This window comes from Dendrobium catenatum, unplaced genomic scaffold (assembly GCF_001605985.2).
Source record: "Dendrobium catenatum unplaced genomic scaffold, ASM160598v2 fragScaff_scaffold_1378, whole genome shotgun sequence".
NCBI classification, from domain to species: Eukaryota; Viridiplantae; Streptophyta; class Magnoliopsida; order Asparagales; family Orchidaceae; genus Dendrobium; species Dendrobium catenatum.
The window spans coordinates 261,229-324,049 of NW_021319840.1; the positions used below are offsets into that span (position 1 = coordinate 261,229).

The 62,821-nt window shown below is 35.1% G+C and overlaps 3 protein-coding genes across 3 annotated transcripts; 1 reads left to right on the plus strand and 2 right to left on the minus strand.

The window, feature by feature from the left end:
* Nucleotides 1-2,972: 2,972 nt before the first annotated feature.
* Nucleotides 2,973-5,219, minus strand: LOC110116626 (protein TIFY 10a). The gene is made up of 5 exons (XM_020850285.2): nucleotides 4,980-5,219; nucleotides 4,442-4,583; nucleotides 4,007-4,260; nucleotides 3,412-3,469; nucleotides 2,973-3,210 (listed from the first exon to the last, which is right to left on the minus strand). The coding sequence occupies exons 1-5, from the start codon at nucleotides 5,200-5,202 to the stop codon at nucleotides 3,081-3,083; spliced, it is 807 nt and encodes a 268-aa protein (XP_020705944.1). The 5' UTR covers nucleotides 5,203-5,219; the 3' UTR covers nucleotides 2,973-3,080.
* A 13,279-nt stretch (nucleotides 5,220-18,498) lies between these two features.
* On the plus strand, nucleotides 18,499-20,729 carry LOC110116638 (exocyst complex component EXO70A1). Its single transcript, XM_020850303.2, has one exon. It carries the CDS (start codon nucleotides 18,542-18,544, stop codon nucleotides 20,375-20,377), a length of 1,836 nt encoding a protein of 611 aa, XP_020705962.1. The 5' UTR covers nucleotides 18,499-18,541; the 3' UTR covers nucleotides 20,378-20,729.
* A 7,126-nt stretch (nucleotides 20,730-27,855) lies between these two features.
* Nucleotides 27,856-57,748, minus strand: LOC110116634. The gene is made up of 13 exons (XM_020850300.2): nucleotides 57,183-57,748; nucleotides 56,035-56,187; nucleotides 55,730-55,942; nucleotides 55,527-55,616; nucleotides 54,320-54,436; nucleotides 53,337-53,606; nucleotides 52,943-53,102; nucleotides 42,884-42,961; nucleotides 38,422-38,522; nucleotides 35,668-35,838; nucleotides 32,101-32,175; nucleotides 29,555-29,650; nucleotides 27,856-28,305 (listed from the first exon to the last, which is right to left on the minus strand). Exons 1-13 carry the CDS (start codon nucleotides 57,573-57,575, stop codon nucleotides 27,967-27,969), a joined length of 2,256 nt encoding a protein of 751 aa, XP_020705959.1. The 5' UTR covers nucleotides 57,576-57,748; the 3' UTR covers nucleotides 27,856-27,966.
* Nucleotides 57,749-62,821: the final 5,073 nt, after the last annotated feature.

The window sequence follows — 62,821 nt, forward strand, 5'->3', positions numbered from 1 at the left end:
AAGACCGTCGGTAAGCCGCCGGACAAAATTGCCGCCGGAAAAAACCGCCGGAATTCATTTTCCTACGCCGTTTTTACCGGCGGTAATTTAACCGCCGGAAAACTACAAAACCGCCTGAAAATGTTCAATTACCGTCGGAAAAGGCCGCCGGAAATGGGTGATTTTCCTGTAGTGTCCTATCTTGTTGGAGAATGCTGTGCAGGTCTCGGGGTATGAAGTTGGTGATTTAGGGGATATTGCTCTTATCAATTCTAGTCTTAATGTAGTTGTTATGTCTCCTGTTGTTTTGCCGTCTGTGAACCATGTTGGTTACCTGGAGAATCATGTGGTTGTGTCTCCCGTCAATCTCTTTGTCTGTTAATTCCTTGGGTAATGTGGTTATTGTTGATGTTGAAGTTGCTATTGTTTCTACTATGTCTGGCCCATTTCATTCTCATGTTGTACCTATTTCTGTTGCTGCGACTTGTTCGGGTAGCTCACCAGTTGGTGTTTGTGGTGCGGTATGGGTGGGGGGTCCTTTGATTGTGGCTCCTAGTAGTGTGGTTTTGTTAGATACTAATTGTTATGGTAATTCTAGAGCTAGTCCCTTACATTTTGATAGTGTGGAGCTACATATACTAACTCTAATTCTTTAGCTGATGGTGGTGATGTGTCCTTGGTTAACTCAGGGGAGGTTGGTGTCGTCCCTATGGTGGACGTGTCTATTACTGTCATTTAGAACACTAATTTACAAGCCCATCTTGTTAGGGACAATGTTCGGTGGCAATGTAATTGGCTTCATGATAATTTGTCGTCTGCTAAAGGGGAGGATACTTTTGATAATTGTTTGGAAAATGGCTCGCCGGATACTATTTTTAGAAATCGTAAAAGGAAATCTAAGAAGAAATGATTCTAGTGCCTATTTTCGTGGTTTGTGGTTTTTGGCTTCTATCTGTTATGGTTGTCGTCGTTGTTTTGGATCTAGACTATGAAGAAACAGTCATTCTGCATGCACCTTTGTGGTCGGGGTTGGGCAACCGTGGTGGTATGGTGTTTGTTGCTTGTTGGTTTGGTTTCTTGGCAAATTTTTTATCCTCACTGGATGGCCCCTCCCTGTCAACTGGGTGTCGGTCTGAGACCGTGTCGATCCATTTTTTACTTTAGTTTTTCGTTGATTGCACCTCCCATGATGTGGCCCTGTGGTGATCTTGCAATGTATCCTTCGTTTTTAATAATAATATTTTCTTTCTGTTACAAAAACAAAAAAATGAATGAACAAACTGCACAAAAATAATAAGAAATCTTAGAGTCAACTTTGTAGCAAAAGCTCTAAATAGCAACAATTAAAAAGTCGAGCCATAAGAGCCTTATCTGATAGGACAGTATAATTGTCTAAGTTGATCCTAAGCTACAACATAACTAAAATTATCACATCAACCATACTTAAAAAAGTAATAAAGCAATCAAGAGGCAAGTACAACCAACCCTAAAAATCATTATAGTCAAGCACCAAAAGTAGGAAAAAAGAAATGTTGAAAAGCATCAAGAAATTCATACCAAATTGGGCAACTTGAAAGAAACTTAGTATCCAATTGTTAAAAGCAATTCCCATCTATACTATAATGTATGAATGATATAAACTTCTTGATATGAGAGAATATCATCCCACCTGTATTGTAACATTTTGGTTTTTATAGAATAATTCACTTTGAATAAGATGATTGCTCTGTTGTTTTTTTTTTTAATCTTCAATATATCATATTATAATTTTCTTTTCAAATATAATATTAGTAGTTTGCTACTTATCTCTATGAGCTCATGTGTTTCTCTTGATAATAACAAATACCATCATGTTTTCTTTTTTTAATGATTTCTAAAGCAATTTTTCAGTATAAATATCTTTTACTAAAAGTAATTTTAAAAAAACAATAAAAAAGTTATTCCGAACAAAACCTTACTCTAACAACTATAAAAATTGACATGAGAAAAACATTCTCAACATATAAGAAAACAAAATTGGCACTTGTATTTAAAATTTTTTATCTCACCAAAATTTTATTGCCTTGACACGACCTGATAACCCAACTTAAACCCGACCTGAAAAATCCGAGTTAGGGTCAACTCAGACCCAAAACTAGTTCGGTTCAGCTTCAGCAAATCGACATGTTTCAAAAATTAGGTCGGGTTCGGGTTGAGACAATAACTCGAAATTGACCCAAAAATTTGTTTTTGACCCGAAAACTCGAGAATGCCCCATTTTTTAACCTGAAAATAGAAGATTTACTCGTTTTTTATCTGAAAACTAGCAATTTTTTGGTCGGTCCTAGATCCTTCGGGTCGTGTCGGGTTAATCTCGACTCGAAGAGGGTCGAATTCGGGTCCAAAAAACCGATCAGTTTGCAAAAATGGGTCGGGTTCATATTGACCAGAATATTATCGGGTCAATTTCGGATTTGACCCCCAAACCCAACCCGTGATCCTAAATTGACACCCCTAACTGCCTTGATTATAAATTTGCTAGAGATTTAATTGTTTTTTTTTATTTTTTTTATTTTGTTGTGGTATATCACTTAAATAATTTCTAGGTCCAGCTGATTATCTCCTTGTCTTTGTAGCCATCTCGTTTTTCAGGCTTTACTTTCCTAAGTCTTTATCTTTTTTACCTGCAGTAAATTGTAATTGAAATAATGCATATTTATAAATTTAGTATATTAAAAAATTATTTATATTGTTACCACAATTTCTAAGGCTAAAACGTGTGAGAAACTTTCAACTCAAGTTACCATAGCTATTTTTATACGACACTGATTTAATTATTACATAAATGCCACCAATGTTCAATATTCCCGCCAAACAGCTTCCCCACAGCACGTTACCATTATCACTTTACTCTGCTGGCACATAATTAATATCAAACATAAGAAAACAACATTAAAATAACGATCTAAAGTATACTTAATAATAAATGACACAATTATTAAATATAAATATAAAATTCAAATCCTATTTTATATAAAAGTACAAATCCTGCTAAGTAAATTTGATTAAAATAACGATCTAAAAAATAAGATTAGCTAAGAATAAAATACAGTAATTACTAATTATAAGCTTGTAATCGAAGAACCCAAGCCCAACCATGGCTGACTGACAACCTTCTCCTTCTCCTTCAAAATTGCAACAGATTTTATGCTTTCGTCACTGCCCATTTGATATGGCACCCTCGCATTAATCCTGATAATTTTTCAAAATAAATCTAATTAGCCTTAAAACACAAATTAAATACTTAATTTCCTAAAAAAAATTTATTAAATTGGTCTTCCAGCTGCTGAAAAAAGAAATTCAATAATTTTAAGGCTAATATTAGCCATAACTTAATTAGAAATTTTCTAACAAAGTAATTTGACATTTTATAAATAAGATAAAGCTTCTCACCGATCTCTTCTCTTCTCCAGAAAGCGGTGGAGTGATGCTTTCCTTGCAATAGGAAGATCTGTTTTTCAACAAAAATAACAACAAAATAATTAAAAATTGCTTATCTAATTTTACAAAAAAAAAAATAACTTTTTTAATTTGATCTCTCAAAGATGTCTTATCTGCTGAGCTATGTTTTACTCAAAATGTCTTCGCCCAAATTTTCTTGAGTTCTTAAGTCAGTTCTATGAAGATCAGTTATAATTTACAGATTATTAAAAAATATCATAAATTACTATATTTTATGGATAAATATTTTAAGTTTGTTGAGAACCTGAGATCACATTTCAAGAAGAAACGAACTAAAATAACTATTTTTTGTTACGCTTTTGATCTTAAATTATCATTTTATTTTTAATCTGACGATAACTGATAAATAATTATCTTTAATTACAATTAAACAAAAATAAAAATTGAATTCTAGGAAAAAAATGTGGTTGAAATAAAAATAATGGAATTAAAAAAATTAAGAAAAAGGATAATTTGTAACCAAACTATTAAATATAGTAATAACGCACATGAACGAAAAATAAAATGAGAAAGGAAGAGTCCGCACCAGGAAACATGTGCGGCTTCGGCTTCGGCTTCGCCGGAAAACTCGCGGGAGAATTAGCCGGAGCAAGGCAAGCTGGGCGATCTACGACGGCCAGATTGTTTGAAGGCATTAAAGAGAAGCTCTGATTATTAGAAACCATACCCGAGCTTCTGCTCGCTAACTGCATCAGATCCTCGGCCTTCTCAGCCGGAAAATTGTCGAAAACCAGCACCATCCCGCCGTAGAATATAGTCAGCTGCGCCTTCTCCGACGCCCTGTAAAATGCAGAGCACTCCCTGAAATCCCACAATAATAGGAGAAAAGAACACCAAATCGGCGGAAGATGAGCTGCGGCCGTGGCGGAAAGCTCGCCGAGGTATAAGTGCAAAACTGATGAAACAAATTCGCATATATTTTAAAAAAAATGTAGGATGCAGCTGTAAATTAAGGGCATACTTTGTATCGGTCGCCGGAGCCACGGATCTCGCAGGGTTTCGGACCGGAATGCCGTCCGCTATGTCGGTTTGATCGTCGCCGGAAATTTCGACGCCCGGAAGCAAGCTCATAGTCTTCCGAACTCTAAATGGCTCGCGCTTCCCTGAGAAATATATAGCATTCAAACAAAAATTAAAGAAAAAAAATCAGCAGCAATTAGAAAACAAGAAACGTAAATCACTTCGCCTAATCTAAGCAGGGAAACCAAAATTTATTTGAGAGCTATAATCAAGAAAGAATCCGACTCCCACAGAAGAGATTTCAAAGCGAAATTGGAAAAACCTCGATCTAGTAACCAAAGCAAAAAAAAAAGCCCTCTCCGATTCACACAAAAAAATAAAAAAAACAGAAGAAACCAAAACCTCTGCTACGACGCCGGGCATTCGAGCAAACGGAAAGGCCAAAAACTGGAATGAGATGTTCAAACCGATGGCCAAAAATCCATACCCAACCTACAAACTGTAATGATTTCATTTATCTTCCTTCGTAAAAAACCTACCCAGATAGCGAGAAGCCATTCCCAGGCTGAGATCAGCTGGAATACCCTTCTCCTTGATATACTGACTGAAGAGATTGCAAGTTAGGGAAAATCTCGGCTTCTCCGGCCGGTTTTCGATCTCCGCACCACTCGACATATCGTCGCTGCCGAAGTTACTCTCTCTCTCTCTCTTAAAACAAGACCAAGAGCTCAGCTTTTCGTAATTTTCCTCGTTTCTTATCATGCGCTGAAGCCTGAAGCGTCCTTATAATCACCTTGCTTGTAGAAGAGCGAGAAAGGCGCGGATTTGGAACACGTGATTCTCGATACCAAAAATAAGAATGAAAAATCATTAAAAATAGAGAAAAATTTAATGGAAATACGAGGGTGGGTTTTTCCATGGTAGTTTGGGCCAACAAACCGGCAAGCTCAAAAAGTACGATAAAAATAAAATTTAAATAAAAAAAAAAAGAGGGGCCAAACGTGTTAAGCGTTCAACAAACTATTTAAAAATTAAAAAATATATATATAAATTGGATTTAAAGCGTTCAACAAACTATTTAAAAATAAAAATATATATATATAAATTGGATTTAAAAAAAAAAAAAGAGTGGTCCCGCCACCGTCGACGTCGGCTTCGACTGAAACGAGTATATTGAAACGTTCAGAATGCGGAGGAGGCGATAGCTCCGTCGTTTCCGCAAAACAATTTCACCGCGAGCGTCGCGCTACCTTAAAAAATTAAATGAAATGGGTTTAGAACTGCATTGGGCTTAAGAACCGGAAATTTTAGAAAATTTCGGAGTGTAAAAAAAAAATCTGACCAATTAATCCGAAAATTTTGGGTTTAGTTTGATCATTTTAATAAATTGATGATCTGAAATTCTGAAATGTTTATGATATGATTCGGTTTTGGGTTGACCCGCCAACCCGATTGTGATATGAAATGACCCATTTAAATTAATTTTTCTTATTTTTTTTAATTTGTAGATATTATTATCTTATTTTTCAATAATTAAGCTAAAAATTATTGTTAAAAAGATTTTTGTTGAGTCCTAGAGTACTCGTGTCGGTAGGGAAGTATAGAGTTTAACATCTTAATGGTGTACGAAGATCCATCACACAAACAAATGAAAGAAAGAATGCAGTATTTAAAAAGACGACAAAATTTTTACATGAAAAACCTTGAAAAAGTAAAAAAATAATGGGACTTAGCCTAGTTTAAATAAATCCACTAGTATTTGTAGTTGTTTACAAATGAAGCCCTTCATTGGAGGGAAGGCCTTGACTTAATGTAACAAATATACATTATATAGAATGCGATATAAGGTAGAAATGGGAAGAATTAATATTGATAAATTCGTTTGGTCGGTAGGACCATAGTCAACGGGAGACGGAGATTAGAAAGACCGTACTAGAGTGTCGGTGGTCGGAAGAACCGTAGTCGACGGGTGACGGAGGCCTGAGGACCATTCTTGGTAGGTGACAGAGGTCGGAAGGCCCGTAATCGATGAAGGATATTAGAAGGACGGTAGTCGGTGGATGATGGAGGTTGAAAGAATCGTTGTTGGTGGGTGACGGAGGTTAGAAAGACCGTTATCTAGTGATGGAGGTCAGAAGGACCGTAGTCGATTGACAACGGAGATCAGAAGTTTGACAATGGGCAAAAGTCTGTCATCACGCAAAAGTTCAATGATGGATGGAAGTCCAACGTCAGATAGAAGTCCGACGGAAGTTTGGCGATGGGCAGAAGTCCGGTACTGGGAAGAAGTACGATGAAAGTCCGACGATGGGTGGAAGTCTGGCGTTGGGTAGAATTCTGGTGACGGGCGAAAGTTCGGCATATGTTAGAAATCTGGCGACGGACGAGAGTTTGGCGTCGGGTGGAAATCTGACGATGGGCTGAAGTCTAGCGTCAGTTGGTGGCCGGGCAAAAATTCGGTGTTAGTTGGTGGCCGGGCAAATATCTGGCATATGTAGGAAGTCGGGCGAAAGTCCGGCGACAGTTAGTGGTGGTGCTGATGTTCGGCGATGGTCAAGGAGGAGTCTGATGGCAAGAGAACTTGTCATTCTCTTCTTTCTATTATTTCTCTTCTTGTTTTGGTCCCTTCTTCCTTCCCATCTCAATGAAGAATGAGGGATCTATTTATAGTTTTCTGAGAGTGGCATGACTAGTAAATATGAGGAAAATCAATGATAAATTGATAGTGATTTGAATGTAAGGCTGATGTTGAATCCCTTGATCATGGCTCATTTATTGGACATTTGGATGTCTTAATGATATCAAAATTTCATGGTCTCGGGCTCGTTGGATTTGTCTCGTCAAACCGCTTGATACGATTATAAGAATATTATGTTTGAAAACTATTTGGTAATCCAAATTATGGATTGAAGCTTTCAAATTGGCTTCAAGCCTTTTATTTGGACTCATTTGGGCTAGGAATGATCGAATTCGGTGTTGTTGGGTTTGTATTTTCAAGATGTTCAGTTGTACTGTAAGTTTGCTGAAATCAGAGTTTAGATGGTCTCCAATTTAATTTTTGAAGTTTCCAACTTGATTTTCCTTGAGATTCGTGCCCGACAAACTTACTTTTTTGATGATATCAATTTTATTAAAAATTTTTTACAAGTAAAATGGTTTATCAAGTCTGATTAGGATCTTTGGGTTTCCTTAGATCCACATTTTTTATCCTTTTATTAATGAAGTCTTATTCGATTTGACCGATTTCAAGTCAGGTTAGATCTGTTCAATTTTCATTTCCCTAAAGATTGTTTGTTAATGTATTTGGTCATTCTCCTTTGAAAAGAGGGCATTAGAGATGAAGGTACAGCATACATCATAGTATTGATGTCGGGACGAAAGACTTTATTGATTCCCTGATCATAGGGCATTCTTTCAACATTTAAGTAACTTAATATTATCAAAATTATGAGATATTAGGCACTTTGGATTTATTTTGTTGAGATGCTTGATTTGACTATATGCATGCAAGATTTTAAAACTATTTCATCATCCAATTAATTCCTTAAATATTTTTATTACTCTTCACTAAACTCACATTGGATTACTTTTATGATCATTAAGTTTATCTCATCATGAAGTTTAATTCACTTATAAGTAATCTTTGATCGAATGGCCCTATATTTTATTTTTGAAGTTTTAAATTAAGATATGTTTTGAGATTAGTATATGTTCGAGGTGATTTTCATCGATGTATAAAATATTATTGTATATTGGTTCATTTTTAGATTAGGTTAATCAACAAAGACACCACACTAGTGTCCAATTTCATATATATAGTATGTTTAGGCTGATGTAAAGGTGCCCCTTATACTAAGCCATTAAGGCCAATGAATAAGGTTTTTCATGTCCTTCCTTTCCCCTCTCTCTTTCAAAAAAGTTCAAGAATTCCTTACAGATTTCTTAAAAGGTGGTACCAAAGAAAGGTGGAGGCTATGATCACGAGGTAGAGTAAGGTTCTTATCTGAGAAAAAAAAAGAGAGAGGTTTGCAAAAGAGGCGATTATGAGGACTCAAGCAGAGACCATCCGGATCGTATGCTGAGCACAAAGGCGCGTAGACAGGAAGTTTAATGAGCATGTGCGTGGACAAGTTGAACTTGTCTTTCTCTTCTTACTTGAGACCCTTCCTCCCCCCCCCTCAATGAAGAATGAGATGTCTACTTATAATTTTATGAGAGTGATATGACTAGTAAATAAGAGGACGATCAATGATAAATTGGGAGTGGTTTGAATGGACTGTCGATGTTGAATCCCTTGATCATGGTTTGTTTATTGGATATTTGAATATCTTAATGATATCAGAATTTGACGATATTAGGCTCGTTGGATTCATCTCGTCATTTCGCTCGATTCAACTATAAGCATGTACGTTTGGAAACTATTTAATAATCCAACTTATGGATTGAACCTTCCTAATGTGATTTGAGTATTTGATTTGGACTCATTTGGGCTCTGATTGAGTTGAATTTGGTGTTTGTTGGGTTCGTATTTTTGAGACGTTCAATTCGACTTTAAGTTTGCTGAAATCAAAGTTCATATAGTCTCCCATTTAGTTTTTAAAATTTCCAACTTGATTTTCCCTTGAGATTCGTCTCTGATCAAAATAATTTTTTGATTATATACCAATTTTATTTAATTTTTTAAAATTAAAATGTGTTATTTAGTCTGGTTATGATATTCATGTTGCCAGCGGGTTGGCTTGGGTCCATATTTTTTATCTGTTTATTAAACATGCCCTGTTCGATTTGATCAATTTCAAGTCAGCTCAGTCTTGTTCAATTTCCAATTGCCTGAGCGATTATTTGTTAGTGTGTTTCGTCATACTCCTTCGAAAAGAGGGTATTAGAGATGAAGGCCCAACATATATCCTAGTATTGATGTTGGGGCAGAAAACTTTATTGATTCCAAATATCATAAGGCATTGATTTGACATTTAAGTAACCTAATATTATCAAAATTATGAGATATTGGGCACATTGGATTCATTTTGTTAAGACGTTTGATTTGACTATATACATACAAGATTTTAAAACCATTTCATCATCCAATTAATTTCTTAAATATTTTTATTACTCATCACCAGACTCACATTGGACTACTTTAAGGATTATTGAGTTTATCACATCATGAAGTTTAATTCACTTACAATTTATATTAGATTGAATGGCTCTATATTTTATTTTGGAAATTTTAAATTCAAATATGTTTTGAGATTCATATATGTTAAAGGTGATTTTCATCGATGTATAAAATATTATTTTTTTAATAAAATATTATTATATTGGTCCAGTCTTAGATTAAGTTGATCCGTAAAGACACTATAATAGTGTCCAATTTCCTATATATATGATGTTTAGGCTTATGTAAAGGTTCCCCTCTACTAAGCCATTAAGGCCAAAGAATAAAGGATTTTTATCCTCCTTTTCCCCTCTCTCTCTCTCTCTCTCTTGCAAGAAAGTTCAAAAATTCCTTCTAGATTTCTTAAAAGATAGTATCAAAGAAAGACGGAGACAATTAAGAGGTGTAAAAAGATTCTTGTTTGAGAAAAGAGGAGAGCATTTTGCAAAAGAGGCGGTTAGGAGGTCTTAGGTGGAGACAAGTCAGATCGTGTGCTTGACACGAAGGTGCGTAGGCGGGAAGCTTGCTAAGCTGGTGCGTAGATTGGTTGAACGCACACCAGTGAAAGTGTGCACGGGCGGATGCGTGTAGGCTTGGGCAATGCAAGAGCACAGGCATACACCTCGGGCGAGTCGGTCACGGGCATATTGAGCACGAACGCTGGAGACGGATGAAGGTACCATAGGCGGTCCGACTCTAGAATGTTGGATTTGTGAGGAACACTGGCAGGCGCTGGATGTAAGTTAGGCACGAGTGTACAAGTAGGCAGTAGCGTGCAGGATAAGGGACACACTTAGGTGTGTCTAGGAGCAAAAATTTTGGGTGTATCGCTAGCAGCTAGTCAGGTCGTAGACCGGAGAGCGATTCCTCATGGAGTGGAGCGTGTGAGGTGCTATGCTAGAGGCTAAGTCGGGTGCAAGATTTGGTGCACATGTCCAAGCCAAAATCTCTGGAGAATGCACATAATGCATGAGGTGGACGTGTAGGAAGTAGGTCTGAGGAACTGATTAAAGATTTGTTGAGGTCTTTGAGGTGGAGCCTCATGGCCATCGGATTTGATGTGTCAGAGCAGCATAAACAAAATCAAGATCAATAACCTCATAGAGACAAGCTGGTCGCAGGCTTGGGATCGGATGTGTGGCTTATGCAAAGTCACAGGTTGGAGTGTGCACGTGTGTCTGAGGAAGGCAGGCGAACAAGATGTGTGGCTTATGTGAAGTCGCAGGTTGGAGCGTGCACTGGTGCATGTCTAGGGAAGAGCCAGAGGTAGTTTGGTGTTGGAGCATGGGCTTGTCGAGCATGACCAAATGTGTGGGCTAGAAACACGTGGGAGTAGGCAATGCATAAGGCATATGCATGCATATCACTGGAGGAATAGCGAGGGGTCAAAAGCAGACAGGACCTTGACTAATGGATGACCGGCCAAAAAATTAATTGTTGGCAGAAGATTCATTAAAAACTAAGTGACTATTTCTATTTGGCTTTATTTTTATTTTTATTTTTACATAATTTAATTGATAAAGTAAGTTGCTTTTTCCTCGTTCATGCGGTCGTACCTTAAGAAATAAATTTTCAATATATTTTGAAATATCTTATATTAAAATAAATTTATTTTTATTATACTTACCATTAATTTTATGTATTATATTTCTTATTTTTAATATTATTTAATTATTTAATAATATAATAAAATTTAGATAAATATAATTATATTCTTATAGAAAAAAAATTAAGTTATTAGATAGGCACAATATATATATTTCAATTATGATATTGCTTAAAAAAATTTAATTGTATATACTAATTTAAATCATCATAATAGCTTGGATTATAGTTAATTAACTATGAGCATATTCAAAATATCACTCAACATCATGTAATTAAAAATCTAAATATGGAAGTAATAGGAAAAGTAAAGTTTGTTTGAGATACCTTTTTAATGTTTTTTAAAGTAATTTTTTTAGTACAAAATTTATAATTCAAAAAAAAAATACTAAAATACTGTTTTAGAAAGCAGTGAAACATCTGTTCCAAACGGAACGAAACTTAAAAAAAAAAAAAGTAGTCAAACAACTTTCCAACACAAATTTTTTTAAAAGTAACAAATAAATAATAATAAATATAAGAGTAGCAGTAAAAAATTTATTCCAAGTAGACCCTTCATTACTTTTGAGTTTGAGTAAAAAATATGCATATTTTTTCAAAATACATCTTTATTCGACCAAAAATTATGTATAGATATAGAATAAGTTATTCTTCACATCTTTCTTAAAGAATGTTTTTATTAACTCCATATGAAAATAAAAAATAAAAATCTACAATGTTTTAGAATGGTAGAAGCTCATTCCTACATAAAATCACCAATCAGTCTAAATGGACAGTAAGAATTTAACAATTCATAATTTTGTCAAAATGCGTCTTTATTGCAACTGAAAATCTGATCAATGGGTAACAAATTGCCTACGTTGTGCTCCAACTCATTTTTTTTTAGATTTTTCATTTTAAAATTATTTATATAATTTCAGGTTATTACAATATTGAGGTGACAACCCATCAAAAATGTATAGGAGATAAGAAAATGATAGCTCATTGTTCCTTATGATTACTCGATAAGGAGGAAATTAAAGGGGCAAAAAATAAAAAGAGAGAACCATGCATGAGTTCATAGAGAATTTTGGAGTGGTTTGAACAAGCGACCTTCGAGCACCATCGGGTATTTTGAGAAGATGTTCTAGGCTATTGTATTCAAGCCCATCTTTAGGCAAATGAGTGAGGAATTACAATTTGGAAGAGTACATTGGAGAGAATAATGCTCTTATGCTTGAGTTATAGTTGGTTCTCAAAAGAAGAGAAAGGAATAGAGAGAAGAAGAGTCAAATTATGTTCACTAGTAGTGGCTTAGCATAGCCAAATCTTTAGATGTGTCGAGATCTCCATGCAGAGAGAGAGAGAGAGAGAGAGAGAGAGAGAGAGAGAGAGAGAGAGAGCCGAAATGTGGCGGCACTCCGAGATAAAAGATGGATCTAGGGACTAACTTGATCCAGCGGCATCGATGACAACGTCACTATTAGAACAACAATAATATAAATACTCCAACTGTATTTCCTACTGTCCAATAACATTATTACGTGTAACCTCACCTAAGGGTGATCTATAAATACTCCTGTACATTTGTTTTACATATAGTGAAGTTTATCTCTTTGTCACATCTTCTTTGTCTCGTTCTATTCTTTAATCTATTTGTCCCATTCTTGTTCTTGCAACATCAACAGTCACAATGGCGACGACGAAGCCATGACAGAGAGAGAGAGAGAGATACATGTCCCAAAGAAGCCTAAAGTTGAGCTTTTGTAGAAATGGTGATGGTCATTAATAATGGTTGGTCTTATGATCGACACAACCTTGGAGAGTTAATCTTCGCATGATAATTGTTAGTGCATTCTAGTCATATAAGATGTTGCAGTGACATAAAATGTAATCATCAATGTGCTTGCTTAATAATAATTTAGGTATTAGAACTCTAATCATCATAGGGCAGTATTGAGGGACATATGAAAAATTGGCACAAACATTGGTTAGAGAGATATGGCAGTAACATTAAATATTATAAGCAATATCATTATATTTATTGTTTCTTAAAACAGCTTTCTAATTCAAAAATTATAATTTTTGAACTAAAAAATTATTTTAAAAAGCAAAAAAGAAAGATATCACAAATGAAGCCTAAATGTGCAACGGAATGTTGAATTTCATAGTTGATGGTTAGATATCTAAGGTGCCCTATTGTCTTTGACATGTTCCTCATGAGCACAAGAAATGGTTTCCTAAGCAAAGTGAGTGTATGGTCTTGCGCAGGTAGTGCTCCTATGCAAGTTTCAGAGGACTCAAGATTTTTTTTTTTTTCTTATTTTTTTATTTTTTTTTATTATTATTAGAGAGATTCAGGATCTTGAATTGTATGCATGCGATGGCTAGGGTTGAGATTGACATTTGGAAGACAACAAAATTTTAATGTTAAATAGTTCTTCCCATTAAAAAAAATATTATTTCACATTTTGTGCTTTCTAGTAATAAGAAATCATTGAGGCTCTCTTTAGATTCTTTTTATTTATTTATTTATTTTTTAACTTCCATTTCTTAGTGTTTCTTATCAATAAATTCAAAGTGTTGTCCAAAAATAAATTTGAATTCAACAATAATCATAAAAAACTAACATAAATCTATATAAAATTATATTTGGTGAATATTAAAATACTAATAAAATGTAATATCATAAAATGATATAGATGATAAAAATGTGCAAAAAAAATTTACAGCAACATTAGTTCGATCACAAAGCTATTGAAAATATGTATTAATCTGGACCTTAACATAACCCTCCTATTTTTTCTAAGATTTATAAATTCAATGATCACCCTCAACATCTCTTATTGTTACCTTTGCAAGGTACTCTCTCTCTCTCTCTTTCTCTCTCTCTCAAATTGTTGTTAGGCTATGAAATTGAAACCGTTCATGGAGTTTAATATCATGAAAATTTATCTAAACATTTGTGAGAAATATTGAAACATTGAAAAACTTAAACATACACATTGATTCATTCACTTACTTGGTTGATGATTTACATTCCTTCCAAATTTATAATGAATTTATAATAGAATTTCGACGACAATATATCAACATATGATCATAAATTTATTGTTAAATCACCACTTAGGCTCCGTTTTTTTTACTGCTTCTTAAAGAAGCTTTTTGTTAATTTTTGTATTGAAAAGTTGCTTTAAAAAGCAGTAAGAATGCCGTCCCAAATAAAACCTTAATCATCACAAAATGACTATTCGGTTGTCCTTTTTGACGAATGATATTATTCATTACTACGTACTCTATCACATTTTTATGATGAATTCAATCACTAAAGTAAGTATCAAATTTTATGCAAATTTTGTTGCTATTTTTTAGAGGTTAATATGATGAGAAAAAAAAAATTATAATCAGATTTGTCAGTCTTACATGTAAGATTTTTGGCAATCTAAATTCATAGAGATATATGTTGCTTAAAATTCTGTTAATATTAAATTCAAATTTAAACTGTGGATAACAATTTAATATCACTTCTTATTTATAGGTTCAGGACAGAGATTTGATGCTACAGAAGAAGCTATATTTAGGTTACATAAAATAAGAAGATACATAGCACAATGTAAAAGATAAGGCGTGTAGCCAAATTACATAGACCATACAAGTTGTTAACTGATTGAGGACAGCAGAGGATGAAAGCATCGACATTAATGTATAGGTAGGGGTTTCTTTGAACATTTAGGGTCGTTTGTTGTCTTCATATGAAGTGTAAAGTATTTTAAATATAGGGATTTTGAAATGTTGATGTTTGATTTGAAGTAAAATAAATATACTGTAAACTTTTTATGCATTTGAAATTTATCATCTAGTTCATTTTTGACGCATGTGAAATTCTTCTTATTTCATCGAGTTCCAAATACACCTAAAAATCATTGCAATTTTAGCTCTCCCGTCTTCGACAGCTCGCTAACACCGACCACGTCTGATAAATGCAGATCACTGCCACTATTGGCCACCCACCACCACCTCCAAACACTGCTACTATTGGCCACCATTGCTGGCCGTCACCGCCAGCCACTAGCTGTCGGCCACCATTACTATCAGTTACACTGTCACCAATGTCGGCAACCGATCACTACTATTTTATCCTTTACATAGTATTAATTTTACTTAAAAAAATAATATCATGCATTCCTTTTACACTCATCGAAACAAATAATTAAAAATTGCACTACATTGTATTTTTTTAGACGACCAAATAGCCCCCAAATTAAACAGTTTGCACATAAATGTCCCTCTTTTAAATGATATCAACATATTATTCGTTTTAGACAAAGCCACAATTATTATTTTCATCAACAAAGGCTTTCTTTGGGACGGCTTTCTTACTGCTTCTTAAAGCATCTTTTTAGTACAAAATTTAAATTTTCTACTAAAAAATTAATTTAAGAAGTATAAAGTCATCCCAAATGAAGCATAAGTAATAAAATATTAAAAAATTGAGTAACTTTTCCTAAAGTGTTTTTGTTAATACTTTTTCTTTTTAAACTTTGTGAAATAAGAGTTTGTAAGAGAAAATGAATTCTAATAATTAAAAATAATATTAATATTAAATTTAAATTAAATATATTTTAGTGGTTATTTATGCAATTTCTGCAAATAAAATATGTTGCAGTGTTTTAAAACTGGCTTCCTAGTAATTACAGCAATGCCACGCCCCAAACCCCACTGTCCTTATACAAGTAATGCTGTCTGCTCTTAATTGGTAGAAACAAGAGAGGAGAGAGATGAATATTTCCTGTTTTTAGAATAAGTAGAAATAATTGATTGAGATCAGTTCTAAATAAAAACCATTCATATCTTAAGTATTGGATTGGCGTTTGGCCAAATTTAGATTTGGAAGATTGCATAAAATAATTGGTGTGAATTGGGTTATGATTGAAGTATTTATAAATTAAGGAATAAAATTAAATATAACTTTAATATTGTATCATAGATTTGGAGTTATTTAATTAAGTTAAAAAAAATTATTATTTTTTATTTGTGAATAATGAAATTTCTAAGAAAATTTCAACCGAATCTCACAAGAAAATAAATTAATGCAAACTATTTTTCTAATAAATTAATTATTTTATGGCTGATTTCTGTTGGAAAATTTTCTGCCCCACCAGTAAAACTCGCGTAGGAAAAATTTTCCTGCATAAAAATAGCTGCCGGAAAAGTTCATCTGGCCAAAGAAAGCTGTCGGAAAAATCCGCCGGTAATGCACGATTTCCTTGTAGTGTTTAGTCATGAAAGTTGTTTTTATAACAACTTTTCCTAAATCAACTTTATGAAATGTTGCAGCTGTCCTAAACAAGTGCTTAATAAAGTCAATAAAATCGATTTATCTTATGTTCTTACATGCCCTGATTTGATTGGATGACATTTTCTTACAAATAAAAAAAATTTATTTTTGATAGAATTTTGTGTTAGAAGGCAGGGTAAAAATGTGACAATTAGCAGGTTTAGAACGCAAAAAAACTTCGAAGAAGATTAATTCTAAGAGTTAGTGAACGGAGTTTATTGATTTGTTTAGATATTAGCTTGAACGACTATTGATCAAACATTTTGCACAATGATATATATTTTTAATATTTGTTAGCATTTATATGACCAAATAATATTTAAGATTATTTTGATGAAAAACTTCTTTTAACTAAAAAAATATCATAAAATTCGTTTTACTCTCTTAAAAACCCTTTTAGTTATTTATCAAAACAAACTTTATAAGATCATTTTATTCATATTTAAATGATTCAAGATTCGTTTGGGACGGCTTTCTTACTGCTTCTTAAAGCAGCTTTTCACTTCATTTTTTTTAATTTTTATACTAAAAACTGCTTCAAAAAACAATAAAAAGACCGTCCCAAACGAAGGAACAATTATTAGGTCCGGACACCGGATGTAGCTCTACATCCAGAGGCCAATAACATGTCGCCAAGTGCTCTTACTCTTTACCGCGCGGCCCGACGACCCGACTCTGACCGAAACCCGGTATTGCTATGTTCGGGTATTACTAGGTATTTCTCGGTTTTGCTAGGTATTGCTTGACAATAACAAGAAATACCGCTCTATTAAGACCAATACCTAGCAATACCGAGCAATATCTAGCAAAACTGAGGTATTGCTCGATATTGCTTGGTATTGGTCTTCACATAATGTTATTTCTCGTTATTGTCGAGGAATATCGAGATTTACCTAGCAATACCCCCGTCTGCACAAATCAGCCAATACATAGCAATCCCGAGTCGTCGAGTCGCGCGGTAAAGAGTAAGGGCACGTGGTGCCATTTTACTGGCGTCCGAACGTAGAGCTACGTCATGACACTGAACCAAATAAAAATTCCAAACGAAGCCTAATCTCCTTATCTTTTTTATTGAAAGTATATTAATTATCACAGTCATAAATTTATTAGAACCATAATCTGACTAGTTTCTAATATAATTTTTGTAGTTTATTTGAGTTAATTTTTATAAAAAAAATCACTTGATTAAATTATTTCATTTACAAAACGCCACAATGCCATAAAAATCATTATCCCTCGTCATGTTGGTCACATTAAATAATTATTAAATCTATCCTAATATTTTGAATCACCCGTCAGAAATAAGTTAATTAGCAATTAGCACAAATAAAGCTTCGATATTACTGATAATGCCATCATTAGCTGAAAACAAATAATTGCTACGTCTTCTCATTATCCAATCTTCTATTCAAAGCCGACCTCACCGTCACTTTTTATGCGAATGACCTCACCGTCCAGAAATGCATACGCAGCTGCTTGCATAATTTCCTCCGACAAAATTTTAAAATAAAAAGACCCAAATTAAGACCTAAAATTGGGACCTGCGACGTGTAATTCAACTTTCGAATTATTAGCCATGTGACGTCCGTTTCCTAAAGAAGAATTTCACGTCGCCGTATGTAGTCCTATCGTCGCGTGGATTTTATTCAGCTGCTGGCATGGGACCACCACCGTACACTTAGCGTACTGGGTCTCGACGTGCGGGTCCCGGACAAAAATGTGCGAAACTTACTAGGTACGTCCCTATCATTTACTGTATTTGCAGTATATAATTTAGTATTTACAACAAAAATATCTATACCAAATTGACGGTCAAGATTGCATCAAAAAGTATTTCTGCGGTTCAAGAAAATTTCGATATTATCGACGTCTCGGACAGAAAGTTCTAACAGCCAAATCATAATTACGAAACAAACCCTCAGGTCAAAAAGTCAAAAACTTCGTCGCGCACCTAGAGAGTAATAAAGATCTCACCGTCCCCGATCCTCAAGGAGCTCTTATCATCATTCCTCACATCCGCTATGGACGGCTCCGACGGCGCCGCCGTCCCTCCGCCGCTGGCGGCCGAGCTTGAGGGGGCTGAGGATCTCATTCTTCACTGGGACTCGACGTTTTCGCCGTCATGCAATCGAATGGTATTCGACGGCGGCGACCGTACAGACGCCGTTAGTAACTCCCCAGCCGGCGCTCGAAGCAGCCCTAAGATGTCGCCGGCGCCGGTGAGCAATATTCAGATTGAAATCTTGCGTCTCGAGGACGAGTTCCGCCACATACTAGTCTCCAGGGCAAGCAACTTCGAGATAAACTCGCTCGTTGAACTGGGTTCACTCTCTCTCGACCGGTCCAGGTCTGGTGACCGGATGCAAGAACTATCTGACGCCGACGCCGACGCCGAAGACGAGAGTTTCCAACGTCAAAGGAGTGAAGGGAGCAGTAGTAACCACGCGACGAGCTACCGCTCCACGAGTAGCATCCGTGAGATTGATCTCCTACCTCCCGATGCGGTCAACAAACTCCGAAACATTGCCGATCGGTTGATCGCCGCCGGATACGACCGCGAATGCTTTCAAGTGTACGGTGGCGTCCGTAAGTCCGTTGTGGAGCTCTGTTTCAAACATTTAGGGATCGAGAAGCTTAGCATCTGTGATGTCCAGCGGCTGGAGTGGGGCAATTTAGAGTCCAAGATCCGTCGATGGATTCGCGCAGCTAGGGCTTGCTTTCGGATCATATTCGCCAGCGAGCGCCGCCTCTGCGATCAGATTTTTGATGGCCTGTCTGGAGACGATACCCCCTTCGTTGAATCGGTGAAGAGCGCGGCTATTCAACTTCTGAGTTTTGCTGAGGCCATCAGCATTGGCCGCCGCTCTCCAGAGAAGCTCTTTAAGGTCCTTGATCTCCATGACGCTCTTACGGATTTGCTTCCTGACATCGCCATCATATTTCAATCCAGAGCTTTGGAATCAATAAACACGCAGGTTGTGGAGATCATCGCCAGGCTTGCCGAATCTGTTCGAGGAATCTTATCAGAGTTTGAGAGTGCAATTCTCAGAGAACCCTCGAAAATTCCTGTTCGTGGGGGTACCATTCACCCGCTTACGAGGTATGTCATGAACTACATCAGTCTTATTTCGGATTACAAGCAGACTTTGACTCAGCTGATCAACTCGAGGCCACCAGCAGCTAATCTGTTGCTCGGCAATAACTCCGGCGGCGTTTTGCCTGATATGGAGTTGCCGGAGCCAGTAAACCAATCACCTCTTGCTTCCCATTTAATCTGGATAATATATATACTCCAATTCAACATTGAGAATAAAGCACAGGAATACAAGGATGCTTCCCTTTCCCATCTCTTCTTAACCAACAATTTACATTACATTGTTCAAAAGATTAAGGGATCAACGGAGTTGAATGAAGTGATTGGAGATGAATATCCGAGGAAATTGACAGCGAAGTTTCGGCAACTGGCAACTAGCTATGAGAGAACAACATGGATGAAAGTTCTGTACTGCTTGAGAGATGAGGGCTTACATGTAGGAGGAAGCCTTTCATCTTCTGTTTCAAAATCTTCCCTCAGAGAGAGATTCAAAGCTTTCAATGCTGCATTTGAGGAAGTTCACAGAAGACAATCGATATGGTCCGTGCCGGATTCTCAGCTAAGGGAGGAACTAAGAATTTCAATATTAGAAAAGTTGTTACCAGCTTACAGATCCTTCTTGGGAAGATTCAGACATCATATAGAGAGCGGGAGACACCCAGAGATGTATATTAAGTACTCAACTGATGATCTTGAGATAGCTTTGGCTGATCTTTTTGAAGGGTGCCCACCTCCTTTGCTTGGTAGGAGAAAGTCCCATTGATGGTTCTTTTCAGTCTAATGAGATTTGCAGAAACTATTCTTTTAATCTTTTTGGGATGTTTTCAAGTGCTGTGGTTTTAGGGAGGTGAAGAATGCATTCTGTTTATTGAAAAATCTTAATCAAAAACATTTTTTGGGCAATGAAAATTGCAGGCGACTGAGTCATTTTTTTGAAGTTGCAAGTCACTAGAGCCCCTGTAAAGTTTCTTCTGTAAGTTTTTTGTTAAATATTCATTTTTTTTTCTGTTGAGCAAGTTCGTTCTTTTATATATATATTGGATGCATTTTCCTATATTTCTCAAGAAGTTTTAATTTTGTATAATTTATAGTGAAGAAATTAATTTATTGATGAACATCTATGTCTTCATTAAAAATTTATCCAAACTATTTCGATTTGAGAGTAGTTATATTTTGCCCAGTTGGAACAAAGCTTAAGCTCCTTCAAGCCCCTTTGTCTGCCGCAAGTGAAGCATTTCCTATTGCAGTGTTATAACTGTTGTAAGTATTATATTATTAGCTATAACGCTTCTTTTTTATCATTGTTATGACCATCGCAATGAGAATAATTTGCAGTGCTTGAACTGCATTAAGGCTTGGTTTGGGATGGCTTTCTTACCGCTTCTTAAATCACCTTTTTAGTTTAAAAATTTATTTTTTTATTAAAAAACTGCTTTAACAAGCAGGAAGAACGCCGTTCCAAAGGAAGCTGAGTCTTATTTTTAGCTTCTTGTTATCTTGAATCTTATACTTGATTGATGAAGCAATGGATGCACATTTTTTTTCTATTTGTAGTTCCTTGAGTGAACATTTTCATGTACATTATAGGTTAGTTTTTAGCTAGAGAATGTTATATGACAAATGGATGATAGTACATATGATATGATGTGTTTAGTCCAAAGTCATTCAGACCAACTATATTTATATTTCATCATCTTATCTTCTACTACTCCTACGATCCCTTTTATATCATAAGTAATCAATCCTTCTTTCTTTTTGCCACACATTGATCTTAAAATTCTCATTCATATGCTTAATTTAGCTATTAATGAATTCTTTATTGGACAACACTTAGGCTATATTGCATATGCAAATCATAAAATTTTCAAAGTTTATTTTTATGGCTTTGTTCGGGACAATTTTTTTATTGCCTTCTAAAGTAGTTTTTTAGTTGCTTTAGAAAGCTTAAGAATGTTGTCCAAAAAAAAGACCATGGCTTCATTTGAGACAACTTTCTTACTACTTCTTATATCAGCTTTTTAATATAAAAATTTAAGAAGCAGTAAGAAAGTCGTCCCAACGAAACCAGCTAAAATCTCTAGGATATTCTCTTAACCCGTAAGGATTTGTTTAGCTTCCCTTATGGTGTAAGCTGAAGTAAATTGTATATTCAAATTAATCTTGTATTATGAATATACGAACTGTTCAGAGATGAAAAGATATAAATTATCAAGTCTTGCTAAACAAGTGGCATACAGCGGTTGTTTAGCACTCAGCACCTCTCAGCAGACTCCTTAGCAGTAGGGCTGTCAAAAGTGAATTTTGGGTCGAACTCGAATCTTAGCAGTAGGGTTGTCAAAAGTGGGTTTTGGGTCGAACTCGAATATGACCCGCCACTTTTTAATCCGATCTGGACCCGACCCGATTCTTTTATGTTTTATTAAAATATTTTAATTTAAATCTAAATTGAATTAAGGTAAGATTTACTACGATCAATTTAAAACAAATTAAGCTTAGTTCAGTCTGGGCAATATGGTTTATTATTATTTTAAAATGATATTTATTTCTTTTAGAATAATTTTCTATTTTTTTTCTAAATCAATTAAAAATGGGGTCAAACCAGGTTCATTTTGGATTTTCGGGTCAACTCAAATTTTATTCGGTTTTACAAATAGGTTGAAATCGCTATGTCAAATATTGACACCCCTACTTAGCTGTTAGCAGCTTCTTCACCATGATGGTATGATATGATTTATTGGTACGTGATATTTATTTATTTTATGAATGAAATTTTAATTTTATGTATTATTTTAATTGCCTAAGGAAGAAATTATAGAGGTGGTTCCTAATAGGGTTGATTCAACATAACTGTGCTAGTATTTCTCATAATTTATTTTATAATTATTCTTATATAAAAAAAGAACGAGTCACTTAAAAATATTAATATTAAATAAATTTAAATTATATTAAGATTCAATAATTTAGTATAGAGTTAACAATATTTAAAAGTTACAATTCTCTCTTTTATTTTAACTAATTTTTATTGAACATCTTATTTTTTAATATTATTATTATTATACCGATTTGAATGAGAATGATTTTCTCTATGTAATTATAAATGAGTTGAATCAAAATTAAGCTTGATATTTTCTCAAAAAATTATCTTGATCAAGCACGAATATCGAGGCGAAACTGAACCGGAAACTTCAAAAAATAAATCTGGGAGCCCGAACTCCGATTTCAACGAGCTTATAGTCAAACTGAGCGTCTCGGAAATACAAACCCAACGACACCAAATTCAACTCGATCCGAGCCCAAATGAGCCCAAATCAAGCACCTGGAGTGCTGTTGGAAAGCTCATACTGCAATTTGAGTTACCAAACAGTCTCTGATTTTAACGAGCTTATAGTTGAATCGAACGGCTCGACGAGACGAATCCAACGAGGCCAATATCACTGAATTCCGACATCATTAAAACCTTCAAATGTCTAATGAACGGTGCACGATCAAGGGATTCAATATTGACCGTCCATTCGACCACTCCCTATTTGCCCTTGATCTCACACCTATTTACGAGCTATGTCACTCCAAAAAATTTATAAATAGACCCCTCATTTCTTATGAGAGAGGACCCAAGCAAGAATAAGAGAAGAAGATGGGAAGAAGAAGAGAAAGGGAAGGAGAATCAACTCCTCCTTGACCACCGCCGGAGTTTTTTCTGCCGCCTAAATAACGCCAGAATTATGCTAGATATTCAGGTGACGCCGGAACTTTGCATAACTTTGTAACTGAATTTTCAATTCATAAGAAACTCATTGTAATCTGATCGTCCTAACTTGTGAGACGAATCAGCCTCTTGTACCTCAAACTACGCTAGTAGAACTTTTCAACTAGGCGTGGCCCTGTGGTTTTTCCCCTTTTTACTGGTTTTCCACGTAAAAATCCTGGTGTTCGTTTATCTCATGTTTGTGTGTGCTAGATATTCGTACAACGCTCAGACGAAAATTTTCTAACTCTACCGCCGCCTATATTCTAGCCCGCAACAAAGCTAAAATTCAAGCTCCCATCGCAGGCTCCTCTTTCGATGGTCTTCGGGCAACTAAGGGGAATAATGATTCAATGACTATTCTATATTATCTGAGTCCAGATGTTTATGCTATGAGGAGCTCTTTTTGTGTTTACTGCTTTGAGTTTTTATCATTTTTTGCTTGACCTGATTCGAGCTAATTTTTGTGCTCGAGTGAGCAGTCCCTAGCTGTTCTTGGGACCTTTTGTGTTTCACTGTTGCACTCTTGTAACCTTTTTGAGATTAATATACGGGCTAAGCCCAAATTTTCCCAAAACTTTACACCTTCACCAGCTGTTGCTTTAGAAAAAGCGTTTGATGGGAGAAATTATTACATCCGGTCAAAAACTGAACGGTCCGAATGTATACCGAGCAATACCGAGTCTAAAATACCAAGTTTTAGGCGACGTGACGCGCGATTATTGATCTCTGAACACATTTGGACACCGGATATAATAATTACTCGTTTGACTGGGTGATTAACCTTAACTGATTTAGAAGAATAATCCAATCAGAAATCTATTGGCCCGCACAAATGATTGAGACAACTTTCTTCATGCATGCACAGTATCTTAGAGAAGATTGATGTAAAGTAGTCTTTGGTGCAGTACTGATGACAACTGCACTATCAGAATCATTATTTTTTTAAGTTCAAACAGGTTTGGATTTTTCTTCAATTCTTAATGGAAACTGTTGGCCTCCCGTGATCCCGCGTTCGAGTCGGCCCAAAAATAAATAAATAAATAACCTGTAGCTTGCAAGTTATGTCTACTTATTTTATTTGTATCTCTTTGTTTTTTTTTTGGAAAAATTTGGGGTCATAGCTCATTTTATAAAATATAATAAATTGAAAAATTACAGGAAGGAAAAAGAACCAAGCGACTACCAGAACAAAACAGTAGTAGCAAGGCAAAAGAAAACCTCTAAATCAAAATAAAATTACAACAGCAGGAAAAAAAAAAAGGCAAAAAGAACTCAGAATGCTAGTAAAAAATGGGACCTCCAGCTCTTGGTTGCCGACGAAGACCGTCCAAGGAGAAGCTGGGTAGCTACAGCACTCATCATTGTCCATCCAAAATAGTTCGGCCAAATGTTTATTTGTAACTCTTGCCAGAGAAACTGCGCATCAGAAAATAGAAAAGTGCTTCCTTTGCTTGCTAGTGGAATGTATATAGCTGAAGTCTAAAGCAGCTGCCTTTAAAATTGCTCGCATTTAGGGGTGTCAAAATGGGTGTTTGGATCAAGTTCGAGTAAATTTTGAAATTGATCCTAATTCAATTCAATTGACTCGAATCCAACTCAACACAACCCACGAATCTGGAATACGGATAGGTGCGAGCGAGTTCGGGCGCTAACAGATACGAGCCAACGGAGAGCACGGCCTGCGTGGGTGCTAGCATGAGATCACTACAGGCCGGGGGCTATGTTGCATCGATACACCTATTTATGAAGGCGTGTTGTATCCGATACACCGATACACGGATACGCCTCCGATACTCCACCGATACGTGTCGGATACGCTAAAGCCGTATCCAATTAAAATACTATTTAATTTCAAAAGGACATGCGTATTCTATACGCGTGTCCGTTGAAAAACAAAAAGAAATCCAAAAAAAAAAAAGACGTGTCGTATTTACTTTCGTGGTTGCGAGCAAGATTCTCTCATTTCCTAGATGGATTTGAGTCTCTTGATGATATAAAAATATTAAAAATTATTAATCTTTCCCTTGATGAACCTGAATTAGAAGCTATGATATTTATTGAAGATGATATGGAAGTTCAAAGACAAACCAATGAAGAAGATAATTATATCATTCCTTCTATTGAATAGTTGAAACTTCATGTGATAGATAATTTATGTTTATGCTTTTGTTGTTGTACTAGACATTTAATACTTATTTATATTTTGATATTATAAGCTACAATGCTACAAATGATGTTGTTGCCATTTTTTTTTTTTTGTATTTTCAAATATTATGTTTTGATTGCTTTCTTAATTTTTATGTATGTTTTATAAATTATAATGTCGTGTCCGCGCCGTACTCGTATCCTGTATTTTTAAGAATTGACGTGTCCCGTATCCGTATCGTATCGTATAAGTGTCGCCGTATCTGTATCGGTGCAACATAGGCCGGGGGTGAATAAGGTTTATTTAGGATTCTAGGTAAATTCGAACCCAACTCAATTTTAAAAACGGGTCATAAAACGAATCCTGGGCTTAACTCGTATGACACATGAGTTGACCTACCTAAAGTTTTTAGAGTCAATTCTAAGTCGAGCTTCAAATATAATCAAGTATTGACACCCCCCTACTCTCTTATCCACTTGTTCCACCACATTTTTTAATTATTTATTGTCAATCTTTTTTATCTATTATGGATTTTAGTTTATCTTAGCAAACGCAGAGGTTAATCCCGTACTGAAAAAGCTATGTATATTTTGATTTAATTAATAGCAACATAACAGCAATAGCAACTAGGGCTGTCAATATTGGACCCGATCCGAAAATTTTGGGTTTGGGTTGACCCGAACCCGAAGCGGGTCGGGTTCGGGTCCGAAAAACCGACCTGAATAGTGCCGAGTCAGTTTCGGGCTTGACCCGAATTCGACCAGAAACCCGAAATTGACACCCCTAATAGCAACCCCTGCAAAATGATTTTCCAAAATTTGTGGCTCTAATTAAAATACTATAAAGTATTTACTTAACAAATAAAAATGAAAAGCACTATGCATAGTTAATAGATGAACAGGGCCACATATTGCATCATTGACAGGGAAAAATTTTAACCTCAATTTTATCAAATAATTTTTTGAACCGTATAAATCCTACCACCTTAAATCCTAATTTTCTCCCATTTTAGGCTAAATTTCAAATTTAATAAGTTCAAAAGAACTAAAGAGATTTACACAAACTTCCTTCTACTTTACCTTTATTTAAATTCTAAGGCTTATTTGATACGACCTTCTTATTATTTCTTAAAACAAATTTTTAATAAAAAATTAAATTTTTTGTATTAAAATATTTTTAAATATTAAAAAAATCTTCCCAAATGAAGCCTAAATCACAAAATTATTTATCAAATAATTTACTACAATTTAATAATATTTAACATTCATCATGCCAAACAATTTTTTAAATTAATTTTTAGAATTTACTAAATCCTATTTGTAGCCAAACAACACAAGTCTCAAATTCTTTATGGTAGCAACAGGGAAAAAAGGGCCAACAAGAAATATTTTTCTGAAAAGGAGTCATGCACATCTAGGGCTCAATCTATAAATAAAATCAATATCCACATTACATTCCTTCCAAGAAGCTGATCACAATCAATACAACAAAAAAGCAGCTTCCATGAACAAACTAATAGAATATACATCACATTCTCACCTTCAGCAAATCTGTAAAGAGAAAAGTCAACATTCGCAATTTCGCATTATATCAAATATAACTCGCTTAATCTTTAGACTTCACTTGGAATAATTTTTTTTTACTATTTTTTATAGCAGCTTTCTAGTATAGTACTGCATCGGGTACTCATACCCACATCCACCCATGTACCCACCCATACCCAATGGATATGGGTACACCCATGACCTTGTGGGTGGCTACTCAACATCGGGGGATAAATCGATTTAAATTGCTAATCACCGTATATCTTATATTATTGCAATCCTTACAATGTAGTGTGCAGCACTTAACCACACTGCGACTACAGTAAATTCTAATATGCGGCTTGAAATTTTGTAACCATAGCAAAGGATAACAAGCATCAAGACTATCAATATGTGACAGACTGCGTTCAAAAAGCATTGAAAGTGAGTGGGTATAGGTGGGCACGGCATCCCAAAAGTCACCCTGGGTGGGCGAAGCCAAATGAGTAAAGCATTGGTGCTCAATGGGTACCCAACCAGTATCCTATGTAGAGCTTTGCTTTCTAGAACATTTTTTATTTATTTTTATATAAAAACTATTTTACAAAGCAGCACAAAAAATATCTCAAATAAAACCTCTGTACCAGGAGAAATTATTCTGTGCGGTCACCGGACGCCGTCCGAAGGCAAATCAAGACGCGCCATGTCACTTTTTTGTTATGTATCGGATGAATGAAGTGGCGCATTTTTTATTCATCTCCAGATGATCAAGTGACTACACAGAATAATTTCTCCAATAAAAGTTAAGCAACTCCATGGACAAATTATAGAATACACAACACGCACTCACCTTCAACAAACCTGGAAAGAGAACAGGATGAATATGTACCGCTATACATTACATAAACCACGCCGCGAAAAAAAAAAAAAAAAGTTTAATCAGATCCGCCACAGCATACCGAACAGCACTCGCTGCATGCGAGGCATGAAAGCGCCGCGCATAACTGCGTGAGAACCACCACGCACTGATCGTTCATCTTAGAGCAAGTTTTGATGCAGCACATACAGCAGCGGCAATCAAATATTCCGCTGCAACAGCCGACAGCTTTCTCAATAGCTTCTTCGAAGGGCTGTGCATGCTTTGGTTTGCTATAACCTGGAGGAAGATTCTCTGCGGTCGCCAATGGGTTTCCAAATCCAGGAGTTAAGTTATGGAGCAGAATTGGCGTGGGGATGTGGTCTCCAGCACTATCAGTCCATGATTTTTCATGTTTCTTCGCACGTAATGATAAAATGAAATAATTAGAGAGAGCTGCTATGAGCTTAGAAACGCAAGGTTTAGATATTTTCATGTGTGAACTATTTATTATAGGAATTTGTAACAATTATTACTATAACATATTCAAATAATTGATGATGTTATTTTTTTCATTTCCTGACATGTTCTCTTGTTTATATATATGTTATGCGTTAGAATCAGAAAAATCAAATAAATATGTAGCATTTTCATGTTTTCTATGGAGAGAGAGAGATTTACTAAGGTTTTGTCATAAAAAGAGTGAGCAGCTAACTATTTTCAATTTAGGGGTGTCAAAAACAGGTTGCTGGTTGGGTTCGGGTCGAACACGAACCCGATAGTGACCCATTGTTGTTTGACACGACCCAAACATGACCCATTTTTTACAAAAGGGTCAGATTTTACAACTCGAACCCGACCTGCTCAAAAACCAGGTCAACCCAACTCAACACGAATGAACCAAGGTCGGCAAAAATTGTTGTCAAACGTGTGGGTTGGTCCTATAAGAAGGGGTCAATCGCGGATTTTCGGGTAAAAAATAGGTCATTCTGGGGTTTCCGGGTCAAAACGAATCATTCTCGGGTTTTCAGATCAACCCAAACCCAACCCGGTTTTTGAAAAGATCGATTTGTTGAACACGAATCCGACCCATTTCACTTCCGGGTTGACCATAATCCGGAATTTTCAGGTCGGGTTCGGATCGGGCTTTTGGATCGTGTCAAATAATGTAGAGATTATTCTGTGCGGACATCGGACTGGAAAACCGTCCGGTTATGCTATGTATCGAGCGGTACCGAGCGCAGTACATTTTGGGGTGAAGTGTCGTATTTTTATTGGTCTCTATAAGACATTTGGACTCCGCACAGAATAATAAATCCAAATATTGACATTGTAGACGGTGGGCTCTCTGTCTTGAAATTGTGTTGATTTTAAGTGTATGAAGTATTTCTTGTATAATATAGATGAATGTTACCTATAAAGAGTAGATGCTGCCTTTCCAATCGAAAATTAACAAGGAAAAAGTGGGCTTTTAAACCAGAACAGCTCACGATTAACACGTCTATTAAAGAATGCAATCGAAAACCAATATTGGATTCATATTAATTAAGAAGTAAGCGTTTGAAATGTGACAGAATATGGAAGCCATGACAAGTTTCGGACTTGCAATTGATATAATGCAAACAAATAAGAAGAGTAAAAACATAAAGACAAATGCATATAATTACCTGTTTCGGGCCTTCTGGCATTTTTCCCCCCTTTTCAAGGAAGACCATATGGGTATATTCTGACGGAATGCCAGAATGTAAACTTAATTTAGCAACCTACATATCAGCAAAGATAAATAGTTGAAGTTACAATCTTCCATTCAAACATTAAAAAATATTGTAGGTTTAAGCTTATAAAAATCATATAGGGTTCAATGATACATCACACATTCACATGTTATCCATAAGTAGGATTACAAAAGGTTGGATGAATCCAAAAGAGAAAATTTTCAGCCCCACAAACATGGAAGAGAACGGTTAAAAAAAAAAAGAAATAAGCCTCGAAAAGATTATTAGAATAACCATACGTCTTAATTTGGTGATGGATCAATCTATATATATAAAGAAAAATGTAAATTTGTGAGAAAATCTCATAAAATAACTAAGGTTCTTCTTGTTTCAAAGCCCATAGAGAATTTTACAGATCAAATCATGAATAAAGTAATCATTATCATCATATTTCAATTGTTAATATTAACTTGCTTAACTCATTTATCAACGGCTTCCTTTGATGTACCGACACTTCTCCTCAAAGAGACAAAAACATGTTCAATTAAAAAAATATTAAATACAAATTGGACATGCATGTTCGACACACATCTTAAATATTTATTAATTTTTTTAAATATAATTTCTTGTATTTAAAATATAAAAACTACATTTCTTATTTATTATCCATAACACCAAATCAATTGCTCGCACTGAATATCCCATTCATCGAATATTCTCATTTTCATTTCTCTTTGGCGGGTCATGACTTTGACTTCACAACAATGTCCGATGTCCTCTCAACATCAACATTTGATGTCGTTACAACATCAATACTTCAAAATCATCTCAGCATTAAAGTCTGACACTATCTTGACATTAATGCTTGAAACTAGCAATTTCTACACCTACAACTTAACATATCATCTTTGTCCAACGTCATCTTAACATCTACAACAGCCGCCCTCTTAACATCGACACTCGATACTTACTGCATAACATCAATGCCCGTCTCTCGACATCACTGTTGTCACCTTTTGAATTTGTCCTATCAAATTATCCTTTAATTGAATTATGCAATCAGAAATTGTGCCCCCGCTATAAAAGAATTTCTAGCTCCGCCACTGGCCATGTTTGTGTTTATGCATTATAGATGACTTCTTTATTTACACTCAAATCCATATAACCAAAATTAAAAAAACCAATATTAAGAACTTAGGCATGCCTTAAGCCAGAACAAGGCATATGCCTGATCTAAAAAAAAAAAAGAAAGTTAAAAAAATTAAAGACAATTCATGAACGTGACATTAACCATCTATAAATTGTTAAAAAGAAATTAAATATCTAAACCCTTAAACAAAATATAAACAGACAAATTGAAACAAAAAAAATTAAAAAACAAGAAATCTCGATGAAAAAGATAATAAAAAATGGTTGAAAATAAAATAAAAAGTATTAAAAAAGAAAACTATATATATATGTAAGAAAAAATGAAAAAATGAACTAAACAATTAAAATAAAATTAGTTTAAAAAAAAAAAAAGGAAAAGTGATGTAGTGGATCGGCGGAAGACGATACCTGCAAGAAGGATTTGAGGATTCCCAATCCAGGGAAGAAGAAGAGGAAAGCTTCTCAAGCTTCAAAGGGTTGTATATATCATTCAATGACCTCCATCCTTTACAATAGCCAACTATTTAAAGAGGAAAATAGAACTATCTAGACTAAGGAATGTAAACTAATCCCTAAGCATAATATAAGCAAAGATGTTCCTACATCAAAAAGTAACTAAAATTTTAACGCATTCAATTTAAAAGTATATCTTTTTAAGTAAAAATATCAATTTGAGGCGTTCACTTCATCTGCATTGATTTTTACAGCATAAAGGTGTAAGCCTCGGATGAAAATGCCGTAAGCCTAACTCGGGCCAAAAAATATAAATCTGAAGATGCTTATTGAGTGCCTTTTAGTGAAACGGTCACCTCAAACACCTTTTTAAATAAGAGTTTGTAGTTAATTCAAATGAGGAAACAAGAACGAATAGTCTGTTATGGTAGAATAATATTTTTGTTAATACAACAAATATTTCATGAATTGTCCCTAAAAATTTGTGAAATTAAGATCGTCAATAAAAAGTTATAGAAATATCCTTGACTATATAACTCAACGGAAACATAAAAAATGACAATGAAAAATAACCTTAGATGATTTGACAAGTACAAAGGAGGCTAGAAGATGCACAACTAAGAGAAATAAAATACAGCATAACCAGAAAGAAAAAGGGGTAAACTAGAAAATATCACTCACATGGCTAGAAATTGTAAGAAGATTAGTGTAAAAAAAGCCAAACACCTCATGCAGCATTCAACTAAAACTGGGATGACTTTCTTTCTGCTTATTAAAGAAAATTGCTTTAAGAAGTAGAAAGAATGCCGTCCCAAATGAAGACTCAGTCATCAGCTAAACCAAATCATGATAATAGTACAGACAAGTTGCTCTAGAAACATTGTGAAGCCACTAACCTTATCCGCAAGTTGCTTGCTTTCAGAAAACCACGCCTGGGCCGTAAGAAGATCAATTTGTTGCTTGGAAAATACCTAGATTAAAGAAGAATCAATCAAAGAAATATCAAATATAGGCTGCTCAACAATCTTATTATATGATATCAAGATATATAACTGCCAATCGTTACAATCATTTAAATGTCACTAATAACTTCAATCTTAAGTTCTTTCTGAAAATGCAAGATGATTATAATAGGAAGAAAAAGGTACGCAGATCAAACTGATTAAATTTGCTGGAAAATCAACACATTACAACCTAGATATGATAATGCTGGGAAGTCAACACTAACCTTCGTTTAATTTTAATAAATGTGAAGCGTACTTAAATGAAGTCGTCATCATCCTTAACATTAAAGTCAGTCATATCCCAAATATTTGAACATGAAGCATTACACAGAAGCTAATCAATTTAGTGTGATAAATTATCATATCCCAAGTCCCGAAGGCAATACACCCCAACATCTTGAGATGCAATGAAGGAATTAAGCTCAACTCTTAAAATAAGTTTCAAGAATGAATATTGATTTAAACTTATTTTATACTCACAAGAGAACGATTTATATACAAGTAATTATAAACAATAAGAATAAGCATGAAAAAGTAAATAGTATTCCATTTCATAAATAGAGAATATTATACTGGTATAAAAAGGAAGCAAAAATAGCAAGTATTGGAAAAGAAACTAGAAGCAGCAATTACATAATTAGCAAAATACTAGAGAAACCATGCAATAATGAGCTAGACCTAATAGACTACTCCAAAATACTAGAGAACACATTAAATCTGTACAAGAACCAAAGTCATAGGCATGATCCACACATTAACAAGAAAATAAAATACATTGATACAACTTATAATAATCTTGACCTCCTATGTCATCGATTCAATTTACTTTCTAATTTCCATCACTCTCTCTAATTCATTTTTTCAAAAATCAATTTTATAATACAGATGCTTTTGACATTCCCCTTTATGCCATGCGGTTATAATCTTTCTAGCATTATGACCTTTATCCCAATGAAGTTGTGAAAATCACTTGATTGTCCATAAGAGTCCAGTTGTGTATAGCGCAGCACAAAATAGATTCCCCACGTGTTTTTTGAAGAGTTTAAAGAAAAAGAATTGTTTCTTCTGAAACTGATCTCTTTACTGGACAAAACCTCCAACACTAATCCCTTGAGACATCATACTAAGTGAACATATGCAAATATTATAAGGTCAGTTGAAGGCATTAAAAGAATAAGGCATGCAGAGAGATCTAGTAAGAAAATCAACAATGAGAAGTTTTTTCAATATAATATCATACCAATTAATTATAATCCCACACAAAAATAAATTCCATGCGTACTTTTGAACTGTAAAAAGAATAAGGAATTTTTTATGTGCAAAGATAGGCGATGACGGTAGGAAGGACCGTAGTCAGGCGACACTAGTTGAAAGGGCCTTAGTCGAGCAATGGTGTTCGAAATGATCGAAACCAAGCGATAATGTTGGAAGAATCGTAGAAGGGTGATGATAGTTAGAAGAACCATAGTTGGGTGATGAAGGTCAGAAGGACCGTAGTCAGGCGAAGATTGTCGGAAGGATCATGGTCGAGCAACAATCGTCAGAAGGATCATAGCCAAGCGATGATGAAGGTAGGGCGGTGTTTCGATGGCCGCTGTCAAGCAATGGTCTGACGGTGGTGCTCGAGTGATGCTCTGGAGTCCTTAGAGTCTTTGAGCTCTCTTAAATCTCAAGTCAAAGTCCAAACTCTAGGCCGCTCTTCATGTAGAGAGGGGGGGATCATTTGTAAATTTTTAAAAGTGGTATGTCCTGTAAATATAGAGAAAATCCTAAACACTCAATCGGCCAGTCTATATTAATTTCCTTGATAGAAAAAAATGTTCATTCAACATTTAAGTGTTGTGATGTTATCGGAATTAAGTAATCTTAGGCTTGTTGGATTCATCTTGTCGAGATGCTCGATGATCATAAGCATGCCGAATTTGAAAATCATTTGGTCCTCTACTTAAAGTCCTGAAGTTTTCAATTTGTTTCAAGTGCTTAATTTGCACTCGTTCAAACTCTAATTGGGCTACTTTTAGTGTCATTGGATTCATTTCATCGAGATGTTCAGTTTGTCTAAAACTTTGTTGAAATCAAAGTTCGTGTGGTTCTGAATTTAATTTTGAAAGTTTCAAATTCAAATATATATAGAGATTCATGCCCGATATGATGAAGGCAACTTTCGATGACATATCAAGAATCACGTCTGCTGAAATTAATCCATTAACTGGTCGCCCTACAACACTAATATGCACCTGCCAATTAAAGTACTAATCTGACAAGCAACAGCAGCGGTAGGATAGGTTTACAATTATCCCATGGATGTTTGGGTGACTTACAATGAGTGTAAGAACTTCATAATATGTCTCTTGGGCCTTCATGACAAGCCAGAAGCTGATGCAGGAAAGCATTGAGCAGTAGGCATGTTACTAGCCAATAAACTAATTTGAATTTTAGATTTTGAAAGGGGATGTTTCGGAAGATGAATTTAGGGTGGAAATGTTGACTCTTCCTTAAAAAGAACAACAAAAAAAGTGCTTGCATTTTCAATTAGCTCAAAGTTTGGTAGAATTGCACTTCAAGTGTATCATCAGAGAAGTGTATTTCAGGTTTTTGCACGCTAATCTAGCGCTTAATACCTACTTACCTACCTTGTAGATATCAATCCATCGTGGACCCATACAAAAACGTAGCACATGCTTCTGCGGGCATGCATCTTTTATATGTTCAATCATACAAGGCCAGAACCATCTTAAGGTGATCATTTGAATCTTGCACATTTCTTCTTCTGACAATAGGATACCATTAATCAATTTGCTCTGCCCAAGTTTAGTTTGAAAATTCAGCCATTTCTTGCAGGAATACCTAGAAATATTGTATTTAATCTTCTTAGAATAATAGAGATTAAAAAATAAATTAACTAACATATATCGACAGGTAATACCATTATCACTAGTTGTCTCGTGCTTATGAAGCCAATAAGGGGCGGTTTGTTTCAATGTAAGCATCCAGAAGTGATTGAATCTCATTTCTAGAAGTGAGTTCAACTGTTAGTTTAGTTGAATCTGAATAGAAACGAATTATCATTCTTATTCTCGAAACTCAACTTAGAAGACTGAAGTTTCAATTTTAAGAGCTAGAAAGTCGATTTCATTTTTGATATTACTTCAACCTAAGTTATGAAAATTTCTTATAAGGGACTGTAAAAATAAAATTCATTATAGCTCAAACACAAATACAGTTCACAAGAAGTCAATCCCTAGAAAACAAACACATACCAATGCAATTTGCTTAAACGCGCTCAAAGATTCAAACACTTACAATGAATTAAATTTTCCCTACAAAGTTCAAACACTGGATAAAAAACATGCAATATGTTGCATGATCATAATGACACAAAACTACAGTTTCATATTTAATGCTTAAACATAATTTGTTTAAAAATATTAATAGAATTTAATAACATAAGCAACTTACTCTTTCTAAAGGTATGTTTCCCATATTTTGCACCTTCAGATTGATAGCGATGTCACTCATGTCAGCCAACCTACCTTCAACTTTTACGGTGTCTGGAAACTTCCCCTGGTACTTGCCTGATATGATCAATGGGCATCCAGCTAAAAGATCTGGAATGTTGCTAGGCAAAACCTAGAAGAAACTCTAAGACAATTAGGAAAACATGGTCCATAAATGTTAAGCAAATTTTCACATAATAACAAAAATCTTATGGTCATTGAAAACAAAGCAGCAATACAACAGCTGCCCAAAAGAAAACGTCAAATATCATCAGAACACACATTAGTCTGCTTACGATATAAGATCCTCTTTATTCTCTCTTAAAAACTGAATTTTTTAAGGCCCTGTCAAATACCAAGCTATCTGATTCCCAACTACGAGCTGCAAGTGGCTCTGCTCCCAATGATGTGAATGATAAGTTACTTTTATGTACTTGTGAAAGAATCATCAGCCTATCTAATCAAAAAGCTGGTTAGAAGAGTTTTTTGCTGTTCAAATGGGTTTCTCGGGCAGGTTCAAAACAGTCATAATGAAGAGACGGGTTCTCACTTATGTGGAAACAAACCCCAAGGTGGATGGGTTCGCAACTCCCTCAGAATCATTATTTCCCATGCAGCAGAAACCAAATATCCTCAATGTGATATCCATCTCTCTTCAAGAACAATCTTAATTTGGGCAGCCAGGTAAGTGGCCTGCACCTTGTTGTTTCAAATGTTTGGAAAGGACGCTGCCAAGGATTGCAGGAATGTCATTACCTGTTATGATTGCAAAATAATGGGTCACGTTTTCAATTTTTAATCATTATTCTTTGAAGAAGGAATTTGTTCCTCTACATATGCCTTTCTTGTAAGAGGTTGAAGAAGATAAATTGCTCTTGTAACTTCGATTTTCTCTGTTTCTGACATAAGAAAAAAAAAATGATCCTTCAAACGCACCCAACTAGCTTTGGGATAAAAATTGGTTTCATTTCTATCACATTTATTCAGCCAAGTTCATTCTTCGATAAATTCAGCTCTAAATAGAGGTTGAATAAAAACAGTAGTTTTACCATCATGGTGAAAAAATACGATAAGAGCAAGGTTGCTCTAATGTCTATACTTTGAAGAAGGCTTGATTAGGCTTGCATAATTTGTCTTTGTAACTGGATCTGATCTGCTCTCGACTTCATTATCGCCCGTTTTGTGAAATTGATTTGTATGGACAAGCAATAGTATCTCAAAAGCCCTTCTTTGTGAAACATGAGTGCTGCTTGAGGTTAAAGACCACAAAGTATTCCAAAAAGTCTTTTGATTCATGCTCGAGTGCTTATATTAGTATTCATATTAACCCTCGCATTCTCCCATGATGATTTCAATCATCATTACTACCTACCTAAATTAGCCTAAGTAATTTGGGAAATAAATTAACTCAATTTGAAATTTAAATTTGAACTTCAAATACTTTCCTAGATTAACTAAAGCTAAGTTAGGAAAGTTCCTAAATTGAAGTCCAATTTAAATTTCAATTAGATTTGATTTAATTATCCTTTTTCTAAAGTAGATTCATGATTTAGGAAGTTTTAATTCCCCTCAATCCCCTTCCTTTCCCACACATGCCGCCGGCCCCCTCCTAACCCTCTCTCCTCTCTCCACTTCAATTATCCTCCACTTGAATTTGAAATTCAATTTCAAAATTTCAAACTCCTTTCCTATTTTACTAAATCTGAAATTAATTTCAGATTTTTGTACCTTACCCTATTGGAAACCCTAATATTAATTTCACAAAACAAGTCCCTTCCCCTCCTAGGCCGCCCCTCCCTCTCTCTTCTTTCCTCTTGGATTTTATCCCCTCATGAATAGTATTCCAAGAGAAGGAGAAGACACACATCCTCTCCCACTCCTCTTGCAAGTGGATGACCGATCCTGAAGTAGACCACGGCTTCACATACGATTCTCATGGGCAGATATATATTCTTCAATCGCCGTTCTTCGACCCCGACTGGGAGATAGAAGACACCGTCAACGATTACGTCGACCAAATCCTATTCCACTTAGTTGAGACTATCGACGAACAACTACCCTCCGGACAATGGCAAATCGTCGAACATCTACCCGCGTCTCCTCCTTCGTCTACCTTCCTGTGGATCAAGACCCTTGGTGTCCTATCACTTTTGGTGGCATTGCTAAGATTGATGGCATCTTCTTTCCGCTAAATCCCTTCAATGAGTGTGAGTGAGGGAAACTTAAGATGGCTTATCTAACTGTTACATGGTGGATTTCACGTTTACAACATTTAAGCTTATGTTTATGATTGAGATTATTGTAAGTTCTTGCTATTCTATTGTGTAACTCAAGGCCATATCAATATCAATATTTTAAATTCCTAAAATCTCATCTAGTGAAACATTAGTTTATTGTTAATTTGCTTAAGTAAAGTTTTCTTTATAAATTTCTAACGCAATTCCTAGTTTGTTTCACATCATTAGTTACTTTTCTCTGTCTCTTTTTTTTTTTTATATATATATATATATATATATGATGAACCGGCTATCTCAAGGCCTCTATAGTTACCAAGTGGATCCTGCAGTATTATGGTGCAATAATTGATTCAATAGTACTTTTAAATATTTTTCACCAACTCAAAACCCCTGTGCCAAGCATTCTCGTGAATTTCAGCATGCAAAGGCCACAATAAACTGATTTTAATAAAAAAATAGAATAAAGGAAATAAACATACCTCAAAAGCATCAAGGTCATCAAACGTGTGAACACTTATATTGGCAACTAAGGGAAACAAAGCTCTTCTGAACCATCTTTGCATTGTAGATTCGACAGAACCTATATTGAAGAAATATATGGGTTTATCTTAGACAATGTAGAAGTCTTATAACTGAAAACAGAGTGAAAAATGTGCTAATGCATTTGTGCCAAAGCACATTTCAAAGCCATTAAATGAGTGGTACCCTCAGCACAATAAATATAATTCAAAAAATAAAACTATCATTATCAAGGCAAAATTTTTGCTGTTGAATGAACCTTTCTGGACATCTGCATTATTATTCTAACAAATATTAACCTTAGCTCTTAAGATTTGAAACTTTTCTTACTCAATTTGTGACATGTCAAAAAATAACCTATTGAAACTATGAAAGATTTTTAGAAGAAACAGTTTACGTGTATTGCCATCTTAAGATCACAACAGAGACCTCTTACAATGTATAAAAGATAATGCTTGATGATTAGCTAGAAGAAAAACCATGAAATCTTGAACGCAGCATCAGATATTAATATTGGAAAGATGAACTCTAGTCAAATTTTAAATTTAGATGGAACAATGGTTACAAGTAGAAGAAGGTGAATCTCAGTAAGAAAGTCGTGAAAGTTAGCATATTGTGTTTGGATAATTGAAATAATGAAGAGAAGATTAAAAGTAGGAAAATTGCTAACCCTAAACCCTATTTATCGCTTAAGCAAAGGTCTCAAGCTGTGTTTGATAAGCCTTGCAAAGTTCTTATTGAAGTTGCTCTTCTGGTGCAACCAAAAAAATATCATTAGGATTGCAAATTAAAAGTCTTCCTTACCATAAACATAGACAAATACATATATAATATCATAATACTAGAATACAACAACTTATCACTTATATAGAAGAAAGATACATATGGGGTGGGAACCATGGATAGAGAAGAAGATGTAGAAGACCAAGACAAAATAGTAGAGGGAAAAGGGAACTTCGGCGGGGGGGGCGGGGCGCCGAAGCAACAACACAGCTACCAAGGATGGAGAAACCGAAGCACCAAGGGGGGGAAACCGAAGCATCCAGATAGCAACCAAGGAACAGCTTGATTGCATCAATTATCCACATGTGGAGAATCCTCATCTCCTGATGAGTTTGTCTACATAGAAGGCTGACTTTCACCATCTACAGACTCCTTTGCATCTTGAGGTGGAACTTCGGCCTGTTGAGTGTTTAGCTTTCCTTTTTTTTTTTTTTTTTTTGAAAGAAAGGAAGACATGACCTATAACCTAAAGTTCTGATACCAAATTGGTGCAACCAAAAAATTTCATTAGGATTGCAAACTAAAAGTCTTCTTTATCATAAACATAGACAAACACATATATAATATCATAATACTAGAACAAAACAATTTACAACTTATATATTAAGAGAAGAAAGATACAGATGAGGCTGGAACAAAGGATAGGGAAGAAGAGGTAGAAGAACGAGACAAAATAGTAGAGGGGAAAGGGAAAGGAGGCTAGCTCACAAGCTAGAACAAACCCATAGGTTTATATTCTAAAAATCATCACACATCCTACCTAAATATGCCATAAAACAACCCCATTTATAGCGGAAAAAAAATTTAATACATATAGTTAATGCACCTCCTAAACAGCCAATAGGAACACCTAGAAAACTGCAGCAAACATGGACCAAAGGGACAGCCGCTAAGGGGAAAAAATGAAGTATCCACATAGCATAAGGGGGGGGGGGGACCGAAGCAACAACAAAGCTACCAAGGAGGGGAAACTGAAGCACCAGGGGGGGAAAACCGAAGCATCCAGATAACAACCAAAGGACAACTTGATTGCATTAATTCTCCCCAAGTGGAGAATACTCATCTCCTGATGAGATCGACTGCATAGAAGGCTGACTTTCACCATATGCAGACTCCTTTGCATCTAGAGGTGGAACTTCTGCCTGTTGAGTGTTTAGCTTCCCTTTTTTTTTGAAAGAAAGGAAGACATGACATATAACCTAAAGCTCTGATACCAAATTGGTGTAACAAAAAAATTTCATTAGGATTGCAAACTAAAAGTCTTCCTTACCATAAACATTGACAAACACATATATAATATCATAATACTAGAACACAACAACTTACAACTTATATATTAAGAGAAGAAAAATACATATGAGGCGGAAATCGCAGATAGAGAAGAAGAGGTAGAAGACCGAGACGAAATAGTAGAGGGGAAAGGGAAAGGAGGCTAGCTCGCAAGCTAGAACAAACCTCATGCTTATATTCCAAAAATCATCACATATCCTACCTAAAATTGTCACAAAACAACCCCATTTATAGGGGAAAGAAAGAAATAATAATAATTAATAAATGTAGTTAATGCACCTCCCAAACAGCCAATAGGAACACCTAGAAAACTGAAGCAAACAGGGACCAAAGGGACAGCTGCTAAGGGGGAAAACGAAGCATTCACATAGCATAAAAGGGGGGGGGGGAGGGATCGAAGCAACAACACAGCTGCCAAGGAGGGAGAAATCGAAGCACCAAGGGGGGGAAGCCGAAGCATCCAGATAGCAGCCAAGGGACAGCTTGATTGCATCATCTTCACATTAGCACAACAGATAACTCCATCTATCAAACACATCATTTAACTATGTTATAATGGCCATCTATATAGATAATGTTCTCCCAACAAGAAGTGATCAAAAAGAGATTATTAAAGTAAAATAATATCTAAAAAGTATTTTCTAACTGAAAAATCTAAGTTGTCTTAATTACTTTCTAGAAATTGAACTGTTTCATATCCAAGGACTTTCTATCTAAAAAAAAAATGCTTTTGACCTTAAAGAAGTTGATCCTTAAGAATGCAAACCCATTAATACTCACATTGACACAAAAAATGTTGTCAATAATGAGAAAAAAATTTCAGATGCCTCTTAGTATTGGAGTTTAGGTGATAAATTGATATAACTTACTATCATCAAATCAAATGTCTCCTACTAGTAATGTTTTGTGTCAACACACGCAAGAACTCAAACATTAATATGGGGAAGCTATTTTGTGTATCCCCAAGTATATAAAAAACTCACCTGTAAAAGGACTATTATTCACTAAAATTAAAAATCTTAATTTAGAAGCTTTTTTTTTATAGCTACATTGGATCAGTTGGTGATTGAAAATTTACATTTGGATATTGCATATTTACAGGAGGTAATATGGTCACTAAAAAGGTAAGAAACTGCTAGTGATGGCCAAATCAAGCATTAAGATAGAATACAGAGCCAAGACACAACTCTACATGTCAAATGATGGGTTAAGGCACTCCTAGGACAATTTGATTTATATATAACACAACCTATGACATAAATTGTGACAATCGTATTGTTATCTATATTGGCAGTAATATTGTTTATTTGTTATCTATATTGGCAGTAATTTTGAATTCCATGAAAGAAAAAACACATTGAGGTTAATTGAGATTGTGTTCAGGACGCAGTGCTATAAAAAAGATTGTTAATTTTCATGTTTTTAGATCATAATAGCTCGAAAATGGTGGTTAATTATCACTTTTTTTGCATGTGGTTAAATCAAAGAAGACTGTTAATTTTCATGTTTTCTACTCAGAACAATAAGCAAATATATTTATCAAGGTTTTGGGTCCACTTCAATTTTTAAGCTATGCAACAACTTAGTGCTAAATGATATATATGCTCTAGCTTTAGGGGGAGTGTTAATATAGGATGTATTGTTTTAGAAAACTACCCATATATATAGTTAATAGAGTATGTTTATTCCATTGTACTTTGGCAAATTGTACTGATTCCTCTATTATAAAAGAGGGGTTCCCAGTTGACCAAGACATCAAAATCTCTTTCCCCTCAAGAATTTTCAAAAACCTTGGAAACAGAAAGAAGATCTTTGCAAGCATAAAGGCATTATAAATACAAGGACTTGATCTCTGCCTTCATTTGATGTTCCATCATACACAATAAATCGCCCACGTTCAAAAAATGTTTGCATTTAGGTTTCAAACATTATGCAAAAAAAAAAACACTCAAACAACATAAAGGATAGGGACTCAATCAACAGCCAAATCAGTCAAAGCTTAATCAATCAAAATATGTGAACGAAATTAGAGTACTTGTCAATGAATATATTCCAATTATTAGTATACGTCAAGTGAAGTTGGGTTTATTTGTTCAATTACTATGCCAGCAAATCCCATAAGCTCACATATGTAAACTATTGATTAATCCATATTTTAAAATTCATTTGTATGACCTATCTACACTGAGAAAACACTGCTTTTTCCAGTTTAGTCTACTTGACCTTGCATAACCAGAGTTAGATATAGGGTCACCAGGACGACCAATTGTATGCCCATCTATTTTGTTTTAATAATTGTAAAGAAAAGTAAAAGAATACTTTAGGATCAATATTCAAATTCTAGCATACCTTGATCATATGTAGCTCCATAATGTCCCCTACCAATGGATGACAACATTTGCAAGAAATAGTGGTTGCAATATGTACCTGGAAGCTTTCCCACATACAACATATTAGAAGTAGCCGCATGGAAAACAAACAAGTAGGACAGAATGGAAAAATAGAGGGTAGGAGTGTAGGACATGCAATAACAAACTTTAATGTAAAAAAACCGAAGGGATCACTCAAGCACAGTAAAATCAGGCTAAAAAAAAGGATGAAGCAGATGGGGAAAAAAACAAAGAAACAAACAAAAAAGAACAAAGAAAATCTGTATTTAGTAAAAAAAATGGTCTAGAGAACTAGAATACAATATCCCAAGGCTACATGATAATTTTCATCAATATTAAAAAATGCAAATCATGAAATTATTAAAAAAAAAGAAAGAAAAACTCTAGAGAAATATGCATTAAGCATAGAGCTCATTAAGTGCACAGGAAGATTTCAAGCATTAGCCTCAATTGACAATGTAACTTAAGGTACCAAAGGGGTTGGGTTTGTAATCATGAAATTATAGCAATCAACTAGATGTGATTTCAGTGCCATCAGACCTACTACAGTAGTTCCATGACTTGGGCGCAAACCCAACACAAGGCCGGTTCAGCTTGACAAATTGATTGAGCAACCTATTAAAAGCATTCCAAGAATCACCAAAAGAGAGATTTAACATAGAAAGAAGTATAAACTTGGATAGGTATGTCTATTATAAAGTGTGATAGCAATCTAGCTTAGCCCAAAGATACTAGTATACTGATTGGGAGAAGTTGGTAGTGTTGCATCCTACCAAAAGATAGATTTAAACTAGTTTATATTCTGGGCAACATAGGAGATGAAAACATTAGAGTTTATATTCATAAAAAATGCAGGATGTTTGAGAGATATAATTTAGTTAATAGTTTTAAAGTTACTTAAAACGTTTTTTATTTCGTAGATATAATTTAGTTAGTGTATACATGATTATGATGATGATCCCTATAGAGAAAAGGTTGTGTTATCGAATGCCTGTGTAGATCTAGTCACTTCACTGTTAGTTTTCTGGTATAGCAGTTCCTTCATTGGTTACTTCTTGCTAGGTCAGGTAATTATATTCGAATTTCAATTCACAAAACAACAACATCAAGCCTTCGTCCTACTACGTGGGGTCGGCTACATGAATTCTTTTTCTCTATTGTGTCGTGTTAAAAGTAAAATTCTCATTTAAATCTAATAAAGAAACATCATTTCTAATATTTTTTAACCAAGTCTTTTTAGTTCTACCTCTACCTTTCTTAACATAAATCAACTCTAATACCTTTACTTTCCTAAGTGGGTCATTGGAAAGCCACCATTTTATTTGACCAAACCATCTAAGGCGACTCTCTCTAATCTTATCTTCCATTGGATCTCGCGAGCCCATTAACGAGCTGGCTCGGCTCACTTACACCCCTAGCTCCACTATCCACCTTCTAATGCCTGATCTTCCCCTTAACCTTTATGGTGTAGTTCGGTGTGAATCCGACCACTTAGTTAAGAGATACCTCTATAACATCTAAGTACAGGTGGTCATCTCCCTCCTCTACTTTCTCCTTTGTAGCATCTTTCACCTCATCACGGAATATTAGGGTCTGTAATGAACGGTCCTTCCAATGGTGGCCAGGAGCTAACTTCTCATCACACCTAAAGCATAAACCCTTGGCCCTCTTCTCCTGAATTTCTGACTCAGTCAACCTTTTGAAGTTCACCCCTAGTCATACTCCCTAACATGTATCCCTCGTGGCTTCCATCTGAATAGGCACTGTTTGCACCTTTGGTGCCAAAAATATAGTGGTTGTGCGGTAGGAGACTCTTGAACTACTTCTATAGCTATTCATATCCAAGGAGTTCTTATCCTCCACCAATCAGGCTAACTTCATAGCCTCTCCTAAGCCACGTGGTCTCAATACTCGAACAGTTGCTCGAATATCAGGCTTGATCCCCTTCATAAAGTTTATCTCCAGCACAATCTCTAGCAACCTTCCCAATCGGCTTGAGAAGTACTAAAACTTCGCTCGGTACTCTATCATCATCCTCTCCTGCACCAAAGCTAAGAATTGTTTATAGAAGTCTCCTTCCTAACTAGTTCGGAAACTTTCTGATAACAGTCTTTGAACTCCCTCCATGATCAGATTGGATCTCACAAGTCCCTCCACTGGTATCAGGACAGAGATTCCCCTCAAGACAGAGTGGCTGCGGTGAGTTTTTCATCTTATGTCAACCTATTTACTGCAAAATATTGTTGCATGCTATAAATCCACACATTAGCATCTTCTCCTTCAAAAACTGACATCTTCAACTTTCTCACCCTAAGATCGCCACCGCACTAATTGCTTCTTTCTCCTCCAATATAGTGGGTGTTATGATCAGTGATCCCTCCATGTTTCCCTCTCCCCCAAATCAGCTCTCTAATCTTCACTATCCAAATTTCTTTATCAGTTATACCATTTGTGGGCTCCAAAAATTCGTGTCCCGGCCACTCCGCGACCCCTTTCTTTTTCTATCGTGCAGCGAGGAGAGTTTTAATGAGTTTAGGTTCCGAAATAAATTTTAATAAAGCATATTGGATTTTTAGATAAAACAATACCCATAGATTTTGTCCTCATTTTGCTAGGACTTTATGATCTGAGTTCTGGTTTCCTATAAGCTAATACAAGTCCCTATAATTAATTACCCCTTACGATAATGAGAGAGAACTTTTGATTAAGGCTGTCCATTGAACAGATATGTAGTATTCAGCGTATAGCAACAGAATTAGATATTAAAAATAAAAAATTTAGCACCACACACTTAAAGCGAATGATAGGGGGAATGATGAACCTGATCAAAATCTCATAGTTCCATTATCCGGGGTCATCATGTTCTCTAGTCTACTTAATCAGAGGAGGTAGTCGGCCCAACGTGACCAAAGGATACTTGTCGACAATAATGAGTAACTTTGTACAAGAGTATCTTATATACTTTGAGTGAATGTTTGCTTAAGGGGACATATTTGAGTCCATATTAGCTAACAAAGGGACATGTGCCCTATCGATTCTACCATATTGATTCATTACTCAAAAATTTAGAGTCGTTGGGGAACATAAGGGCTCTGGCCATAACCACAATTTAGTGATGTCATTTGGCAATAAAACCACTAGGTCAAAAGGTCTCGATCATAATCATTTATCTATGGTGTCATTTGGCGGCGAAACAACTGGTTAGAAGACACGTGACATATCCTTACTAGTAGGAAATAGTTTGAGAATGAATTTTAGTGATATTCTCAACTAGACATTCACTCTTTATGAGCTGAAGTGATTTTTAAATTTGTCTACCTCGACAAACTGTTGCAAAATGTGGATGAAATTTTACTTTTAAGTATTTAGGTGATTTATTTCAATTATATATTTTGAATTTTTGAAGAGCAATAGATTTAAAAATTTTATTTAAACTTAAACCCCGAATAATTAACTTTGAGAATTGGGTGCATTTTTTTTAAATTTGTATTGATCCCTTTGTTTGAGATTTACATTCAACACAACCATCATTAGGGTGATTTTGAAATCACTTTAAATGTTTGTATTTTCATGCGTTTTTTAGACATTTAAAGGTATGATCCCCTCTGGTTGAGATTATCTTTCAACACGACTATCATCGGGGCTAATTTATTGGTATTGTCATTTCATTAGTCGAACATTGTCATTTCAAGCAAATAGAGGATCGAATTCAACCCTAATTTTTGGAGTTATTGTATAGATATCAGAATCAGGGGTATTTATTTTAATGTGTGAATTTTCTTTGTAAGAGACCTTAAGGCTTAATATAAACGTATAAAATTAAATCATTCGGTTAACTTCAATGAGTGTCAGTTCTAAATAATATACCTTGAAAGTCTAATATGAACGTATACACAAAAAATAGTAATAATGAAGAGAAAATGCTGCAAAAATCAGCAAGAAATAATATTATTATGGGCTAATTTTATTGATATTGGCACAATAAATCAAGATACAAGTTGATTTATTATTCAAGAGGTAAATCGACTCTCCACAAACCTTAAGTGCCGCTAGGAATAACTGATGCGGACATCAGTACGAAGATTTGGCGCATCTATCACAGGAAGCGTCGTAATTCGACGGCTCTAATTTAAATTGTCATTTATGAGTTATTTTATGAATTTTAGCTCTTAGTTTAAGTTATTTCCTGTTTTACCCCTAGGTTAGCTTATTTGAGTGTTGTGGCCCAAGACGCAATTTTATAATTTTGATTTTTCTCATGTTGTGATCTATATATAGGGCCTTAAGCTATTGTAATAGGGATGAAGAATTGAAATTAAAAATTGGTGTTCCACACTTGTGTTCTTTTTGAGAGAGGACGAAAGTGAGATTTCTATGGAGAGGAATCGGAGTCTTCACCAGCCGCAGGATGGGTCCGGGCTCGTGAATTGAAGTCCCTTGGAGAAGGGCAAAGCATCACCCGTCAGTCTTCGGAAGAGTCTTGTTATTTTATCTCTTTCGTTTTTATCTCTTCTTTAAATTGTTTTTGTTCCATCGTTCTTCCTTCTCCCCATCTTCGTTTGGCCGCTGGATTCTAACCTCACCCGAAACCCCATCTTTTTCCCCCATGATGGTAATCTTCAATATCTTCATGACTTTCCATAATTCACCCTACGAGAAATTAGAAAGGATTTGATTCAAATTTGAAATTCAAATTTTGAATTTCAATTCTTTCCAAATTTGGAAATTCTTATTTAGGAAAGTGTTATGCATGATTCAAATTTAAATTCAAAGAGTTTGGATTTAGTCATAACCTTCCTAATACATTTTTCTTCTTTGAAAACTCCCCAAACCTTGCCCAAATCCCCTCCCTCTCTCTTTACATGCCGCCAGCCACCATGGGGTTTTCCTCCCATTAATTCCTCAATTAAAGCATGAATGGCATCTTAATTTGAAATCAAATTTCAAATTAAATTCTCCCCAATTTCAATCAAAACTGAAATTAAATTCAGATTTTGAAAATTCCAAAATTCAAATCAATGAGCCTTAAATTTCCACACTAATTTCTCCTTGGTTCTTGCTTGGCCGAAACCCCCCTCATGCCCCACCTCTTGATTTCTTTCCTAAAGCCTGACCTGGAATTAAGAAACAAACCCACCTCCAATTCCATACACAGCCGGCCCCCTCTCATTCATTAACTCTAGCTCTTTGGGAAAGAACTCCCAAATCTGAGAATTCCCAAAATCTCAGGGAATTAAAGCACCATTTAATTCCTTATCCCTCCACGTGAAATCCCTTCTAAAAGCTACCGCCCCCCTCTAAAGAAAATAATTTGAATTTATTTCCCTAACTCATTTCACAGAATTAAGGAGTTGAATTCCCTCAGCCTCCCTTGGATCCCGCCGCCCCTTCTCCTCTCTCTCTCTCCCCATTCTCCTTTTCACCTCCACTTTCCTATTGGGCTTAATTTTCCAGCAACCAGAAATTTCAAGCCTTTAATTACTTCCCAAATCTGGGAGGGGAATAAGGAAATAATCCCCCTAGTTCTCCTCTCTCCCGTTAATCTGTCCAGAGATTCCCGTAGCAGTACAAGGTTGCTGTCCAAATTTCTGAAAGCTGTTAAACTGTTGTCCATCAGTTTTTCTGCAGCTCCACACTAACTGGCCAGCCCCAAAATTCAATCTGTTGTTGTCCAGACTTCTCCTAGTTGCTGTTCCACCTCTTGCTAAGAAGATTTGGAACGTGAATTTGCTGATCTGGAAGAGGAAAACTGTTGTCCACCATTCTTCTTCAACCCTTGGAAGACCTCTAGCTGCTGTGTTGGAATCAGAGTTGCTGTCCAAATAACCTTAGATCCTCTCTCCTTAGCAGAGCCGTCCTACCCGTTCTACATCAGCTTGGTATCAGAGCATGGACTCGGATCGACTTGGAAGGACTTTAAACTGGTTGGTAGGTCAAATGGGCACCATTAGCCAACATCTCAAGGAGAATCAAGCGGACTTAGCCGACCTCCACCGTCAAACAATCGAACGATTCGATAACCTAGAGCGAGGTAGGACTGACCCACCGTTTTACACAAAACTCCCCGCATCAAAGGATAGAAAAAAGGCACTAAGAGACAGAGAGAGAGTGGATAGAGTGGACAAATGGTTGGAGGCCAATGAAGCCTTCAATTTTCCACTCGCTGTGCAAATCAAAGAGAAATCTAAGGTGATCAAGGAGGAATATGAAGAAGAAGATGAATTGGTTGATTCAATTACAACTCCTACAAAAGCAAAAGTTTCTTCTGACCACGTTAAAACTCCTACAACGGAGAAGGTTGATGAAGCTCTGGAAGTGATATCCATAGAACTTAATATTGCTCCTATTGCTTGTGAAGCCATCTATGAGAGTGAACAAGTTCCTGCACGGGAAAAGAAGTGCGACAGTCTGGAAGGTGATCCCTTGATTATGGTTAAGGAACTTGGCGAGCTAAAGTGCAACAAGCAAGTTGACCTTGTGGGCAACCGGAGTGGTTTGAAAATCCTTGCAAATAACAGTCCGGAGTTGTACATGAGCAGTTGTGATGCTAACTCGACGGAGTCGAGTATTCTCACACCTAAGGAGAATGATGCGGACATCGGCATAAAGATTTGGCGCATCTATCACAGGAGGCGTCGTAAATCGACGGCTCTAATTTAAATTGTCATTTATGAGTTATTTTATGAATTTTAGCTCTTATTTTATGTTATTTCCTGTTTTACTCCTAGGTTAGCTTATTTGAGTGTTGTGGCCCAATGAGCAATTTTGTAATTTTGATTTTTCTCATATTGTGGCATATATATAGGGCCTTAAGCTATTGTAATAGGGATGAAGAATTGATATTAAAAATTGGTGTTCCACACTTGTGTTCTTTTTGAGAGAGGACGAAAGTGAGATTTCTATAGAGAGGAATCGGAGTCTTCATCAGCCGCAGGATGGGTCCGGGCTCGTGAATTGAAGTCCCTTGGAGAAGGGCAAAGCATCACCCGTCAATCTTCGGAAGAGCCCAAGGCTCGCGGTTTTTGTTATTTTCTCCCTTTCGTTTTTATCTCTTCTTTAAATTGTTTTTGTTCCATCGTTCTTCCTCCTCCCCATCTTCGTTTGGCCGTCGGATTCTAACCTCACCCGAAACCCCATCTTTTTCCCCCATGACGGTAATCTTCAATATCTTCATGACTTTCCATAATTCACCCTACGAGAAATTAGAAAGGATTTGATTCAAATTTGAAATTCAAATTTTGAATTTCAATTCTTTCCAAATTTGGAATTCTTATTTAGGAAAGTGTTATGCATGATTCAAATTTAAATTCAAAGAGTTTGGATTTAGTCATACCTTCCTAATACATTTTTCTTCTTTGAAAACTCCCCAAACCTTGCCCAAATCCCCTCCCCTCTCTCTCTACATGCCGCCGGCCACCATGGGGTTTTCCTCCCATTAATTCCTCAATTAAAGCATTAATGGAAGTTCCCCCCAATTTCAATCAAAACTGAAATTAAATTCAGATTTTGAAAATTCCTAAATTCAAATCAATGAGCCTTAAATTTCCACACTTATTACTCATTGGTTCTTGCTTGGCCGAAACCCCCTTCATGCCCCACCTCTTGATTTCTTTCCTAAAGCCTGACTTGGAATTAAAAAACAAACCCACCTCCAATTCCATACACAGCCGGCCCCCTCTCATTCATTAACTACAGCTATTTGGGAAAGAATTCCCAAATTTGAGAATTCCCAAAATCTCAGGGAATTAAAGCATCATTTAATTCCTTATCCCTCCACGTGAAATCCCTTCTAAAAGCTACCGGCCCTCTCTAAAGAAAAGAATTTGAATTTATTTCCCTAACTCATTTCACGGAATTAAGGAGTTGAATTCCCTCAACCTCCCTTGGATCCCGCCGCCCCTTCTCCTCTCTCTCTATCCCCATTCTCCTTTCCACCTCCACTTCCCTATTGGGCTTGATTTTCCAGCAACCAGAAATTTCAAGCCTTTAATTACTTCCCAAATCTAGGAGGGGAATAAGGAAATAATCCCCCTAGTTCTCCTCTCTCCCGTTAATTTGTCCAGAGATTCCCGCAGCAGTACAGGATTGCTGTCCAGATTTCTGAAAGCTGTTAAACTGCTGTCCAGCAGTTTTTCTGCAGCTCAACACTAACTGGCCAGCCCCAAAATTCTATCCGTTGCTGTCCAGACTTCTCCTAGTTGTTGTTCCACCTCTTGCTAAGAAGGTTTGGAACGTGAAATTACTGATCTGGAAGAGGAAAATTGCTGTCCACCATTCTTCTTCAGCCCTTGGAAGACCTCTAGCTGCTATGTTGGAATCAGAGTTGCTGTCCAAATAACCTTAGATCCTCTCTCCTTAGCAGAGCCATCCTACCCGTTCTACATCAATAACTCAAAAGAAAACTACTGTAAAACACAAAAACCCCATAATGAAAATAAAATAATTTAATTAATCCTAAATAAACCTTCCTAATTCTCTCCCAAATCTGAATTCAAATCAGTCATCTTTCCCTAAATAAACCTTCATAATTCCCTCCCAAATCCGAATACAAATCATCCCTCTTTTCCTAAATAAACCTTCCTAATTCCCTCCCAAATTTGAATTAAAATCAACCATCTTTCTCTAAATAAACCTTCATAATTCCCTCCAAACTTTGGGTTTCTATGGTAATTAATTAAAATTAGAATTAATCCCCTTTGAGCCCCCCTCTCTCCTTGCCCGCTACCCACACTAATGGGGCCCACAGGGCTCTTCCACCCACTAGCTAAACCAGCCCTCCTTGTCGGGGTCGGGTTGATTGGCTGGACTGGCTCAGCTTGTTCATCACATTCCCCTACTGTCTACTCCATGATAACGGCAACACATTATTCTCCCCAAATCAAATTATTGCTATTAAGCATAGCATCGTAGAGCCTATTAACTAGCCTTAATTGAAGATGTTCTCATGTGATAGAGAAGATTAATTAACCATAAGAGCTTTCTCCTCCAGCGAACCTCAACGCTAGATCTTGAAATTCACATTAGAGCATGAAATATCATAGTAGCGTCTAATCTAAAAAACTAATTAGTCTTCTAAAAATTTAACCCATAAAAATTATAATATAAAGAAGCTTTGTTTAAAATTGTGCAATAAGAGGCGCGCCTCTGCGCAATTTGACCAAAAAATGCCTCGAGGCTTACGCAATTCCTCACCTGGCAGAGGCGTACGCCATTAGAGCATGAAATATCATAGTAGCGTCTAATCTAAAAAACTAATTAGTCTTCTAAAAATTTAACCCATAAAAATTATAATATAAAGAAGACAATAGGGTATTCTCAAAAGCCCACAATCGTACATAAATAGACTTTTCTTGGGAGATAGTTGGGTCACAACAAAGATTGGGCCCTTGAAATGTGCATTGAAGGTTTGGTTTCACTTCATGTAGGACGGTTAGAAACATAAAAGTGACCAGGCCCAGGCTTGTGCAGGAGGCTTCATGTTTATTTTGGGCGATTTGCACAAGGCTTGGCTCGGAGGTTCCATATTAATCTTGGATGGTGTACCAACCTGCTAGTTTAGAGATCCAGTTCTATGATTGTAAGAGAAGATGATAATAATCTAAGGATGGCTAAAAATCACGCAAACAATGGAAAATCAATTGGACATAAGGTGGCAAGAACTAATGCCATTAAATTATGAAGGATCATATTTTCGAACGAGGGAATTTGTAGTAGACCCCTAGACAACAGTGAGCGTTACCCTACCTCTTTAAACTTTTGTACCCACTGCGCACTATTCAATTCTTTCTGACAAATAAGAAATACAGGTTCTGCCAAAATTTGATTTATTCGAATAACCATATAGTGAGCTTACAAATTTACAAAAAGTATTACAGGAACATATTATTCTGGAGCTGGTTGCAGGAGAATTGAAAACTTTAAAGTACAGCTAAATATCTCATGATGTTGCCAACATTGCTTGTGGGAAGGGGTGCTAAAGCATACAAAAACAACAAATGTGGGGATTAAAAATCGTTACCAATGCCAAATGTGCATATTCTTGGCGTTATGGGGCCTCTATTTTCTATACAAGTTTTAACAGCACGGCATATTGCACGTTCGTTCTCGACAGCACCATCAGTGACAAGAAAAACATATGGGACTGAGCCTTTCCTTGCATTAGATAATAAAGCCAGAGCCTGGAAACAAACAAGACTATTATAAGGGATGTACCATATTATATATGCTGGATTTAGCAGAATTTATCAAAAAAAAAATCAAAAGAAAAAAGATGCACATAAATGTAACATGAAATTTTTTTTTCTGTCAAACATGACAGACGCTTTCTAGTAGACGCAAACTAATTATTACTAATGATAGCTAAAAACACAACACCCAGATGGTAATTAAGTATGGAACAGAAAGACACATACCTCATTAAGTGGCTGCATCATATTTGTCCCGCCATGTGCTACAAAATTTTTGCTTATCCAATGTTTAGCATCTTCTAATTTGTCATCATTTGCTGGTTCCATATATGATGAAAGAGTGAAAGTTCTTTCATTGAAAGCTATTATGTTAAAATAATCTGCTGGAACAAGCTCTGAGAGGGCTAAAAACAGTGCATTCCTAACATGTTCAAGAACCTTCCCTTCCATGCTTCCACTTATATCGACAAGGAAAACTACTTCCTTTCTGAAGACCTTTTGCAGAAACCGAGTGAGACTTCAGATATTAAGCAACAAATTGCTAATTACAAAAGGTCATATTTGAAACTAAGATATTATTTGAATAACTTAATTAACAAAATTGTAATATTAAGTGCACGGGTAAAAAATTTTAGGTGCGTGCTGGTTACTGGCAAGAACATGCAGTATTAAACAAAAAAATAAAATAAAATATTCCCTATTGATCCATAAAAATAAGATGCCACCGAGTTAGATTCCTCTAAATCATTTGATAGTAAAAAATAAAATATTCGGAAATATAAAGCAGTCAGAAAAATATATTACAAGCTTAAAAAAATTGTTCGAAAAGGATGCCGCCATAAGAAGGTTTTGAAGTTTTAAAGTGAGCACCTTAAACATAACTTAGAAAAATGAATAAAAAATGAGAATCATAAAATCAACCTCAAATATTTGGGATATGGCTAATGATGATGGTGAAACATAACGGTAAAATATCAAAATAAGAATTCTTAAAGTTCTCCCATAATGTTTAAGATAGAAAGAATCGAGGTTGACAAAAAGAAAATTTAGTGATCGATAATGATCAGAATGATGCTGTTTAATTTGTGAAACTAGTGATTTCTAATTAAATATCCCTCTAATATCAGTGGGGTAATAGCCCATGATTATATGAAATTTAAAATTAGATTTACAAGTACATAAGACCAGAAGAGCGGAGTGGGAGATACCTTTCTTTTCTGATGATTTCCTGGATATAGGTAAAGGCAGAACATATTTGTCTGATCATAGTCTTGGAATGATGGTGTTTTTAAGAGTATGCCTCCATAAAAGTCTCTTGAGATGATCTGAAAAGATTTAAGATCCTTCTTTAAATAAAAAATGCTGAATAAGAAATTCAAATGCAGTTATGCTTTGGGGTACAAAATGTACTGGAGACCAGGAAAGAAAAAAAAAATTCTTCCTTGAATGATAGTTTAGGCATTCTCATCAAAATTAAATTAAAAATGATTCGTCTTTTTATGATAAAAATTAGAAGAAAAAAAAAGGAATTTAAATTTACTCCAAAGTGCCATAAGGCACGTAGAGGAATTATAGCAAAATAGGGATCTACAAAGAAAGAGAGATAAAATAAAAGGAAAAAAAATGCATAGTGAATCCTTAAGATGTTGATGTTGTTCCTCAAAACATTAAGTGATCAAATCCTCAAAGCAATAAACAAGGAAATCAAACAAGAGTTACACATATTTTTCATTGAACTCGTCATCATTTGATTTTATGAAGAATAAGTGGATTTCATAGAATTATTCTAACAACTAAATGTCTAGACAAAATCAAAGCTTATTACAATATAATCATCATGAAAAGGGAATAAAATTTGCTTCCAAACAAATTTAAAATCAAATACGATAGCAACAAAAACAAGCCTTTATCCAACTACATGTGATTTTTCTAGATCATCAACAATTGGTGAACAAATGATTGAATGCATCAATCAAGCTCCCTGGTAAGACTCCACCCACCTGAATTCTCTATAAGTAGTTGAGCTTTGACGTCATTGCATTTAATCTCAGCTAGGGAATCCTAATGGCCCTCTCTTCTCTTTCTCTATCTTAGATCAAACTACTTGATGATGCCCTTGTTGTGTGATTACAACTTTGATGTTATCTGTTATCCAATCGTTGTTGATAAAATTGATTTTCTTTGTATATTTGCATTTTAAATAGTTTATCCAGGATCGAAAAATTTGATGTGTACATGATTGAAGAATTTAATTTTCTGACGAGAAGGAACCACCATGATGACAAAACTTCAACAGCATATAAAAGTTTAGCTGGTGCTGCTACACTTATATGCATGGAAATTCTAATGAAAAGAGCCTGTCATAGACTCTTGGTGGATATAATAAATTGATGCAAAAGAAGACTAGAGTCATACACTATATGAGAAATCAAAATCTTTAGTTGACCAGTTTTCAACGTCTGCTTCATACAGGAATGATAACTTCCCTGCTTGCCGACCCTTTTCCTGGAGATAATGATAAGACATAAGCAACATGTCATTCAAATGCAAACATAATATAAATCGGTAAGAATACTTGTCTAAAAATGGAACTCAAACACTGTTTCAGAAGCATTCACCTTTAAAGCATGGCTTGCTTTCTTGATCATAACTTCATTTTCATTACAGATATTCACATTAAGCTGTATCTTTTCTCGTTTTGCAACTATTTTTGCAAACGGAGTTACAAACTCTGGAAAATTGAATGGAATGCTAATTGAGAAATGGCCATCTTTGTACAATAATTTCTGAGACCAACTGACAATAATGGATATATCACATCCTCCATCAACCTTAAGATGATAAAGGGCTTCAGTTAGATCAGAAGGAACCCAGGATCTTATGAAGCAGATGAGAAGAAAAGGAAGACCTAAAAACAACTTGCCTGAGGGATCGTTAAGGAAAAAAAGAGGGACTTCAAATATCCCGCGTGTTCATTATTTGGCAATTTCTCCATGCTTTGGCTACTGCCTCTCTCAATCAGCTGGGTAGAGTACGATCTTTTGGCAAAATTCACCTCTACACCTAGAATTGAACCCTGTTAGCAAACCATGATAGCTTGAGAAAAACCAGTAAGCTCTCCAAAGATAAGCAAGTAAGCAACTAATGAATCAGACCAAAGAAAAAGGGGAAACCTAGACAATGTGCCAAGCAAATGGAGCAATGAGTATTTCAAGCAAGCGAATGTTGAAAACGTATTTAACGAACAATTGTAGTTGGAGAACAACCAACTATCTATCCAAAAACAGAGAAAATAAATGAATCAGTCGGAGAAAGAAAAAAAAAGGAAGGCTGCAAAGCAAAAGGGGCCATAATTATCTCCAACAAGCAAATGCAGAACACTGAATGAACAAACAAATGACGGGTTTGCATTAACTTTAGTATTAATCAGTTTCTCATGATTAATTTATGAGATAACATTCGTTTCTGATTATCCCAACTTGTGGGACGAATCAGCCATCTGTAATCTGCTAAATCACTAGTGAAACTTTACAACTGGGCGAGGCCCCGTGGTTTTTTCCCTTTTGGGGTTTTCCACGTAAAAACCTTGGTGTTCACTTTCTCTTTTCTGTTTGTGTGTGAAATACTCATGCAACGCTAGGACGCGAATTTACAAACTCTACCGCCGCGTATATTCTCGCACGCAACAATAACAAAGTGCATAAACCGATGTTTCATTTATAAAACTTGTCTAATGGGCCAAACTATGAATCAGAAAATTCTTTTTAACAATGTTCTTGAAACATTTTAATTCAAAATGTGAAAAACTCAGTTAACTTTACTGATTACTTTACACGGGAATCAGCCCTACAGGCTACATCCAAATTATCATTCCGCCCACAAGCTTTTAGAAGGAAAATCCACCAAGTACACGACGCTTACATCATATAACTTGCTCAATTGTGATAGTCCTCATCATACAAGCAACGGCACATAATCATTCATTCTAACTGTATACGCCCTCTAGGAATCTATCTAACAAGTAGAAAAAGACTTTAAAAAACCTATAATCCCTAAGCTACGAGGAATTACCTGCTCTCCCATGGGGAGCACGAGCCGGCAGTCACATTTCCGGCTACTCATCACGCAGTGAACCCGCCACCGCCCGCGGACGGATACAAAAGCCGTGTCTAGGTAGCTATCCACCTCCATCGCAATCTCCTTCATCTGGAGAGGAATCAAAGCCGGCGGATCGCACCGTCCATACACGTGCGGCTGGTAGCTCGGAAAATCCGGGTTGTCCACGATCGCCGGATCGCCAATCACTGCATAGACCATCGGCGCTGAAGGAATCAGAGAAGTCGGCGAACTCTCCATCCCAACCGGCGGCCTAGGTGGCGCCACTGTGTACCGGTCCTTGCCGGAATACACCCGCTTAGCCAGCCTCAGCCCGTTCTCAACGGATTTCGTGAACTCCTCTTCCATGTCTCAGGTAGAAACGTAAGTATCCGACTAGCCGCGGAGAATAGGAGGAAGTGTGAAGGCTCGAGAACGAGAAATGCAGAGAAATCCCAGAAGAGGAGTACGAGCTACGAAATGGAAGGAATCCGATACCGACCGCCACACGCGACCGGGTTCTGCCCGTATTTAACGACGCTTCGTATACGGACGTTTGTAGAGAATAAGAGTTGGTTGTGGTTGGATAACAGCTATTTTGTTGCGGACTTGAAGTTGAAAAAATTGGGTCTTATGATAATTAGTAGTTTTTATGTAAGGGATTTATGTAAATATCACTAATTGTTTATGTATTAGTATATCTAAATTTAAAATTATATTTATTTACATAATTATAATATCTAAATTAGTTTTGTTTTGGACCTGTTATGATGAGCACACAATGATAAAGTTGCTTTGGATTAATTGTAAATTTGAAAGATATGTTGAATAGTGTGGGTGAGATTATGCTTTAGCCATCTGTTGAAATGAGTATAGATATAAGCATGATGAAGATATTGATAACTAATAAACTAGTTTTATTTATTAAAATAAGAATAGTGTAATGATTAGTGAAGCAATGTGTAACACCTATCACACTTTAACTCAAGTAATTAATTTAATTTTGCTAAAGTTCTTGCTTAATCTTAATCTAGTCATCAATTATGAGCTCTGTTGTATCTTGTAACTTCAAATAGGAGTAGGATTTGAATTCAAAAAGATGAAATTATGAGTGGCCATAGCACTATGGTGCTTGGAGAGGCGGTGTCATGGCATTGTCTTTTTTTTTTGTCCGGGGTAAGGATTTGAACAAGCACGCGGTGCTATATGGCATTGTCACGATGCTCGGCTCTTAGGTTTGAGGAACCTGAGAGCATCTGACATATTTTATTGGAGCGCAGCGGCACTGATGTGGTTGTCCCCACGAAGTCATGCAAAAATGAGCATTATTTATATATGTAAATATCTCAAATCATTTTCCACTCACCTATGACAATCACCTTGCCATAGAAGGAAGAGGAAAATGAGAGGGACAGAGAAAAGGGAGAGAGGGATTCAAAGGCCAAAACTTGGGATTCGTCTGTCGTGCCAGTTAAGGATTTTGTAAAGCACAAGATAAGCTTTTGAACACCTATCTATGATTTTAATTGCAATCATTTTATAAAAATTTATGAAAGAAAATATATTTTTTCTTGAGTTTTACAACATCTTCATCGTGTAACTTTTATGTTTCATTATGAATGTTTTGGCTATAAGAAGATGAATTTATACACATTAGTTTTCTCTACGCTGATCATTTCTATGCATAATGGATAAATAAGGTATTTTGGATTCTCATGGTAGTCCTATAAAATGCTTAAAATACTATTTTGAATATTCATTTGAAATTTTAATTGAAAAAAAAGCAATTAAGCTTTTGTACGGTCACTATGAATCATTGTAGTCAATTTGGTACTTCATGCATCGTTGCAAATACATATTAAAGTCATAAGTACATATTATTGTATTCAAATTACATAACTCATGGCATGACGTTAGAGGAGTTTTGATTTCTGAAATGTGATAAATATATTGTATGAGATGATACAAGGGTCATATAAATTTTGTTTTAGCCCCGTCTGCTTTTGTATGGATGTGTGATGAATTTTGGCCCCACTTAATGAAAGTTAGTGTGGGAGGTTATTATGTTCTATTATGTTATGCTCTCTTCTAACCCCACTTATTATACTAGTTTTATTGCCCGTGCACAAAGTGCACGTTGCTAGAATTTAATTAATAAATATATATTATAAGAAGATCGAATTATTTTATGAAAAAAATTAATAAAATTTGTGCTGCCCAATTGATAGTGACATTAAATGTATGCAAATAAAATTTTAAAAATAAAAATTTATCTTATGAAAATTTTAATTAGATTTTTTGATTAAAAAATAAAGTTATTAATTTTATCTTTTTAAACAATTCTAATTATCAATTATACTAATGAAAAGTTATATGTTCGTCTTAAAATTATCATATAGAAAATATATTAATATAATTTTATAATTCAACATTAAAATACATATTTTTTATGTAGTTAAATTATAAGAAGTAGAATCTAAACCCAAAAATAAAAAAAAAGACTCTAAATTGCTATTGATTTATCCACTATGTTGGTGATCATACTCCAATCAGTAGCTTCAAATACTAACATTATAAAATTAAAATAGCTTGATTATCATAATCATAAGTCTACCAACCAGTCACGGGCATAAGTCTACTAACCAGTTACGAAAAATAACAGTTGTTAAGTGAAAAAAAGGAAAAATCCAACATTATCACCCTATAAAGGCATCTTTTTATATAAATAATATGATTCATAAGCATCACTCAAATCAGAAGACTTTATATTTGTAAATCTGAATCAAGCTTGAAGTTAAATGGGCGCTTAGTCTTATCCATCTTTCTAAAAGTAACATATATCATACAAAATTAAAAAAAAAAATTGCATTACGAATTCAAGATTGATGTATAATTGAAAATGAGGTTAAATTATGAAACCTTTTGTAGGAAACTACAGGAATACAATGCTTAGCAAGATCATCTCCATTGCCATTTAAGACAAGCACAGACCTGAATATTTGATATTTGAAGTTAAGAATCTAGATGTTAAAAAATTATCTATTATCCATATAAGAGTTTATTGTATAACTTATTAAAAAATATTAAAATATGAAAAGGAAGAAAAATAATAGCTTATACTTACCCAACTGGAAGAGGAATTGAAGCTGATCCAATGAATTCACCCGGTCCAACAATTTCTAGCTTGTGTCCAAACATTATATTACACTCGCTTAAAAATGACACGATAGAAAATGGCCTTACAAAATCATGACTATCAATATGAGGCGGTATGCAATCACCAGGTTCATATATATTAATAATGCAACTATCACCACATTTAATAAAACTTCATTTAATATTAACGTCACTCGAAAATTTTTTACCCTAAAGTTTTCGTTTCCTATTCTTATTCTGCAGCTTTCCGTTTCTGTATTCTTGTTCTGCTTATATTCACTCGCCATTGTTTTCATATTTTTTAAAGTGAATATATTTCTTGATTTGTTCATAGCCTCAAACAATACTCAAATCGCAAATCACGCTGATTTCCTTGTTTCAGTTTGTACGTCTTCGTCTTCTTCTTCTTTCTTTCCGTGCATAAAAAGGAATCAGGCATTTTATCCAATTATCAATTTTCATATTTAATTAGGTTGGTTGTTGGTTTATGAAACTTGTTGTTGTTTTAGACTTTTTTTGTTAATGCCTTCTTACTCAATAATATTAGATTGCTATTTTTAATGCTAATTTTTATTCTTTTCTGGTTTTTGAGTCTTGAAATTTATATAATATAATTAAATTATTTTTATGTATTTTAATTTTGGGCTAAGTTTTTAATCATTTGGGTGTTAGAACTTCGTGATATTTTACACATTAATTGTTTTATGAAATATCTTTTTTTTTTAATGCTTGTGGAATTGTGCTATTTATCCTGATTATAGGATTTTATCTTTTCAATTTTTATAGTTAATTTGTTGATTTAAAATTTCAAATGATTCCAAAATATTAGTTACAATTATCCCCAATTAAATTTTTGAGATTCCTTGTCACATTATAAGTGAAGATTCATGATTTTTTTATTGTTTCCGTATCCTATGACAATCTTTACCCCGGTTTTCTAAATGCTTCAAGATTTTTAATCAGAGGCGAATTTATATTAATTGATATATATAATTTACCTTTATAATGGTTTTTCATATCTTCTCTTCCTTCATTAAATTATTTCTCACAAATATCATATCCGTTAAAAGTTGTATTGGAAACTTAAAACCATAACTAATATATGTAACTATAAATAAAAAAAACTGAATATAGGTACATAATTGCTTCAGTGAATCGATGAAGAGCTTATACAATAGCCGATAATAAGTCATAGAGATGTATAATGTGTAGAACAGGAACTAATTAGTATAATCAACTTGTATTGTTACAATTATTTCTAGCTATAATTTCTTGTAAAAAACCGATCAAAGGAGGCCTAAATGTCGAAATTTTTTATAAGTGAAAAGCTTCCCACTTTTGTAGTAGTTGATTGAGCTTGTTGTTATTCAATGTCTATTTAATTTGTTAATAGGTTTTCCAAGTATCAGTTAATTATTTAGTTATTGCTTATGTGATATTTTTCTTTTTCCATTAAGAATATGTTAAAACCTTTAAACATCTTTAAAACTCATTAAACTACTATTCTTTAGTTTCATTAGGTACTCCAACAATTATCCTTCTTATATATTATTATTCATCATGTTTATGAAATACTTATTTCTGAGTTTTTATAGAATATTATCTTTATCTTATAGATGGGCTCACCTGAAAGATACGATCATATATCTTGGATTGGTTCATCTAAAAAAACAAAGAGATTGAAAAGAAAGAAGAATACAAGGAATTTGTATAGAGAGAAGCTCCAGTCAAATATGAAGAACACCAAATTCTACATAGATGAGAGAAATCACGAGTCCTTACAAGCTTCTGCCATTAAAAAGATTATGTTTGTTTGAAGGATAATATTGAAATGATGGCCTAGAGTTGCACGCTAAGCATTTTTAATTCTATGGAAAAAAAAGAAATTTGCAATTTATTATGATTTGCAAAACAGAGAAGGAATAATAACTTGGAGGTATGTTCAAAATTATCATTTTTTTCTTTTACAATTCATTTATAATTTTTTTTATAAATTTTATTATACTTAACTATGAGTCATATTCATATTTTATTTGAGTTTTGGAATATTTAATTGTTATTGTTCCTTAATTAGTTTTTGATTAATGTGTCTAAAAGTATTAACATTATAATTCTTACTCATTTCTTTTGAATTTTATCTAATCTTATCATTTATAAAGTTGATAAATTTAATATTTTTTTAGATCATACATATTCTGACCAAAAAAAAAGGATGCGTGGCAAAGGAAGAGTTACAATACAATTCGGATGTTGTTATAACTAGCGTTGTAATTTGAACTATTTATTTTTATCTTTATTCATTTTAAATAAATATAAAACTAAAAATGAAGTAATACAGGAAAAGAACGGGATCCCCCTGTATCCTTCGTAATGTGATTCTGAGTCCTATTCCAATATCTTCAAGATTATGATAAAACGACTTAATCTACATCGCACATTCTACCTATTAATTGTGTACC

Coding starts and splice junctions, on each gene's coding strand:
- LOC110116626 (XM_020850285.2), bottom strand. CDS start 5,202: ATGATAAGAAACGAGGAAAATTACGAAAAGCTGAGCTCTTGGTCTTGT. Junction 4,584..4,979: donor AATGGCTTCTCGCTATCTGG/GTAGGTTTTTTA, acceptor TATATTTCTCAG/GGAAGCGCGAGCCATTTAGA. Junction 4,261..4,441: donor GCTCCGGCGACCGATACAAA/GTATGCCCTTAA, acceptor TGCATTTTACAG/GGCGTCGGAGAAGGCGCAGC.
- LOC110116638 (XM_020850303.2), top strand. CDS start 18,542: ATGGACGGCTCCGACGGCGCCGCCGTCCCTCCGCCGCTGGCGGCCGAG.
- LOC110116634 (XM_020850300.2), bottom strand. CDS start 57,575: ATGGAAGAGGAGTTCACGAAATCCGTTGAGAACGGGCTGAGGCTGGCT. Junction 53,607..54,319: donor GAAATCATCAGAAAAGAAAG/GTATCTCCCACT, acceptor TTTCTGCAAAAG/GTCTTCAGAAAGGAAGTAGT. Junction 35,839..38,421: donor ATGACCTTGATGCTTTTGAG/GTATGTTTATTT, acceptor AGTTTCTTCTAG/GTTTTGCCTAGCAACATTCC.